A 63960-nucleotide genomic window follows, 5' to 3' on the forward strand; every position below is an offset into this window, starting at 1 on the left:
CAACGTTGATTCAATGTTTCTGGCTGACATTGATTCAATGTTGTTTCAATCATTCTGTGCTATCTGGGTACTGTACTGTTTCAGTTTCCTTTAATCATTTTAGTGTAAAATAAAAAAAACTGTTTTGACTATTTTGGCAGATATGGATTAATTATAGACACATTCATTTAAATAGACAGCAGACTTCCTGTCGCTCACAGAAACACTAAGTCCTGTGAATGCACTGAATCTTCAGGATGTTTTCCAGAAACAGGCAGGAAGATGAAAGTTTGTTTGACAAGAAATGAGCAGTTTGTCCATCTTATGAACGCTCATTAACATAACTCACCATAACTCTGCTGCAGATCCCGAGGTCACATAAGCACATGGATCTGGGGAGGAAGACATCTGTAAACGTCTTCATCCCTCCGTCTGAAACAACCCTGACCGGCACCCTGCTGAGGAACCTGTACATCCACAAAGGGACTCCTGAACTTTTCCACTGCACAGCTTTGCAGGATTTCTCCTTTTCAGCCAACATTCCTTCATTTACAACCGTGTCACCATAAACTTCTCCGCTGCCTTCATCTTTAGCCACATATTATCTGTGGTTCAGCTAATTCCAGTTAGCTCCTTGAAGCTGAGCTCCTATTTAAAGCCTGACTGCCACGCAGCTCATCAGGGACTCAGGTGGCACCTTTACTTTTATACAGTGACTCATTCTCACAGTCAATCAAGGTTTCCAGCTTGTTGCATCTGTATCTTAATCATCTCTGCACTCAGACTTGTTCCAAGTGTTGTGGGGATTTAATTAAAGGCATAGTGGAACTAAAGCATTTTCCCTTCTCAAGCGCCTTGTTAAATAAACAGAACAATGCGCCGCAGATATTAGGGGAAGAGTGCTACCAGATCCTCTTGGGCAATTAAAGACTCTCAGTTCCATTTTACCGCCATGTTAGCAGATCATCACAACATCTGGAGGCGAAATGTGGCAGGTGGAAGAAGAAATCTTACCTTTCCCTGGAGACGGAGGAGGCAGGAGGAGAGGCTGCCAGCACCTCAGACGTCAGCTGCTCCCAACTCTGTTAAAACAAACACTCAGCGTCTTACATTCTGCTGTTTCAATTAAACATTTTACTTTTAACAACATTTACACATTTATTGATGCAAGTATGGAATAAATCTTAGGGAGAGGTTACAATTGTGCTTTTCTTACCTATTTTTATGAATTATAGATGTTGACAAAATTGTTAGTGCCCCTTAATGATGAACCAAAAAACATCATTTTTGCAGGGACGGTTGGTTTAGTTTTGTTTTTAAAATGATTTGGTTGGACCACAATTCAAAAGCAATATTTGGTTATTACTTCTAACATTATTACTGTAGTGGGCTTTTCATTAACACTTGTTCAGTTTTACAAACAGCACAGTGTGTGAATGGTGTTAACCTTCTGCTAAACCTTGGAGGTTTTTTACATGATGAACTTTAAGGGAGCGCAGCTCGTTCTAATGTCATACAAGACGATTTATCATCAAACAAAAGATGATCTTCTTTTTCTCCTTTTTTGTTTTTGAATGTCTCAGACCCCAACAAAGCAGAAACATCATTCTGAGGTGGTGTGAGCAGGTTGTCTCTGTATCGGTTGGTTTTAAGGTGATCTTTAACAAACTGACTGAATAAACACCATCAGGAAGCATCAGAGCCGCCTTGAGTTGTCTTCAGATTTATAGCGAGAGCGTTTTCTTCCAGGTTACTCAACTGTGTACGTTTCCAGAATAATCTGTCAACCGGCAAAAGGTGGAAGCCTTTAGCGTTGACCTTGCGGTGTGCAGCAGGACACGGTGTAACAACTCAAACATGGCCGACATGTCGGTGAGAGGGCCAGCCTTGAAAGCAGACACACTTATCCTTTTTGCACCGATGTAAACAGTACAAACATGGATTTGTTTTTCAGCCTTTGTCAGAGATCAAATATTCTCAGGAAAATAAAGAACACATGCGCTCCCAGCTGCAGAGACACACAGCATATCAAAGCGCCTGCTGCCCAGCGTGAATGATGGTTCTCCATGAGCGTCTTCAGATGAGCCGGGTTGGAGACTTCTGCAGGCTGATTTAGTGCCTCAATCTCGCACAAGAGGGGTCACTTTTCTCTCCACGCTTTGACTTATGAGGGCACGGCTGCTATTTTCATTTCCATTTCAGTTTGAGGAACGATGGGAAAAGTTCTGGTCCATCTGTAAGCGCTGTCGTCACACAAGGACACAGGTACTTTATTAATACCTTGTAGTAATGTCCTTTTGATAAGTTTTCTGACATTTTCTATGATTTTGACATATTAGCATATTAATACAAATCCAGGAGGACATTTTGAGCTGGGAGGCATTTTCCTTTAAGAGAAACACGATGAGTCAGTTGAGTTGGATTCATACTGTATCCGTCGTAACTCAAATAACCAAATTTGTCAAATAGCACTTTTCAAAGCATCTCAGTAAAATAGAGCACATTTCATTTTGGGGATTTAATTTAAAAAGGGAGACTGATATTATATAGATTAATTCCACATATTAGGATTTCATGGTTATCTTGATTCTGGCTCACAATCTTCAGTCTGCAGCCAAAACAATTCAAAGGCAAAGATATGATTATTAAACTGATTGAACATGCCAATTTTTTGCTGTTTTTTTCTCTCTCTGATTGCAGCAATTTTTGTTTGCACCGTTTTTCTGAATTTTAATTTCTTTCATAAAGGACAGTGCATATTAATTAAGATGAATACATTAAAACTAATATGGCAGCTTTAGCCAGTAGGGCTAAATCTCATCTGTAGTCCTCTGACAGACTGATGACTGCATTTGACCTGTTGTGTTTGCAACCCTCATATGTTTGCAACACGTTTCGCCGTTTGCTGCACATTTGCAGCTTTCAGCCACACGGATCTTAAATCCTTTGCAAACCTTTCAGAATCTCCTCTGAAGGCCTCAGAATCATCTCACCGTGATTTTTCCTCTCATGTCAGTCAGGAGCCCCAAACTAAATGTCTGCATTTTTTTGTATTAATAAATTAATATCTTTCCAAATACATAAAAGAAAAACATATCAGCCATCGTCAGATGTCCTCATTTTTTCACACCTGTTGATCAGTCTCCTTTTATGGAGTTGAATGAGTAAAATATATTAAAATTTCTGTTATTTAGACAAACCTGGATGTAAAATAAAAAATAAGTAGATTTTCAGAGGTTTACATTTTTTTTATATATATAAAAAATATATCCAAAATTCCAATCTGTTGCTCACTTTCCCAGCCGACACAGAAAGATTCAGCGATGAAATAAAAAGGTCAGTTGATGATAGAAAATCAAGATTATGAAGAGCAGAGAAGTTATTTCTGACCAGCAGAGGAGAAAAGCTGCCAACCTCAGAGCGGACGGACAGCAGAACAAAGCAAAGAGGGACACAGGCAGCAGAAACAAGACAGTTTGTTCCTCCCATTTGCAAATTGAATTAATCAGGGCGCCACTGACGTACTGTGTAACAAGACAAACATAATTAGATTACATCATTACTCCTCATCATTATACGCTTGCTTCCTTCTCTCTCCCTGGGGAACCATGAACAGCCAACTGGATCGGCAGCTCTGCACCGCGGCCACAGCGAAAGCAAGATGGCTGTCATCATTTATTTAACACAACGATTGAACATGTGACTGAGTCAAGAGAAAGATGTAGTCTCTGATCACACAGAGAGCTTGTAACCGTCCTAAAGCTACAAATAGTGCAGTGTGGCCTGAGACGTAATCCCTCTCCCCTGTGAGCTATATTTACCATGTGTGGTCATTTCTGTGCGGCTTGATGTTTGCCTCAGCAGCAGCCATGATGATGTCCAGTTATCTTCAGCTGCATGCATGGCATTCTGGGATATGCAAGAAGAGAATTTCTCACAGCGTTGAGGAAGTTCACATCAAGCTTAAACATAATTCCTCAAGACCTGACCTTGGCATTCCTGCTAAAGTCTCATCATTGTCTGAGCAGAGACAGAATAAGAATCATACAAAAACAAACATTTACACTCAGAGGATTATTACAGGGCCCCATACTTTGGGTAAAATATGTGGCTTTGCAATCAGGACTCCAGAAAAATAAATAACCTTGTTTTCATATGAAGGTAGAGAAAGGGACGAGGTGTTGAAAAGCTGCTCTGGTGCTGCATGCTGTAATGGCCGATCATCTTTCTAATGGGAGGGAGCGCAGCCCTGCAGCTGTGGCGCTCAGAGCCTCCACAGCTGTGGCGGAGGGAGGAGGTGTCAGCCATGCTTGGCACTCATCGCCGAGTCAGCTGGGAATGGCTGGCTTCCCTTCACACGAGCCTCAGAACATATGATGCACTGCTAGAGAGGAATGCACTGCGGCGCAGGAAACCGTTTTAAAATCATCTGACTTGTTTTAAATCAGGAAAATAGATTTGCAGCAAAAAACGCAAAATCCAATCTTTTCGATGGGATTTTTATAAGTTAAAGAAATTGATATCAATGCCGCAATTCAAGAGTCTTCTTGAGAGTTCTTGCAGTCTGTGGATAAATAATTCCACCCTTCGTTTAACTGCCTGTACGTTATGTGAAGAACATGCTGCAGGAAGCGTTGCCATCCATTCCATACTCAATCTTCTTTTGCACAAATTGATAAATGGAGACATAAGCATGCTTAATCTGTGTTCCACTCGCAGTCTGGGTAGGGGGACAGTGAAATTGAAACGACAGGACGTGGAACGAAGCACGTCCGGGGGAAATGGAGGCATCACTCCTTCGTTTATAGAACTGACAGGATATTGATCGCTCTCCCTCCAGGCCTTGAGATTGGGAGGAAACTTTCACCCGTCTGCGCGGCCTATCTGTGGGCTGAGGCTGCTGAGCCGCCACGGCCTGCAGGGGAATCTAAACGGCTGCCGTCTGTAAAAACTGCTCTCCGTATTCCTTCCCCATCTCTTCCTCTTTTCATTCATAAAATCTCTGCAGCGAGCAGCATGTCGGTTCAGATCTCAAATACTTCTCAGTCTTTCCATCACATTTTTTCTCAAATCCTCTCCATCATAATTACGGTCTGAATTTTATTCTGCTGAAAGAGAGAAAAGCTCAGATTCAAAAGTCTCGACAGCTTGATGTTTGAGATCAAACTCTTCCTCGCTCTGCATATGCACAGACCGACAGTCTGCTGCAGCTGTGCTTTTCACTGCATTGAACACCATAAGAAAAGGCAAGAGAGGAATTATGAAATCAATGCAGCAAAGCAGCCAAGATCTACATTTCCTTTTAATTTAACCATCAGTGCTGTGAATAAGTTTTTGCTCCCTGCAGATTTCTTGTGTTTTTGTTTTGTGTCACACTTCCATGTTTTACATAATCAAGCTAATTTTAAAATCAGGCATAATGTGGTTTAAAACAAAAAGCAGTTTTCAAATGATAATTTACTAATTAAGGGAAATTAGCATGAGTGGTTTGGATAGCTAAATGAAAAAATAATTGCCTCCGATGATTAATAAAGAATCATTGATTAACCACATTTGCATAATAGCTTAGCTCAGTTTGATTAGCCACACAAGTAGGCTAACGTACATGAAAAGGCAAAAAATCCCCCCCCATCCCCACTATCTACACTATCTATAGAGATGGAAACAGGTATGATATTTATCACTCAGAACATGGTTGCATAGTTATTTTTAAGGGTTTTGGACTCCAGAGAACGCAGTGAGAACCGTTATCCAGTAATCATGGAGCAGTGAGGAAACACTCCAGAGCGGCTGACCAATCAAAACTACAGAAAGAGGCCATCGCTGATTCATCCAGGAGAAGAGCCAAGGCTCCGTTCACACGGCAGGAAAAGTTCCTCACAGCGGTGTGAACGGTCTGATTCAGATCAGATCTGTTCTGCTTCCACATGCAAAACTAAATCATAACCAAGTTCTCCGAATGTCTGCAGTCTGAACGGTCATGTCGCATTTTATCCGACTTTTACATCATTGACTGAAGACGTGCATCATGACATCTCTCAGTCAGGGTCAGAGGTCATAATTCAACAATGGACTGAGACTGGATGGAAATCGGATCCAATGGGAGAGTTGTGACTCCCCAACCACTGATAATCAACCAACCATTTATCAGTGGTTTGGACAGATTCTTTTTCTCATATCAGCCAAAGAAAACTGCAGCTTTTTTTGTCTGATATGAAAATTTGGTAAATGATTTTAAACATTTTACGAGCGACCAAAGAAAAAATGATGGCCTAAAACTTTCTCACTTCCCTGTTCAAGCAGCATGGATGCTTTAGCAAACACATAACTGGAAAAATGTAATGAAGTTATTTTCCTGTTCACTTTTGACTCCATCTGATATTAAAATTTAAATGAGGAAACATGCAGCTTTTTGTTCCAACTTTGGTCCAGCAAACTATAAAACTTCAAAGCAGAATCTGCATGAAGGAGCTGCAGGTAGTTATTGGAGTGAATTGCTGTGTAATTCGAGGCCGTAGGAGCCTTGCCTGAGCTCTTATAGCAGCGTTATGGGAGTCGAAGTTAAACTGGGAGGCCGTGGGGGGGCGACCAGCCAGTGGCAGGGAGCCAACCGCGTGGCATTGCTGACTGCAGAGATGCATGCCTAGAGGTTTGCGCAGAAGTTAAATTTTAATTCAGGGAATATTTTAAATGTCTGAATAAAGCAAATACAGCTGTCGACAGAATTACAGTAAATTAACCAACAGGCAAAGAAATTAAATCCTTGCTTTAAGTAAGAACCTTGGCGTTTAAGTTCCAGTGTCCTCCAGCTTTTGGATGAATCTCTGCTTAAATGAAAGGTTAATCTCCATGGCAATAGGGGAGGCTAAGTGTCCCCAGAAATAGAGTTAAATGGGACATAATCACAACACTAATGAAGATCTCATAAATTAGACAGAAACATTACAGAATACACATTCCATTGATTTCAATAAAGTATCAGAACGTGACTCGGATCAGAACCAAAAACAAATGTCTCTGCATGTGAGCCGGCTCCGTCGCAGGCTTCCCATAAACACACGTGATGGAAAGTGACCCTGAGGTCAGCAGTGTGTTGATGAGGAAGAGTTATGCCCACTCTGCTCCACCCAATGAAACTCACTGTCAGCTCACACACCATCACTCATCTGCTGTTAAACGTTAAACATCATGGGAGAGCAAATCACCACAGCGGCCACGCTACTTCACCATCAAAGCAACCACCGTAAACTGGATCATAAACTTCCTCGCATCAATCTCCAGTCACTCCAAAATGAACATAAAATCGGTAAAGAGGGTTGTTTTCCTCTGCATATGGGGAATGTGTGAGCATTGAAGGCATTTTATTGATGTAGCCATTCATATTTGTATATTTAATACAAAAATATGAAAATTTATGATTAATTCTTTAACTGGAAAGCAACTGATCACAACTATTTCACAGCTCTATTTATGACATGCAGTGGAGGGCACTGCTAACTGTAAAGTTAGCCTTGCTAATCCTAAAGCACTAAATATAACATTAGTTCTGCTAAAGCAAAGTAATAATACCAACACAGTACTTTTTGGAAGCTAATGCTAAAGCGCTAATTTCAGCCATGTTCACACCTACCATGCTGCAATGACATGTGACATATGACCCTCGACTGGCCCAAATTTATGACCTCCATTCAACAAGGCTGTTTTTCAGGAAGTGGTTCTTTAAAACAGACCTTTCATTTCACTCTTGGTTTCAGTTTTATACTTGTTGAGTTTGTCCAACTCTGTTGGTGATTTTGCCTCACTGACCACAGAAAGGCTTCATCCAGAAAACATCAGGGACTGTTAAACTGTTTACTGTAGTTCTACAGGAAGGCTTTCTGGGGTCACAAATATCATTTTCTGCAAAGCATAATCTGTGTAGAACACAAGGAGTTTCAACAAAAAGGTCCCCAAAACTATTCATTAATGTGAATTTTTGCATAAATTTGTTCAACACCTCGAGATGTTTGTTCATGAAAGTGTTGACATGTTTTTGTAAACCTCATTTGCTCATTCGTTGTGTACTTGTCACTTACTCAAAGTTTCTTTAAAAAAGTGGGAAAACAGAACTGCTGTGTAAACAAACTTCAAATTAAGAGCATAAATATAAATCTCTAATTTAAAAAATTCTTAGCAATCAATAACAAAAACTTCCCTGCAGATGTTGAACTTTGATAAACTGAAATTTTACTAAACAGCCAAATAAATTAGTGCTTTATAATTTAGGTGGAAAAACACATTTAAAAGCAATAAGTGCTCTCAAAGTTAACACAAATCAGCTCCACTTTTAGCACATTAGCAGAAGTGTGACCCAAACTGATAACATGTTTTAAAATGTAAAAAGAAAAATTACCTTTTAGATGAGTTGTTATATGGAGAACTACAAGGAAACACAGAAACTGCTCAATAAATGCGCAAAACACCAACAATATTGCAGTCGTTATTTTCTCACACATATCATTTTAATCCTAATGTCTTATTGTCCAGGAAGCTGATTTAAGCTACGATTCTCCAATATTACAGGAGATGCATCCTCACTTCTCCAGGCTGGGGTCAAGTAATTAAAACTTTTTAAACAGTTAATTATGCTCCCAACAATATTACCTCACGGTATCAACAAATTGTTTCCTGACAGTTATTTCTCCTTGTTTCCATTTTCCATTTTGGTGGCTGTTTATGAGTGGGAGGTAAATAAACAGATGGACTCTGAGGAGGGATGGAGAATGCAAAGCAAATGCAAAATAATGTACTGCAATATTTAAATTACACAAATGAAAAGGCAAGAATTAATTTCAACAAGAAATTTCACCCTTAAACAAGATAATGTCTAAATTCACCAAAGCTGTTTATTTTATTAGGAAGGCTCACATGCCAGAGAAACACATTCTTTACTCATATGATTCATTAATTATGCGATATTACAACCGCGTGCCATTGAAGGGTCCTTGTATAAAAGTATGCACACATATTCTAATTGAAAACCTGGGATCCCAGAAAGGAGAGCCGCCAGCCTTCAGACTGCTGATGACAAGAAACTAACAATTTATCCCCGGCAGCCTGCCTGTGGCAGCAGATGATGATCAAAAACCTTCTGTCTTCCACCACCGTCCCACTGCCAGGTTTTCAGTGTCAAATGCCAAATGCCTACGCAGATTCAGTTGGCACTGCAGATGCTTTGTATTTATTCTCACATATTTACAGCCAACAGTAAAACACCCAACATCCAGTAATATTATAAACCTTACATCCACCCACGACACCAACAGTAACGTCAGTTTTTTAATTCCCCTTGGCTGAGGAACTTGAGGTTTGTTCCTCTGGCTCATAGTTTAACGGTTTGTAAACGTCTGAAGCTGCAGCTTAACGCCACAGTGACGAAACAAAAACACAACCACCGGAAAAAATATATTTCTATTTTATATCCACAGCAGATATTAGTCCCATTATCTTTGAACTGACTGAACTTCTGCAGCACTTTCCTCATCTCACCGACCATTAAAATGATCTCTACATAAAATCCACATTCAGCTTCATTCACAACGAACAAGCAGATCAGTAGAAAACTTGGGTTCAACTTCCTTCTCTCCTCCTACATTTCATGTGTCTTCAATAACTGCCTCCATTAGAACATAGCTAACTGAGTGTAGCTGCCACGTTCTGCTCGTTTCAGAAACCAGTCAGGGATTTTGTTCTGGGAGTTGATTTTATAGATCTGAAGAATTGTTTCATCTCTAGATATGAGTTTTTTTTCTTTCTTTTTACAGCAGGTGGTTCACAAAACACGCACAGCTTTAGGTAATAAGGTTTGGAACAATTGGTTCATTCAGCTGTTGTTTTTATCATGTTGGCCTTAAAGACCAGAGTCAGTAAGTTTTATGAAGTAGTTTGTTGTTTCCTTCAAGTTCAACAGGGCAGAGAAAGAGTTGGTCCTTCGTTTGCAGAACAAACTCCTCCTTGTCAGAACTCCTTGAGGCCCCTGCATGGCATGTCCGAAGGCGCAATAACAGCTTTAGAGTTTCCAGGGACTAAGACGAACAGATTGTCACCACAGCCAGCAGATAGCACTCTGATTTTCAGCCATCTCAAGGGCTTTGAATTGGATCCAGGTTGGCTGTCCGTGGTAATAAGTGTGTGTGTGTGTGTGTGTGTGTGTGTGTGTGTGTGTGTGTGTGTGTGTGTGTGTGTGTGTGTGTGTGTGTGTGTGTGTGCATGTGCGTGTGTCTTTGCGTGTGTAGGTGTGTGTATGTGTGTCTCTTTGTGTCTCGGTTGTCCAACATGGACACATTTTGCCGTTCTCAGCCAAAGCGTTCCCGGTTGGCCTCTATCCGCTGATCCGCTGCTCTCGTCATGGAGGAATTTCCATCCTGATCCAGCAGCCAATCAGAAGCATCTGCAGCATCCACTCTGCCAAAAATGATCCATCTCCTGCAAACGCACCCAGACCCGCCACAGCATCTGTCAGGACAGTTCCAATGCCAAGGAGGTGTGCAGCTGTGCACCTGTCAACCCACACGCAAATATTTTTGGAGACGCATCCACCGGAGATACAGAAGGAGCCGCCGGCTGAGTCCAACTGGAGGTTCAGGTGGAGGAGGACCCAGAGCGGGGGAAAAGGCACAACCTGACCAGTCCATGTTCACAGAAAAAGTTTTCTGCAGCTTGAAACTTCAAATGTTGCCTGATGTTAGGAAAAATGTTATCTTTGAGTTGCAACTGATTTCAGTTCAATTGGAAGGAGCTGACATGCTGACAATTTCTAATTAAATGAATAAAATGCTTTGATGTGAAGCCACAGAACAAGATAATGCATCCTGCTCCTCCTCCACAGAACACACAGAGCTTCTCCCTCATCCATTCTGACATGCTGAAAGAATAAGTGGAAACAAGATGAAGAGGGAATAACAAAGCGACATGCCCAACTCAAACAAAAGATGTAGCATTAAGGCTTAAACCTCCTCAGGTTCTTTTCCAAAAAGCCCATCAGCCTTAAATAATGCTGTAGTGGATATAAGGCTGATAAAAACCTCTATTATTTTATTTCTGCTCCACGCTTCTGAATTGAGGTAATAGACAAGCTGGTTGCAGTCTCTGGGAATTAAAGTGGGGTTTGGGGATGGAGGATGGGGACGTGATAAGTGTGGACAGGGAACAGCGAGCAGCAGATGAAATATGTGCTTGGAAAACATAATTAGCAAAAAATGGATGTCATATAAAAGTCTGTCCCACTGCAGTGCGGAAAACAATTCTCCACTACAGAATGCCAAACACACGTCCAGCAGAACAAAGCAGGCCGGCTCTTTTTTCTTCCTTATGCACCGAACATGTGGAGAGGAGATTACTGAATGTCTGGCTATAGAAAGACGTTTAACTCTGTTCTGCAGAAAGCACTACAGGGCATGGACTACATGTTTAGAGAGGGCAACTCAAAGTGATCACAAGTTGACCCAGGTGCCTCCTGTCCATAGAGCGATTCTGTTTCTGAAGAGATGAAGGAGCTACTTTCCTCTGAAACTCCAGAGCTTCTTCCATTTTACATCCCTTCAAAATGAGCCACACGGCAACATTTCCACTGCTGCAAACCTTGTTTGCTCTTTGAAAAATACTGTTTGGATTCTCTGAAGAGATGTGGTGGCAAGAAGTTCCTTCTAAATCAATGACGTTTTCTATCAAGGATGATGACCTGTTGAGTGTTAGACGCCATGTAGCCGTCGCATTTAGAAAGGAGGGAATTGAATCTGTGTTACAGGATGTCAAGGAGGCATTTTTTATTTACCATGTGAAGGAAATAAAGAAGCTGCCAAATTCTTGTGTGTTTATACAATAAAAGGCCACAGGCTCAATTATATGCGATTAAATGTGGTGCAACAAATTTCTGTTTAATGTAATTACAATGTAATGCACTAGATTCAGGCCAAATATAGACAGTGATTAAGTCCAACTAACTAATTTCTACTTAAGTACAAATTATATATAATAGTCTTTCTGTATTTCTCTTAACTCTAAGCATGTTGACGTCTCCTCTCAATATGCTTGTAACTGTCTATTTCAATAGTTTACCCACCAAATATACCTTAATATGCATTAATACTCACATTGGAAAGTCTTTGAAAAAAATCGTTTTTCAATATATAAAGTTTTGGCTCTAGAATGAGGAGATTTTTCAGCCGCATTGAAATTAATGTATTTTTCAAACATCAATGGAAACACTTCTTTTGCATCACAAGTCGAAAGACGTCATGTGATCAACAACAGGATGTTACTACTGGCTGAAATGACAGAGGTCAACAGGAAGTGGCAGGAGGATGATGATTTTTAACAAACTTATTCATGTGTGATTTTAGTGGCACTTCTTTTCTTAATGGAAACACCGCAACTGCAAAATTGTGTTCGACACACATGGTTTTGCCAAATATCAATGAAGGTTTGCGCAAATCTGTATTGGAAATGCGGCTACTGTTGCAATTTTTTCCATGTCGACATAAAACCTGAGAACAGCGTGGAAAATCAAACTCCCATGAACGCCTCGGCGCTTCGATGAGATTAAAGATCCGGTTGAAACCTCCAGGGTTCCACACTTTGTTGAAGCCTTCTTTTCCAACTTTCTTTTCATTTAATTTCAATGCAAATATAATTAATTTGAAAGTCAGATGTAATCAGTAAGAACTTGAATTAATATGAAAGTTTCCCAACGTTCTTCGCGCTCACCTGGTGTTTTATTTGCTCTACCGTTCTTTCCATTATACTCTGATGCTTGTTTAAGAAATTTTATTCTGCATGACCATCTATGTGGTTTTATTCTTGAGATTCAGTGTTTTCCAAACACCAGTGGGTTCTCCAAGATGTCAAGAAGGGAAGTTATGAAATATCCATTAATCTTTCAAATAGCAGCTAAATGAGGCTAAATTTTAAGTCGGACTGGCTGTTTGGTATCAGGTTAATCAGGTTTTCCTCTTTCTTGTGATTACAACTCATTAGGCTTTAATGAGTTAATGATCACCTCATTTGCAGCAGCTTTACATGGATCTGAATTGTGGACAAACAGTGAAGACAATGGAGACTGAAACCTCCCGACACAGATGTGAAAACAACAGATAAGCAGCAGTTCTGAACCCGAGCCAAACAGCATGGCAGCTAATTTACAACAAAGCAGGTTTACTGACAAATTTGGCTTATTATGTGAACATAAAATAAGCCGAACTGGTGTGGTGGGTAACACAAGCACACCTTGTTATCTACGCTGCTGCTCGTTTGTGAGCCCACACTAATTTGCACAGGTCATCGCTGCAATTAGCTGACAGTGTTTGTGTTCAAAGACAGCAGAGCCCAAAGTGAAGAATCTGCACCCTTTTTCTACACAATGCATCTTTATTTTATTGGGATTTTACATTTTACCCATCACAGAGCTGTGGTTTTGCAAATAAAAAACTGAAAAGTGTGAAATACATTTGTATTCAGTCCCTGATTCAATACTTTCTACAACCACATTTAGCTGTCAAAACACCTGGAAGCTTTTATAGCTTTGCAAATCAGGAGAGCAGAGTTTTTTCTTTTTCTTTGTCAAGTGGCTCAGGCTGATTGGGCTGACAGCATCTGAGAACATGAGCTTAAAGTCTGGCCACCGATTCTCAACTCAATCCCTGGAGTCAGGTGTGGACTTTGATTGGGCCACTTCAACACTACAGCAGCAGCAACAGGCAAATGGATACAAATTATTTAAAAAAAGGCGCACAGTGACATTTTACAACACAATAAAGTAAATATGTTGCCATCAGTTATTATAAAAAAAAACTGTGCGTATAGAAATAAATAAAAATTTTACTTTGTAATTTGATGCCTTGAATCTGGTCTCTGTCTCTTTAAGAAGCTGCTACTTTTCCAACACTCCACCATCAGCTTGTCATCACAATAATGCTCCTCCGTGATGCCTTTTACAACCGTTCTTTGGTGTGCTGGACTGAGAAGTATGAAAAGCTCAGAAAACACACAGTTTCCACAGGTGTTTGCCAATTGGTGCTGTCACTAGTTTGGAGGAGTTTTGGGGAGGCTTTGCTCTGTGAGGCAGGAGTTTGGCTGCTGAAAGCAGCTTTGTAGATGCAGGCGGTGCTTCGTTGGAGCAACAGGCGGTGCTTCGTTGGAGCAGCTTTGTGGATGCAGGCGGTGCTTCGTTGGAGCAGCAGTCGGTGCTTCGTTGGAGCAGCAGGCGGTGCTTCGTTGGAGCAAGCATTTAGGCACCACCAAATGTCTTATTGTAGCTCTACTCAGAGGTATGATTCAAATGCTACACTTGTTAGTAATGTACTGATTTATAGACCCCAATAAACTACTGAATGTGATAACATCGCATTCTAATTAGTTCATATGAAGGCCAAATCAACATTTAGCAGCGAAGTTAACAAACATCACAGCAAATTTGTGTCTGATGTAAATACTCCAGTAAAGAAGGAAAAGAAACATTTGCAGCTTCAGTTGTGTTGTTTGGTTTGTTTTCATACTGTTGGACTCAGAGGGTTTTTCTGCATATTGTTTGTTAGGCTACAGGAAGCAGGGAAGTTTTTAAATCAGGTCATGTTCATGAATGCCACCAGACCATCACGACATCTTCGGAGTATTTCAGAGCTGAGAACAGGATGTTCTTGGATGCCCGGTTTAAAATAAACCGATAAGAGGAGCTGCTCTGAAATTTGCTTGACACGTAAAATGATGCTTGGGATGAAACAGCATGTTCAGAAAAAAAGCCTAAAGGATATTTTTTTGTTTTGTTTTTCATTTCCATTTCTTCTTACATCTCTAATAAAGGATGATTCCAGTGTTTTACTATTTGTGGACTAAAATGCACTTTCCATATCTTCACCGTCATATTTGAGCCGAAATAATTTCCCCCAAAAAGAGCCGGAAGGAAACACCGAAATAAACCAATTTCATAATAACATCTCATCAGAGTGATTTCCGTCATCATAAAGTTAGTCCAAATGTTTATTCTAAATTATAGTTTTAATATATATACATAACTATAGAGATATATAAATTCTGTTGAAATGTAGAAAAATAGATCCTTCCATTGTACAGAAAGATATATTAGTTGAGAACATTTTTCACCTATTTGAGTGTTAATTTGTAACATAAATAAATAAATAATACATTTTAAAAAGCTGGTTAAATAAGTCAAACTCAGCTTTATTGACATTTTCCCAGAAATCTGCAGAGATTTGTAGGTGAGGTGGAGGTTACAGATGATCTCTGACAGAGAAAGTAAGCCCAAGTCAACTTTTCTTTGCAGATAAAGTAAAATAATAAGTAATGTATCACAAATAAAAATATGTGATACATTTAAATTTCTGAGCAACGTGTGACCTTTAAGTATAAACATTGTGAATTCGGAAACATTTAGCCTTAAACTGTCTCAGTGCTGCCCTCTCTGGGTTGGAGGGTGGCTACTGAAGCTGAATTTTCCTGTAGTTTCTGGCTCAGGTATGAAGCAATCTCCCTCAAACACACGCCCCCTGGTGGCGAGTCAGGAGTTGATCAAGCATTTCTCAGCTTTGCACATGTGAGATTGGATTCAAGGCACTTTTTAAAAAATATGTAAATCAATCAAAAATCAAAAAACTCTACTGTAGGTTGAAAAGTTGCTAAATATAGCTAAAAAGATGCCAAGTTGGCAACCTTTCCCTCGTCCTGACCATTCCCCCTCAGCTAATGGCTAAAATGAGCCTAGAATTACAGGATTAAAGGTGGAAAAAGTTTTGACCAGGTCTCATTTTATATTGATGGGGTTGTGTAGATCTTATGTTTACGATAACATTACCTGCTCCAGAAGCGCACATGGATACTAGTGTATAAAAGTTCATCCAATTTTTCACCTGATCTTTTTGACATGCTGCATAAACTTTGCAGAAGTTCAGGTTTTCATAAATCGTTTGAGCTGAGACAGGGACGGGTCACCGTGTCTCCTTACCTCCATCTCCCCCGCTTCGTCTGTCCAAACCAGGCAGGAAAGGAAACACTGCCAACACCTGGTGTAAGTCATCCATAGAAACAGGAGGAGGTAAAATATATAAGTGCACATAGACAAGAGTGAAGGATTTACGAGAGAAAGAATTTAGTAATGTGTTTGGTTGAAACATCATAAACCAGGAGGATGTAACATAAGCAGCAGCTTCAAACACAGCCGGCGGTTCTGGAGCAAAAATAAAAAGAATGACGTGAGCGAGCAAGATGTGCAAAAAGAACAACTGCACGTCTCTGGAAAGTAATGGGCTGCACTTCACACCCTGGTCATATCAAAGAAAATTTCAGGGCAGACAACTAAAACGTGTCGCCTCAGCAGTAACAGACAAAGTCACTTCCTGTGAAGCCTGGACTGAAAACACCTCAGGCTGAAATCCTTCCTGAACAAACGGGGTCTGCAGGTTTACAGGCAGAAAACCAAAGGTTGGAGAAGGCTTCATAATGCCTGAAGCATTTTAAATTGCATCAGGTTAAAACTATGAATTAGAATTTTTCAGAGGGTTTCATGTGATATCTGAAAGTCTCTTCATGTTTAACAGCTTTGTGCACCTAAACTGCTTCAACAACAGGCAAATGCAACACAAATCGACTTTTTCACTGCAGTCTGATCGGCTCAACTCCAACCTCTTCACCCGTGAAGATCTAATGAATCCACTGTCTGAATAACTTTAAAATTGTCCATTAATGGCGGCGGCAGCCGGGTGACATCTGTGTTCTTCTACTGCACATGCAGGTCACTTTGGGGTCATCTTGTGTTTTTATGATGTAAAGCTATTGTTGCTGAAATGTGCTACATAATTGAACTTGATGGATTGATAGATAGGTAAATCATTCACACAGAAGTCTTACTGGGGCCGTTTTTATGAACGACCACAGAAAAAAAAATCTGATTTCAGCAAAAAGAAAAAAAAATCAGAATAGAGTATGAAGACCTGCTGTGTGAACGTAGCTTCAGTTTGTTTCAAAGTCTGAAAAATAGCTCAAGATTAGTCAAGTTAGTGGACTGATCTTGAATATTTAGACTTTGACTAGGTCATTTTAGCCTCCACTATACTCTGATTGAAACCATTACATTACCGCCTTTAACTGTTTTTCTTCCAGGATTGTTTTGCATCTACCTTCATCAAGTCTTATTAACTTTCCTGTCCCTGCTGGAAAAAAATCCCACAGCATGAAGCTGCCACCACCATGTTTTACAGAGGGTGTGGTCTTTACAGGGGGACGTGTAGAGTCTTTTTTCCATATGTTTGCTGCATTCCCTATATGTCTTGGACCAAATAGGACTTTTTATGTCTCTGTTTCAGCAATGGATACCTTGTTGCATTTTAATCGCTTCACTGTCCTCACAGCATGATGCTGCCACCACCAAGTGTTTAAAATGAGCCTAGAATTATTTAGTTTTCTGATTAATGGGAGCAGAAATCTGATACATTAGACAAAGATGTCTTGGTAAAGGTATGCTTCTTGTGGATTTCCAGAGTAAAACATCTGATTCAGACACATCAGCATTTGGTTGTGTAAACAAATCGCTGCATGACCTGCTCAACATTCTGTTTCTTGCATCTTCTCAATTTTTACTCCACTTCCATAGAAAAGATGCCACGGCGACAGCACAGCTGAAGCAAGCCTCGTTGCTCGTATTTACCAGCGCAGTGACAGACGGAGTGAAGCATAGAGACGTCTGAGTCCTCGCCCTCTTACGGCTAAATCTAGTTGTCGATGAGACAGGTGGAGAATTGGACAGGTTGTGTCCCACAGCTTTGATCATCCCTCAAGGATTGAGAGAGTGACTGCTGAGGCATGTCTGCACCACTGCTTATTCATCTCCCTGCAGGGGGAGGACAGGAGAGACAGAGGAGACGCAGAGCCAAATGCAGAAGGAGAGCAGGCCTGGATGAAGACAATAACCGTTATCACACGCAGGGTCAGGAACGCGCTTCACCTGCTAATGATGCACACTGTGGCTCCCACTCTAATGTGCTCCAAAAATTAAGAAGTTGCCATGTTGGTGTTTTAAAGCAGTGCTAATGAGAGGAGAGGAATGGAGACGGATATGAGCTGAACACCGTGTCATTCCAATGTGTCACTCAGGAAGCATCTGAGACGAATCAGGCGCCTGGCCGTCTCCATGGCGCCTGGTCGCTGTTTGTCATGGAAGGGTCTTGGGGACCAAAATGTGCCAGAGCTTCACAGCGACTCCTGAGGGGGTTTCAGGAACACATCAGGCAGCTCGCTAACGCTCCACATGCCTCCAGCGCGGTGGGAGGATATTCTTGATCCAGATGTGCCTGATTTCCGTGTGAAAGTGTTTCTCTCATTTGAACAGATTCATTCCTCAGCCAAGTGTGTAACTTTCCCCAATCTGTCATGAATTCTGCGACTTATCCACTGAGATGGTAGAGAAAATCTCAGAAAATCGCCTGCTGGATTTTCCTGGGAAGAAATGAACAAAGGAGGGAAAGACAAGAATGAAAGTTTGGAAAGAGGGAGAAGGGAAGTAGATATGCCTAGGAGTGGCTGAGAAATAAAAAAGAGGAAGTCTTGGGTCTAATCAAAGCACAGATCCCATTGACTTGCTGTGGAGTAAGTATAACAGGCTGAACTTGGAAGAAGTGAGAAGTGGGACAAACTGTCCTTCAACTGATATAAAAGATGGTGGCTGGAGACTCACTGAAGGTATTTCAGCAAAATGAGGTGAAACTAGATATTAGGGCACAGGGTGTCCTAACTTTTCCTGAATCATAACAGTTTTGTTGGTAGCTTTTATTTAACAAGTAAAACAAGGTTCAATTTTTAAGAATAGAAATAAATATGTGAAAATGTCACATTTAAACACTGTGACTCTGGATGATCAGCAGTGGCAGTAAAGCTGGGCTCATCAGGGACGTATTGAGTGTTTGCTGTGGGCGTTACTGATGGACTCTTAGAATTCGGAGCATGACAGAGACGAAGGACACGGTGGGAGCACGGAGACAAAAGCTGCACCCAGAGTAAGGGCCGACTCCAGGTGTCAGAATCGCTCCCGTCCCTCATAACTCACGGCCACTTTCTCAACGGTGCGCCGCACAAAATGCCAGATCGCCTCTTCTGCACTTGAGCACTTAACTTTAATGCATATTAATTAACCACCACTGGCGCCGACAGCCATGCAGACATTACAGGCTAACCTGGAACAAATAAGCTGGAGGATACTGCTGGAAGCTCCATGTTGTGTTGGAGCAGTGATTAAACGCAGACAGTGTTAAAGATGCTGATTGGGTGACAAGATGCTGCTGCCGCTCTGAGATGCTCATCAATCGTTCCTGGAATAGAGCCAAGTGATTAGATAAAAATGAATATTGAGGTTTAAAGCAAGTGACTAAATTGTTTATGAAAGGATGACGATGTCTTTGATTAATCTGTTGATTAGCCCAAATCTACTTCAGCTCATCAACTAACAAAGCCTGAAACGTAAAGAAAAGGTCACTTTATTTGAGTTAATTTAACAATGGACTAAATTACACTGTGAATGCAGTGCTGGCTGTTTCACTTCAGACAATCTGCTGCAGTTTGGTGGCTGCTGGCTGACCACTCAGAGCTAACCAGTGAGGAGAACTGGAGACGTCTAAACAGACAACAGCTGTACGAGCAAAGAGTTCAGTCTGGTGGTGAGATGTTCAAGGAACGAGCCAGAAAAACAACATGATGACCTGAGTAATCAGAGCTTCTAAAGTAGAATAACATTTTTAAAATCCAGAAGAAACAAGATCAGCAAAACTGCCATAAATCCAGTTAGAGTAAATGCAGTGAATATGCCCATTATGTCTGAATATATGTCTAATTGTGCAAAAAGTATTATTACTTTTGTTTCTTCAGTCAGATGCTAAATTACATAGAGATGATTCGTTTTACCATTGCACCTACCATTAGTGTATATTTAGATGTGATGCTAATTAGATCCACCAGGCATTTCAGGAACCGAAAACTTTTTCATCTCATAATGTTGATTATTTTATAAATGCTGCAACTGATCAAGAAAGACTTTAAAGTCGAGTCAAAATAAATATTTTTGAACAACCACTGCTTTTCCATCATTACATTGTTTTAAATACAGTATTAAAGTGCATCTGTCTTTTTTCTGCATATCAATATATTTTAGAACAACTCAACTATTACAGTGATCCCCACATATTTGCAGTTCAGTTTTACAAATTCACCTTTCCACAAATTTTTCTGTGGAACATTACTCCAAGTTAGTCATGGAAAATGTGCCTGTTATATATCAGTTATATCAGTTGTAGAATACATTAGTAAGCCTATATATGTTTTGTTTATGCAATCTAACTCAGGGTTGAATCTATTTTTGGAGTTTATCAGTCAAATTCTACACAGTTTCTTTGTTGGCTTCCTTGAATGACATGTAGTTCACACTCCGACCTCTAGATGGCATCAAAGCTCCTCCAATAAAATTCTTAGTATGACAGGGTTATACATCAACCAGCATTTGTGGCATTCATACATCATCTTGACTATAAACACAACCAAACAGGTGTGAAGCTAATTATCGTCACTCGTCCAAAAAAGGACAAACCCTTCATTTTCTCTTTGTGAGGGAACTGCTGCTGCAGTGCAGACGGAGGCAGAAGAACAATTTACTTTTATTCACTTCAGAACCAAAAAACTGAAACATTACACAAAATCAGCACATTTTGTCCTCAAAGCAGCACTTCCAGAAATCAGAAATTATTGGTCCTATCCAAGTTTATAAAGGAGCAGTAACTAGTAGCTATGGCGTCTTTGACAAATTAAAAGCCCGGCTCATATTTTCTGCAACATATAATCTCTCTGACAGCTACTGAGTACATGAAGCCTAATTTTCATTTAGTACAAGATTGTCAACAATATTTGTACACTGTCATCCATATTTTTCATACTCGGTTCATCATTTATTCTTATCTCTATGTGTCAAACTCAGAGAGAGAAGAATGACGTGTCCTTTAGCGTCCTTCAACTGTTGTCCACGCATCTACTTTTTAATAACATCTTTTTATTAAAGCCAAATCAGAATCTCACAGTAACAAGAATTTGCTGATATTTGATTGAATGTATTAATTCAAGGCTGTCAGAAAAGATCTGAAATTGGGACTCAGCCGAGCGAGGAAACCCACACCTGTCAGACATGGAAGCAGGGCAAACGTTTCCTCAAAATCTGGAGTCAACTTAAGCTCTGCAGCTCTTTCAACTGGAAACTTAGACAAACATTTGGGCTTTCTGTGAATTAGTTTTTTCTTTTCAAACTGCTAGCCTCTGCTCATGGTCACATCATTAGAGCAGACGCCACAGATGGGCAGATCTTTTTTATTTTTTTCAAGACTGCAGACCACATTTGAGCTAATGCGATTATGCCGTAAACCTGCAGTAACAAACAAACAGCTCAGTCTGTTGGCTTTAAACAACACCATGTTGGAAACACTAATGGAGACCATCATTCCTGATAGAAAATGTAAACACAACATGACTGAAATTATAATGACTGAACAGCACCGCAGATTCAAAGTTTAACATTACATGGAGGGAATCCTGATCCTGTTGGAAACCTTTTGGATTTTACTAATTCAGGCAATACAGGAGCTGAAAGTGGTGAAGACAAAGTCTCTTAAAAACGCTGGTCATCATTTTGTATTTGTAACATGACAAAATGAAAAAACGTTAACTGTTCTGGATCAGCGGCAGCTGTCTGACCTGTGAAGACACTTTTGCAATGTGACTACAATTACACATGTGTTTCTCTCTAGATCTTGCTGAAACATTAGTCAGTTAATCATAGGATGTTCTTCAGGTGATAGAAGGCTGACTTTGTAACTGTCTTTATGTGTCTCTGAATGTTCAGGTCAGGTCAGGTCACTGCACCCAGATTTCGGCCTGATCTCATTTCTAACTGCAGTAACTGAAGCCATTTGCTGACTGTTCTTCAGGTTTGTTTCATTCTAAGCATCTGGTCAATGTCTGAATGGGTTCATAGTCCACTGGTGACATGGCGCTGTAGAGTGTCATCCAACTCTGTTAGCTTATCTACCTTGTTATAATCTGAGCTAGCAGGAGCATGTAGATGTGAAATAAAAGGGGCCCCAGGATGGAACCTTGGGGTTCCCCACGTGTGATTTTTTTTTCAGCTTCAAAAGAAAGCCACTGCTGAAAAAAGTTAGAGGAAGTCATGTAAGGGCACATAGCAAACATGTGGAAGGAGGTGCTCCAGTAAGAATGATCTCAAATTGAACTTTGTGGACTACATGGAAAATGCTCCAAATGGCATATCACCACAAACACAAGATCTCCACCATAAAAGATGGCGGTAACAGCATAAGGCTGTGAGGATGCTTTTCTTCAGAAGGAACAAGAAACCAGTCAAATGTGATGGAATGTAAATCAGTGCAAGTCAGTCCTGGAAGAACAGTGCTTAGTCTGTACAAGACTGGACTAGGGCTCAGTGAAACAGCTTAGAGCGGTCCAGTCAAAGTCCAGTCCTACAGAACATCTAACTAAGAATCTGGGGCAAGACTAGAAAAGTAATATTTATAGACCATTTATATCCAATCTGACTAAAGTTTGTGATATTTGGCAGAGAAACAAATACAAATAAAGAATTTCAAAATGTGCAAAACTGGTTGTACACAACCAAAAGATCTGCAGCTGTAACAAGAGCCTTTCCCTCCACCTCCAGTTTATGTCTTATAATGTGGAAGTCTCGTTTTAATATACAATAGGAACCAGCAGTTACACCTCAACTCTCTGCTGAAGTAATTTTATTACCGTTTGAACTCTAAATAGTACAGAAAGCGAATAATACAAACACTTTAGGTATAGACTGCTATTTAAATCTATGCAATACATGCAGAAGCCAGACAATACATATAGGCAAACCTTTCCATGAATACCTTGGTGTATTTATTTGGGGATAACTACGGAAAATAATCTGAGAAAACCTGGTGACGAGAACACGAAGCACAGGAAGAGAGGCTGCATTAAACATGCATCAGGATTAAACATTTCAGTGAAATATGTGGGATCTATTTGATTTTTCCATGTTAAAATTAAACTGAAACCCAACATTTACAAGTTTTTAACTAACCAGAATGTCAGGCTTTTCAAGGTCGTTTACATAGGCTGCATAATTCAACATTTCATTAATATTCCTCCTTAAATTTGGAAAATTATTTTCTAATTAATGGATCTAAGGTTGCATGGAGGTCAAAGTGTTGTTTACAAGTTAGCATTTTATCCTCAGGATTTGCTAATTGCGTCTTGTAATGAAATCCTGTGGTGCATTTAAACATAATTAGTCATAAATTTAAAAAAAAGGTCAGAAAAATGCAAATTTTAAAGGTCTGTAAACATTCAGCATTTTAATCAGATGAAACCTTTCCTGACTTTCTAATTCATAAATTTTGCATTAAATTTTCTCTTTCAACCCAGACATTATTTTGGATAGTAGAAAATTTCACTATCAGAGACCAGAATGCAGAAACACACCTGATAGTCCAGTAGACTCAGTTAATTGGAGACCAAAATTGCAACATGTTACATTTTCAGCTGTAGTCCTCATTCACACTGCATTTTGCACAACCTGTTCCCCTCCTTACCTGTGGTGGCGCTGCACCAAGAACCACTGAGTGAAATGACATGAAAACCCCTGAAGACATCGAGCGCAACTTTCTTCTTCACAAAATGCTACCAAAAATAAGTGGTGTCAGATTTTAGCAGTGGGAGAATTTCTCTTCTGTCTTTGGTAAAAGACCACGAGCCTTTTCTCCTGCTAGCTCTAGACTAGCATGTTTGTTTTGGTTGTATTTACCCAGAATGCCCTGCCCTCCAGCCCAATTAGCATTCACATATCCATTCGAATCACACCAGAGTTCATTTCAACTGAATAGGTTTATACACAGCCCAGAGTTTGTTTATTTGGTCCACATCAAAGTTCAATTACCCATTCACAAATCCCGAACAAACTTTGTTTGTACGTTTGGATAGAAATACAGAGTTGGACTACAGCAGACTAAACAGGGCTGGTGTGAATCCATCCTAAAAATCCAGGACAAAATCACTGCAGCTAACCTAACTGAAGACCCACAGAGTCTCTAAACTCACACATCATTGAAAATCTATGGATAACCCTCAACAGTCAGTACTTGCTACAAAGCCTGAGAATCCTGCAAAGCAGCAGGCAGAACTCCTTTGCCGGAGGACTGAACAAGTGTTCCAGAAGCAAAACTTAAACTTCTCAGCTGGATATAAAAAAAAAGAAGTCTTTACAAGCTGTGAGTTAGACAGTACTGACACCAGGCAACACCAAACTATAATTTAGAGCCTTTTTATTTAAATTTAGAAGTAGTTTAAGACCCGACTTAACTTTCAGAACATTAAAAAGTGTCACCAATGCGCAGACTTCTAATGTTTGCATGCCAATGTAAATGCAAGAACTCCAAACTGCCGCTGCCGTCTTTTGATGCTCCACTGACACAGATTAAAGAGGAGTTACCGAGGAGACAGGATGGGGCTCAGAGAGGTGTGTGTGTGTGTGTGTGTGTGTGTGTGTGTGTGTGTGTGTGTGTGTGGGGTGGGAGTGTTTAAGGACAAAAAGCAGTGACATTGAGGAAAGCCACTCTCCACTGAACGTATGATGGGTAAAAGTTAGGTTTATTGAAGCCGAACTGTCTGAATGGGAAACATCAGATCAAACATCTGTACACCAATCACATGAAATCTTTTCTATCATAGAACATCAGTTCACGACATGCGCTATTGCTTTTGAAATCCAATATCTGCATAAACCAACAGATGCTCCCCTAACAGCGCCTGGAAATAAAGCGTAGCCGACTTTCCTCCCACCCCACCCCCAGCCCCTCACTGCCATCACACGGCAATGCGATACATCCCACCATGTGGCCATTATGCCTGCTAAGGTATGGAAAGAAGGTAAGTCATATTGTGCCCTGCATGACCGGTGCAGAGGGGTGCAGAGGACTTAAGCAGGGGTAGAGGCTGAAGCCCCCTGAGCCCAGCAGGGCTGCTTGCCTGCCTAAGGCTGCTGCTAAATTTATCCCCCTCCCAAGCATCCCGGCACATCACGTTGGGATTCTATTACTCTCCAGCGCCCGAGCACACAGAGAGTCATGTGAAAGCCGGCCACAGGCCTTTGCGGCTGGCGGTGCCCTTCCTGTCCGTCCAGCATTTGGTCCGCTTAATGCCATCCGTCTCCACCCACCTGCCCAATCACTCTCTCTACTCTTTATCTGCGATATTCTCCCTTCTATGGCGCGACTCTTCACTCTCCTGCAACTTGTTCCACTCCTACTTCAGCTCCTGTCATCCTCAGAGCAGGTGGGGGTGGGGGGAGCTGGGCCTGAGACTGATGGCCGAGAGAAATGTTGCCAGATGAGATCAATCGGAAGATGGAGCTGAAAGATGCCTCCTGTTACGGGTAGACAGGTGAAGGAGGGCGGTGCTGGGGGTGAGGAGGGAATGCCACTGCATCAAGTCACATCGTATGTTTGATATCCCAGTACGTCTCCTCTATGACTGGAGTGCTGTCAGCAGCTTGGCAAAAGGCTGGGATATATACTCCAGTGATGGTTCATGAGGATGAGGATAAAGTGCTCTGCTCCGGTTTAAAAGCAATCTCCTGCCTAACCAAGCAGCAGGCTGACGTTGCAGGATCGACCCGGCACGTACATCATTAGCTCTTACTTGGCCATGTATGACTGTGTTAGTTGCTGAGCCTGAAATAGACTGACATATGTCAATGAGGGCAATGGAGTCATTTGCTATTCCTTTTGAACAGCAGGCTTACTCTGAATGAGCAATACGCAGGGGTAACCGGAGCTCTCCAACGCCAGCTTATGCAAATTGCAAAGCTGAAGCAGGACGACGCAACAGAAAAAGAAACTAGAGAAGATCTAGAATGAGATTCTGTTTGAAGAAGGAAACAGCAAAAGCTTTGCAGCATGGAGTTCTGCAGACATGACCATAAAGCATGCGGCAAACTCCCCTCCTACCCATCTAAGCAGTGCATGACATCTTCACTTCCCCATCGGTGCTTGTAAGGGTCACACTGACCTCTAGTGGTGTCAAAGAACATAGAACAGCCTGATGACAGCAGGCCAAGAATGAGAGGTAATTTGTTCTCAATGTAATTTCATGAGAAAATGGATTTTAAGTCAGCAGCACTCGTTGAGTATCTCCCAGGTAATATGGATAAATGGCTGCTGGGAGCAGCTTGTTTCAACTCCGGGGCCCTGTGGTCTCCAAGCCTTCCAATTATGTGAACAAAACCCCCTCTCTCTCCTCCCTCCCAATCTCCAAGCTTCTTTCTTCCTCTCGCCTTCATCAGGTCTTGATCTCTCCCCTTGGATTCTCTTAGAAATTTTCCATTTGAACACTATTGATTTTGTGGGCTGTACCCACCACAACACGCTGACGGAACCGCTCTATTCTGTGGAGGAATCAAAGTCTGACCTATACTTCGGACTGTCGGTGCCAAGTCCGATACGAAACTATTTTTAAACAACTTGAGAGCAATGGGGCTTTGATGACATTTTCACTTTTTCCAGATACTCTCTTAATATTTTTTATTCAACAGTTTATTCTGAAATCTGACACAGTAACAATCAGGAGGAGGGACAGAGAAAAGCTTCGGCCAGTTTATCGTGTTGTTCAAATCAAAATTCACAGACAGTGCACTTTGCACGTTAACCCTTCATTGTTTATGTCATCAACCATAACTGGACAAATATGTAATTAAATCAAATAAAAATCTATATCTGCTCCAGGCCTACAGCCTGTGGAGGAAATGCATTTCGGCTGCTTCTGTGCGTGTTCTCGGTTTTCGGTCACTACCCAGAGTTCATGACCATAGATGAGTGTAGGTCGTAAATCTCTTCAACACGATAGACCAGTGGCTGCACAACTGCTGATGCCACAACAATCCACTTATCAATTTTTCTATCAATCATGAAAAATCAATAGATTGAAGATGCTTGAACATCTGCAGTTGGGGAAGGCCCTCGTCCCGGACCTGGAGAAGTCACTCTAACCTCTTCCTGCTCAAGAAGATGATCTCGTACTGGGAGGAGCTGATTCTCATCCAGAAACATAAATAAATACAATTAACTACAAACAAAGACCAAACTTCTGAATGCCACTTTATCAGAACTCAATTTGCCTTATTTAGTGTGTATTTACACCTGACACATTTGGACTCCACAGTTTGTTTTCCCATGTTGGTCTTTTCTCCAGGCGTGAAAATACTCCAGTGAAACCTGCTGCAGACCCAACAGGACCCAGGCCCGATTTTCCACATGGTCTTGATCCGCTTCCAAACAAACTCTGGTGCAGTTCGTTTCTGGTGTGAATACAAAACAACTATAAGAAATACATGTCTTTTTGGACATTGCAAGCCACCGTAGCTCATGTTAAAAATCAGCTTGTCAGCTGAAGTTACTGCTGCAGGTAGTGAAGGACTGAACTCACACCTGATCCACCGTTTTCTGTTCAACGATGCTGCTGACAGCACGTTGTGGGTCAGAGCGTCTCGTCTCAGCTTGCAGCAGAATTTGCCAAAATCACAAATATCACATCGTCAAACCAGCTTTGTATGAGCTGCTCTTGACATGTAATAACAGCACAGATGTGCACAACAGAAATGTAGTAAGCAGAAAGTACATGTTTGTTTCCTTTCAAGGACCCATCATTTCTGTCCAATGAGAGGGATGATCGTCACCAACGTTGGGTTTGTGTACAAATTAGTCTGTTTGCAAAGAAGCTCAATATGAAAGCAAACTGCACCAAGCAAAAAAATCTGGTTTTGGTCCAAATTAAACAAGCAGACCAAATTTCTGTCGGGAATTCACACTAAAACATTTTGAGAGTTTCTGTGAATAATTTGCATCAACATTATGTCTCATGAGTATTAGAGGTCTGTAGGGAGTTTTCATAAATATTTTATATCAGTAGGTTAACTGTGAGCCCGTTGCCCTGGTGGACCAGTGACAGACAGCATGCAAAGGAGGGAAAGAGACAGAGAAGTGCAGAGAAATGCCAGCAGGCGTCATTAGGACCTCTGCTCTCTAAACTCAAATGGCCGCCAGCTGCGACTCTGGAGCCTCAGCAGAGACCACAACCACCACAGCCGGTTTTAAGGAGGAATAAATGTGCAGCAGGGACTATTTAAACCTGAAGCCACTTCATTTTTTAAACAATTTTCAAGTCTGATAGAAGTTTAAAATCTAATCTAAAGTTTAACATTTAAAATGAAATCAAGACTCATTCAACACCGAAGCCTCAGGATGCAGCATTAAATTAAGTCGACAGGTTGTAATAAAGCACAGCTTGATTTTGCATCACGGGCCACTCAGCTGCGCTCAGATCAGGACCCACTCTGCAGGTCAAATGAAATAATAAATTCAGTCAAAATCCCCATTTTTCCATTATAGTTCCCATATTTATCATCACAAACCCAGGGATATTAAACTGCTGAGAAAGTGAGCTCAGCTTAAATATCTTCAGTGCATCAGATCATCCTATTATTAAACTTTTAGATCATCAATCTCCCTGTGAAGGTTATTTGTACCACAATAAAAACAGCAGAGGAGAGAAAGCAGAGAGCAAATAGAGGCAATTTAATACTAAAGGTATGAGTCTGTTACAAAACCTGGGAGATGAAGACTTTGCAGGAGATTTTATCCTAATTGAAAAAACAAAACACATCCAATCTGGGCTTTTTGTGGAACATGTCAACCTTCAGCACCTCTCCTTACAGGTTTCATTGGAGGCCACACTCCTGTTTACACCTGTCTGACCCTGCTAAGAGTCAGGGTTGTGTTGCGGTCTGCTGACACAGCGATGAAGCGCTGAGGCCAGGGAGTCACGATGTGAGGAGCAGCGAAGGAAACACTTGATGTTTTTCAGACAGAAACATAACAGGGTCTGTGAAAAACATCGTCCTTTCCCCTCACCTTCAGCCTGTCCGTCCCTCATCCTCCTTCCTCCTGCTCTCACTCTGACTGCTCTGTCTGAAACATTTGGAGCCAAACTACAAATACTAAAAAAATGATGACACATCTCCTTCCAGAATATGCAGAAACTGCAGGTTTTAAAGAAACGCCTGAAAGTAATAAACACCGAGACTTTTAGTCATCCTGCTTCCCTTCTACAGAACAACCCGCTCAGTGGAAACCTCATTAAATAGAAACGTATTTACAAAATCCAAATCATGGTCAACTGAATGTTTATTAAAACAGGGAGTGAGCGACGCAGTTCAGCTGGAAGGACAGTCAACATTATGGCTGCCTGGAAAACTCTCAGGCGTTTCTGTTTGAGAGGAGCTTAGTGAGTCATTCATGCAAATTTATTCAAAACAGCAGAAAAAAGGGCAGAGCGCCTCTTCTTAAGCAGCTACAGCCCAGTGGCACATGCAGTGCAAGTGGCTCCATCTAGTGTTGGGAAGAATGAATTAGTGCAGCGAACATCCAGGAAACCAGGTTTTATTAGTACTGGTGACACCAGAACAACTGAAAACTATATTCACTAAAAGTCACACAGCCAAATTCTGACTTTTATTTTCTGTGGGATTGTTTTGATTTTGTTTAAATATTTTGGTTTAAACCTGAAACCCCAGTGAGGGATATATTTTTAGATCATTTTTTTAAGTCTGAATGTAAATAAAGACTCCTCAATGTTTTTAAGGGAAAAGATCCAATAAACAGTTTAAGGCACTAATCAGTCACACTTCAGCAAATTGCAGGTTCCAGATTATTTAAAGTCCAACATGGAGAAAAATGGAAATCAGAATTTAACACAACAATTACTAATGAGTAAGCCTGTCATATACTGTGCCTTATATACTGTGTGTCACTAGCAATACATGATAAGGACTATGATGCACATTGATGCAAAAAAAGGGTTTCTTACATTAGTGAGTATTCCTCCCCTCCCCAACTAGTTGCTGTAAGCAGTGGGTCATTGCAGTGGTTGCTATGCCAACCACAGCCAATAACATCAAGGAGTTTCAGCTTCCCAAACTGCATTCCTTAGGATATTTTAGATATAATCTACTAAAAAAATCCATGAATCAGGATGTTTTCAGCAAATGAGTTATGCTCCAAAAAAAAAAATAAAAAAATCTATGAATACTGAAATATAAATAGTGAAGTTCCACTGCACCTTATGAAATGCTTGCTAGGAGGATGTTCTGTGCAGCCGGACTCAGGCCTTTAATTTTACTGGGGTGGGTTATGATACAGAGCAGCTTATTATTGACTGGACCTCCTACCAGTCTCTTCCTATCACATACTGGTTTCCATTATAGAAAAATGATTGGATCAGTTGTCGCATGTTGAGTGAAACGAGTGTCTCTAAATTATAGAAATATTCGGAATGTCACTGATCCAATGTTTTCTGGTGACATTAAATACCACCTAAATGTCAGCCTTTAGCCAACCAGGCTGGAATCAATATTTAATCAGCATCATCACTTCCTGGTTTCACCCAGAAAACCTACAGAGCAGCGCGGCATCATTCACACAACATCCGTAATAAATACACACATATCAAAGATCCACCAATCAAGATTTGGGTTAATTTTTTAATTTTCAGTTTGAGTAAAGCCCAGAATGGCTACAGACTGTCTGTGGATTTAGTTGCACGTTTTATTTAAGGAGAGAAAGGGAGCAGAATAAAATTATTCAACATGAATGTAAAACTTGGCCATTAATTTTTATCCTTGTTGGACTCTAAGGAGGAATAAAGGGTGAGCAGAATATAAAAAAGCAAAGTCAATAAGCATGACAAAAAGTCTCCCCCGAGGCAAAGACTTGAATCTCTCGCAGAAGGATTTATCGGAGCAACTTTGGACTATTAATTCCCTCCTCTCCCCTCAGAAAAGGTCCGTTCAGAGTAACTAGTCTCTGAGGAGTTCCTCCTTTATTGCTCTGAGTTAATGATGTCACCAGCACAGGAGTGAAACACCTGCAGGGTTTTATTGGGAATAAGATCAGCAGTCGGCCATAAAGACGTCTCTGTGATGTGGATGAAGATGTCTTCAGAGGTGAGCAGTGGAACTTTTACACTGAATGCTTCATTTGTAATACTGAGACAGTTTCAAGGAAGAGACATTAATTTGCTTCCTCCTCATTAAACGCAAACAAATCCCTCCTGTTTTAGAAAGTTGAACCCGAACCCAAAACATATGCAGTAAAGTTCTGCAACTAAAGTCAGCGCTGGTGTCATAGGTCACTGCCAGGCTTCACAACCCGGCAGCATCCCTGAGCAGCTGGACCTGAAGATGCTGAGCTGGACTTTCAACTCTGAGCAGAGGAACCCTGAGGGGCTTCGTCCTGAACAGCACTTAGACACCAGAGGACCAGCCTTAACCTCACCGTTTGAAATTAGACCGTCCGAAACCAGAGCACTTCCTGATTTTACCCAGAGAAACTTTCAGTCACATTTCTTCTTATCATAGAGGAGAAGCTCATTTCTCATCTCTCACATCTGCAGATTATCAAGTTTCTGTGTTGTTGTTTTTTTTAAAATCTGTCTAAAAGATAAATAACCAAAAATGGAAGATATTTTTTAAAAAAGCAAGAAAACTGCCTGCATGCCCCTGGATTACATTGGAAAGTTTGCTGGTTATAACAGTTATAACTAAGGCTAATGATTATTTTAGTATCGATTATTCTGATGATTAATAAAAAAAAATACAGTAATGAAAAGTTTAACATTCTACAGATTTTTCATTTAAACACTTAAATCTTTTTATACAAATTAGAAATACATAAAATATACAAATAAACTAGCCCTGCAACTAACCACTGTGTTAGTGATCAATTATTATATTGACTATTCTGATATTCAAATAAAATAAATGCCACATTTTGCAGATTTTTCTATTTAACAACTTAAGCTTATTTTAGACAATATTAGAAAAGTAGTAAAATACAGATAAAATAGGGCTGTAACTAACAATTATTTTTAGTAATAGATTATTAGGATAATTAATTGTTTAATTGGATTTAATAAACATTGTGCTGATTTTAATTTAAGCACTTACAATTATCTTATGCAATGGAAATATACTAAGAAAATGCAAATAAACAGAAAATTAAATTCCTTCTTTAACTAGAAAAATAAGCATGTTATTGCCTAAAATGCAATAACAGCATTCATTTAGTGAATGTTTAATCATTTGTGACAAAGGATGAATCTGGAGCTAAAACATTAAAACATCAGCATGTGAAAAACTCAGGCCTTTCAGTTGACTTATCGACATAAGAGCTGATCTGGTGATTATGTTTTTAATTAGCCAATTAATAATTGGGTAGCAAAATGTGCTTAATAGTTATATGAGTAAGAAAATGTGTGTGTGTGTGTGTGTGTGTGTGTGTGTGTGTGTGTGTGTGCTAGGAGTGTGTTCCTGCTCACAGTTAGATGGGCAGGAAATGAGTCCAACTCAACCTGGAACAATGTGGGATCGGTTCCCATTTCCTGGAACATCTATTGCCTTTTCTGCTACAATACCAACAATCAAACTGGGAGCTTCAACGATCCCCTCAAAGGACATTATGGTTAGTTAAATACTTTTTAGCTTAAATAACTTTTCCACTTCATTTCCTACTTGAAAAACAATCATGTACACATCTGTTTGTTTGCTTGTTTTCAGCTGAGATTTATTTAGCAAACAGCCCAGTGTTGTCTTTGGGTTGACATGGTGAAGGCCTGAGCCAACTCAAAGCTAGAACTAACAGCAACGCAGAGAGGAACATGAAATCACTGCTTACCGGCACAGATGTGGTCAGCAACCAGCGGGATCGGGATCAGGCCCGGCGGCGAGACTTTGACAGTCTGTCAAGCACAGGAAGAAAGACTGGGAGTGAGAGCAACTCTTGATCTTAAATCAACTTTTGCTGTAAGCGAAAAAGTGCAGTGAAAGCTGATGGCTGCCACCGCTAAAAGGCTGGCTGCTGAACAATGCTTAGAGAAATGAAAACAGAGTCCCAGCTTGTAAAACATGAGGGCGGCATCACGATAAAAACTGCTGCATGAAACAGAAACACTGCTGGGAGATAAACCGCAGAGATTTGGTAAAATTTCCTCACATTAAAATATCTTAAAAGCTGGTGACACACTGTGACTTTCCCAAAACTCCCTGATGGAGTCAAAATGACTAAACGCAGCATGTTTTCCTACGAGGCAGCAGCGCTAGCGCTGCGCTACGGCAACACAAAATAAAAGCCTCCCACTGAGGTTATTTCAGCTCTGTGAAACATATTTACTCTCTTAGCTGTTTTAGATTTGTATTGATGTCTGTGTGTTGAATCATGGATGAGTTGCAGCCATTTGAAGTTTGTATGACTGAAGGATAGATCTGATATCAATATCTGTATTAGTACAAATATTGAAAGAAACTCTAGATTGGTTACTAGATCTATAAGGGAAAATCTATTCAGACTAATTCTATGCTTTGTGCTCTGAATGGCATCATGCTTTATTATCTATTTTACATTGGCTATTATGCTCATAATTGCACTGACTGAACAAATTAAAGTTGTGTTTTTACATGTTCCATCTGTTGGTGTATTTAAACTGTACTGGTGCAGCGTTATCAAATCAATTTATAGTTTAGTACACTTATATCTGTGCTTAAAAAAAAGAAACATTTTAGGTCAACTCAGCAGCATTTTCCTGCATAGAATCAGTGTCAGCCAATACCTACCCTCAGATATCTGTATCGGTATCGGAAGTGGAAAAAGTGGATTGGTGCATCCCTAGTCTGGTGTTATCTTAATTGGACATCAACACACAAAATCATGTCTAGAAAAGTCTTTTTTTTGTGCCGTTTACTAGACAAGATTTCATTCTGCAGGTTAGTTTGTATCATTTTCCAGTCCATACCTTCAATGCTCCAGAAAAATAAACAAGAAAAATCTAATAAAAACAAAATTGTCCATTTTGTTTGTGTTACAAACTTAATAGCTACATACTTATTTGTTTAGTTATATCTTTTAAGAAATGTTTCTGTATTGTTAATCACTGATTTCCTTCCTCAGAGGGCCTCTCTGAAGAAGAGCAGTGACAGCAGCTCTTTACAGAACGCCCTGCTTTTTGACCTGTTAGCCGTAAAACCGTCGCTGTGAAGATATGCAACTTGCTCTGTTTGACCCTGGGTCAGGAGCTGGATAATCCACATTAAGACAGATTGTGTTGTTAGTTAGTGATAATCATTGGTGCTGTAACTGTGTGAAGTGTTTTCCCCTCCCTTTAGAGTTGCAGCGCTCTCTGTGATCAGGGATCCTAAAGACAATAAAAAGAGAAAAGCAGGCAAATGTGCTTCAGAGCAGCAGGAGATTGTAACTGAAAGCACATCTCTGTCTGTTCTCCTCGCGAGTATTCAGAATCTAACTCTCTCTTGTCTTTCCTGTGTTATTTAATCTGTGTTAATAGGTGTCAACTCTGACAGGCTTTTTTGGTAATCGGTTATTCTATTGAATATTTGGATGAATAATCAATAGGATGAAAAAAACAGAACAGTGGCGAGCCTTTTAGCAGTTTCTGACTCAAAGCAGCTAACAGAGACAGAAACCTGTCCAGTGAGCTCAAACTCACCCAGACTGGGGCCTTTCACCCTGCCAGCCACTCCATCCAGAACCACAGCTGGCAGCCTCTCAATCTGCAGAGCTTTTCAACAACTTGCAGCCATTTGGCCTCTCCAATTAAATTTCTACTCAGGCAAAAATACCTCCAGAAAGAAAAAGTGAGCCCATGTTAACATTTACCAGTTTGCTGTTACTCTAAGAGATGGACAGGATTAGAAAAACTAGAAAAAGAAGCTTCACAAAAAACTCAGGATGAAATTTCCTTCTATACCAGCACAGCAAAGAATAAGCTCCACCCCTGGTGCCCAGATGCTGTAGGTGAGGGTTTTCAACATCTGGCTCACAGTGAAATATAAAATGTCTGTTTAATTAATTTGTTGTTTTTATTTGTTTTGGGGTGAAAACATAAATGGAACAACAGCTTTAAAATATTATCAGAAATTGGATGAACATAATTAATGCAAATAACTATGTTCATGCAATCAGACATTATGCTGCAGTTCATTTCTTTCACCATCCTAACTATTTATTTATGCATTAAAGTTTATTGAACTGGATTTCTATGAGGCTGGATTGAATAAACACTTTAAGCCAAACTGTCAGCAGAAGGAAAATGGAAGAGAGGAGCAAATATTAGCTGGAGGTTTGGCATTTTTATATCCTCCATTTTCCAATAGTAGAAAATCAACAGCAGTTCATTAGTTTGATTTTTATTTTGCAACTTCAAACCTGTAACCTTGTGGGTTTCCATAATGAGGTCAAAGGTTGGTATTTCCCTTCTGTGTGTTCAGCCTTCATGCAAGATAAAAATGTTTTCTTAATCTCACTGACATAAAGCTCCATCGGCTCTTTTTGTTTTACAAGTTAGACCTGTGAGAAAAAATCCATCTAATCTGTGAAATGATTTACAAACTTCTTTAACATCTAAACGATTTCCACTAACAAAACATAATGAAAAGACAAAATATGACATTTCTGTGGCTTATTAGCAAAGAGACACTTGTGTTAAAATATTGTAAGATTAAGATTAAACTGACTGAAGTCAAATATCTGAAGCAATCACTTCAGATTAATGACGGATTAAATCAGCCCCTGCAGCCAAACACGGTAAATCTTCATTACACAATGTTTGATGTTGTGAGAACATTATGAAAGTGTCTGCAGAGCAGCACAACGTCTCAACTACCAGATGACGGATTGATGGCTGCTGAGGATATTATGGTTTCAACACTTAAGCCACAGTTCTCCATCAGGAATGCCAACTGCTGGATGTGAAGCACAAACAGCTCAGTAAAAGTCTCATAATAAACAGTTAGTGTAGGCAGGTCGGTGGAGAGATCCCCAGAGGTCTGATGAAGCCAAGAGCGTGAGAATCTCTCCCTCTCTCTGTATTCTTAGTTCCTCTGGATTCCAGGGCGTAGATAGCTCTCTCTCTTTACTGCCTCTGCAACATTTAACTCTGACAAACTAAGAATAAAAGCATGGTTTATTAATAATTATTACAAACTTCTGGACAACGTCTCTGCTTTAAAAGAAAGTAACGCAGCACTGTTTCACATTTTGTCATGTTCCATTTTATAGAGGAACACAGAGTAGTGAATGTGATGTTCAATGGCAAAACCAGAAAAAACATCGGTAACACTTTATTTGAAGGGGGTGAATAAGACTGTCATGACACTGTCATTAACATGACATAACACCTGTCATGAACATGAATAAGCCTTCATGAATATTTATGACTGTTGTCATAAAGTGTCATTCGATAAATTATGACACTTTTAATACAAAGTTGACATTATTCAAAATGTCTTTATGACAACTTGACATTAACCAGGAAATCATTACTGTTTAAACTTTACCTTTAATAACAAAGTTACCTAATTTTTAAAGTGCAATCAGTAAAACTTTTATAACAAATTTATATCAGTAATGATTTCTTGGTTAATGTCAAGTTGTCATAACAAAGACATTTTGAATAATGTCAACTTTGTATTAAAAGTGTCATAATTTACCGAGTGACACTTTATGACAACAGTCATAAATATTCATGAAGGCTTATTCATGTTCATGACAGGTGTTATGTCATGTTTATGATGGTGTCATGTCAGTCTTATTCACCCCCCTTCAAATAAAGTGTTACCAAAACATCAAATAAACAGGAAAAATGGATCATCTCTCTGTGTTTTATCTGTTTTGTTGTTGTTGCTGTTTTTAACACAGAACATGAGTTGATTGGAATTTGGTGAAATTGGGGGGCCAAAGTCAACAACAAATGTTTATCCTAATAAACATTAGCAAATCAAGCCAAGAAAGCCAGATACTAAAGGAAAGCAACCAAAATACAAACACATGGGTCATGAACTGTAAGGTATTCATCAGACTCCGCCTGAAGAAGCCAAAGTACTTGTATTCAAAGACCTGAAGGAGTTGGAGAAATAAGATTATTAGTAAAAGACAAAAACAGAAATACAAAAAAAGTTTTTTGAACTCATGCCATTAATATGAATGTTGAGATTAAGGCTGTTGTAAACAATTATTCTAGTCATTCTATCGATTATCCTGACGGTTAATCGAGTAATCAAATAAAAAATGAGATTAAATGAAATATTGGTGAAAACGGCCGTAACATCAGTGTGCCTTACGTTAAGCATCAACACCCGCCGCGCTCAGAACCAGCCAGGCAGCAGCTCCATGAGAAGGTTCTCCATACATCGCGACAGTCATTTAAGGACACATTGGTCCCCCAAAAATGGTAAAAACCCAGACATTTTCATTAATCAATTAAATCCCCTGAACCAAACTTGAGAATTGGATTTTATGCTTCTATGTGCAAAATCAGAGAAGTGAGAGTGTTGCGCAACACAAATAATCATCCGAGTGGAAGATGGTGTGCTAAATAATAAAACATAATTTAACAAAGCTTCGAGGCAGATAATTTGCCTGGAGAAGTTTTAATAATGGAGGTACTTGAATCTTTCAAGGAATCGTTACAGCCTGAATGAACATGAAAACAATTGGATACGATTTGGTGCCACATGTGGAAGTGGCACAGATCAGATGTTTTGGATGGTGAAAACAAATCTGAAGTTCAGACAGCTGTGAAAAAGTCAGATTTGAGTCACATATGGGCAATATATAAATGTATATACTGCAGAACATGAACAAGGATTTACAATTATCATTACAACATTTTGACAAAAAGGGAAGAAAAGCAGGAAGATATCAGCCCACAGAGAACAGACTGCTGATCCTTCACTCTTACAAAACTCTGAATAAGTAATCATCCTTCAAACACACAAGGATCTAATATTTCTAGAGATCAATAAGGAGTAAATACAGTTGGAATAAATGCATTTTTAAAGACAATTAATGCATGAATTTATCCTTTTGGGGACAAAGAGGTAAGGGACCCTTTCCTGTTGTTGACTTTCTGTTTTTGTTGCTTCTTTACCCAGAGTTCACCAAGTTTTTGAGGTTTATTTGTGCTGACTTGCTGCAAAAGTCATGAGTACAAACAGCTGACCGCTTGTGAAAAAATTATCCCAAAAATACAAAAAAAAACTTACTAATATGGCTTGACAGGATGATTAGTAGCTATTAACAGTGATATGTGTGGAAATGAGTGAAAGTTATTTTGAGTTCCTCATCTACATAAAAATGAAAATTACTTATTGCAATAAATATTATCCTTGTTTAGTTAATGCACATTTACTCACCACAGCTTCATTATGACTCTGCACCAAAGACAATAAAATGTCTTCCTGTCTTCATGTGAAATGTGGACAGATTGTTGAATGGAACAGAATCTCTCTTCTAGTCCACCAGGGGGCAGTCTAAAAATTCATAAGCTTTTCTATTTGCATTTCAATCAGGTCATTAATATAAACAGAAGAATCTCAATAAATGAAAATATCTTCAAAAATTGATTCAGTTCATCCCTCTGATTAAAAAACTCATCATTCCACAGAGAATTATCCAGAATAATTTATCTTAATAATTTCTCTTCAGGTTGATTCTGGTTTTCTGCGCATGACAACCAAAAACTCTGTTTCTCAGGTGAATACAATACTACATCTGACTAAAAGTAAACTAAAAGTTAGTCCATGTACTGAACAGTTTCTGCTCTCAGTAGTTGGTCTGGGCTCCTTTTGCATGAATTCCTGCATCAGTGCAGAGCGGCTTTGGGGAGATCAACCTGTGGCACTCAGGAAGTCCAGGCTGCTTTAACAGCAGAACTTCAGCTCATCTGCACTGCTGGTTCTGGACCTAAGCAAATCCTTTGGGAATTCTTATTAATGCTGAAAAAAACTCTTGGAAAAATCCCTGAAAAGACAGCAGATGACTAAACACAATTACATTTTTAAGACCAAAATTATAATGTTCTGTTAAAGTTAAGACCACTTCCTTTTGTAAGGAAGCTGTTACTTGCAAAGAAGTAAATGGGAAGCAGATTACAAAATGTCTAGAATTGATTTTAAAGCAACAAATGAAACGCTGTCCCAACACCAGAGACCCAAATATGCAGGAAGACGGAGAACGTGCTGAAAACGAACCTAACCAGGCCGAGTGTCGGTACGAGGTCTCAGCCTCAACGTCTGCTTTGGAGATAAACACAAACCGAATGACCAGAGAAAACCTCAGGCAGCAGCAGATCTGAGGTTAACAGAGGAACTACTGTGTGAAACCTGAACATGACTCTGCTTAGAGGTCAGACGTTCAACAAACTTATTTATGATGGGGGTTAAGATGAACTACTGGAGCCTGGGGTATAACCAGTACTATGGGATGAAAACTTGTAAGAATTTCTTCAGTTGTTGCCAACACTCATCGTGGAATTCAACATTTATTTCAAGGATTTTCTCTTTTATGAGAATGACCAGAGCAGAACTACGACAGAAAGTGGATCTGTTGAAACAAAACCAGACCAACTTATGACTCAATAAAAAGGCTCTGGATCTGTGAAACTTATGAAGACTAAAATACTTTCTTTATTCAGAAAGTCTGCTTGAATCTTCACACACAACATATATTAACACACAGAAGAACCAGTACAACAGTATCTACAGATCACCTTGAGCAGCTTGGAGGCTAAAGCTGTAGCTTGAAGTATGAGCATTCATTGTTTTAGGAAATGATGCTCATACTTTGAAACAATGCTCAATATCGTAACTGACCTCCATGTGAAAGCAGAGCGTCGCCCCCAGTCGAAATAGGAAAAATTACACCAGGGTTGGCAGAGCCGAGGTACATGAAGGCATGTGGCCAAGTGTGAGGATGAGTGGAGGGAGGTAATCAGGGGCTCTGCTGCCAACTTAACCACTTTGTTGTCATATTTAGCCACTTTCCAGACCTTTTAGCAACTATTTTTCACTCTAACAAGTAGCTAGCAACAAATCTAGTGATTTTTTCCCAAAAAACAGTTCCAGGTTGTTGTTTGTGCTGTAAAAACTGACTTCATAAATGTACACAGGGTGATTTGGTGTCTCAGTTCTTGGCAACGCAGGCAGCCAAATACCTTCTGTTGCATCTGACTCTCCCTCAACCACAGCCTAGACACACCCATCGTGGAGCTCGATGGTGTAAGTGGTACGCTGGTGGACCGTTCATAACCGTTCTTGTTTTGCTTTTTCCCTTTTGCTTCCATTTCCTGTGATTGCTGCATTTTTTGTTGCGTTTGTTTTTGTGAGTTTAGTCTTCGTGTGTTTGCTGTGTGTTTCACCGTTTGCACCTTACGCCACCGTAGGATGCAACTGGGCCTTGAACTTAGCCATCAGATCAAGCGGGCCGGCATGCCCAGGATGATCGGACTGCTGTTGAGTGGGTTTGAGGTCAGGATTGCATCTGCAGGCCTTCATCCACTCCACGCCCTCCAGATGCAGATTTTCTATTTTAAGAGCTGCAACCAGTTCCTCCTGAAACTCAAACGAAACATTCAGAAGAACATCTGGTTCTGACCGTTAGATCTGGTTTGAGGCGACTCAATTATCTGCAGGAACCGCGTCATAGAAAGAATGTTGCCTAGCTAGCAGAATGAAGGATTTTGGTGCTACCTTGTTCTAAATGAACAATGATGTAAAGATATAGACTATGGAGCCACAGCATTACATTTTGTTCATCTGTCCCTTGTTTACTGCTTTACTGCCTTTTTCTGCACTGCATCCAATAACTGAGGATTCATTTCTCTGAATATATTATGTTTCTGTGTTTGTTAGTGAACACAGAACATAAAAGTTATGATGGAGAGTTTATCAGTGCTTCATGAAAATGTTTTATTTTTCAAGTGTTTTTCATTTCCTGAGTTCAGATTTTGGATAGTATTTAATATCCCAAATGTCTTTGGCAAAAACAAGCAGATAACTCATGATTTTAATTCTGAGTTTCCCAAAAGTCATTTTTATTCTCTCTGTGCAGCAGGCTGATTGCTTTTTTCTGGCTTGAGCATTCAGAGTGGGATTGGTTGTGCTATATCTGGCTTTGTGTACCCGCTCCTACATGCTTGACTGAAGAATCTCATTTTGCAACAACAATGTGAACGAAAAATGCCGGTTCTTCAACAAAGCTCTACTGGTTCACCGCACTTGATCGAAAACCATCTTTTCCTCTTAAGAAGATTCTTTTGAATGAAGTCCAACAGAGAGAAAGTGAGAGTCGCCATCTTCATCGTTAACTGAGGAGTTATTTTAAAGTAGCTGAATACATCAGCATACCAACAAATGTAGTGCACTGAATGTTCCTCACAGATGCCCCACACAGAAAATCATTTCCATAGACGCTTAGAAATTCACAGAATTCACCTTCCGTTCTCTTTTCATGGCTGTCGAATTTTGCATCTGGTATAGAAAATGAACTTTGCACTGTAGAGACCTGTCTGGGATGTAGATGGTCTTTAATTTGACAACTTAAAGAAGGAACATATTGAATTTTTCAGGTGATATTGGACTTGAGACAGGTATCTAGACAGACGGATTCAATGTTTGTGCATCAAAAGGATGCAGAATATAATTCATCTGTCCAAATCTGTCAGATGTCATTTGAACCTCTTGCACAGAAAGTCAAGCGCCGCCTAGTAGCGAATCAGTATTAGCAAATTTGCCTATTTACTGAATTTTTCATGAACCACCTCTAAAATATTCTGTTTTTCTCTAGTAAACATGTTATGTAAAGAAAAGTGGCTCAAATCAGATCTACACATTTACTTTACATGGATTAAGAACCTCCTTTAGCTTAAAGGCTATGAAGAACACTTTTTAAAGTTGTTTTAGATGTTCTTGTTTCAGACTTTCCGCTTTGATTTAAAGTAAAGAACGAACAGCGTAAGGCTTTAGAATCTATTTTATTTCAACTCTGCACAGTAAATTGAAGAATAGCTACTGAAAGGGGCTAATCTACCTCTGTGATATAAAACGGTGGCAACACAAGCTGGCTAACGGTAACAAGTTCCAGAAATCTAAGCAACTAATCATGAATCACTTACTGCCAAAAAACAACTGAAAGTACAATTTATGGAACAATAAAAATGAAGAGGAAGGGTCCAAAAACAGTCTGCCTCATCCAACAAGCCTCTAAATCAGAGTGGATCAGGTTTAAAGAGTTTAATTATCATGGCGGGGTCTCAATTTATGGAGCACCGGGCCGCCGAGTGACTCACTGACTTGTTTTTGATTAGAGGCCTTGCATGAGAGCTGGCTCTGTCTTTTCCAATGAGGCTCCTTGATGCACAGCTAATCACAGCGGCTACTTCAAAGATCGCACCAAATTAAAGCTGCAGGACCTTTTTAATTCAACCCAACACCTCACTGCCAAAGACACACAGTTCAAATCAGGAGAGAGAAGTTGAACCAATAAAAGTGGAAAAGATGTGATTCATTTCTCAACTCCAACTTTCTTCTTTTTTTTGTTGGAAGAATATTTAACTCGTCTGAAGCGATGACCAACATATTGAATTCAAAGGACTCAATATGTTGGTCATATTGAGTCCTTGTAGTGAAGGATAAAAACTTCACTACACAAAAGAATGTATACAGACCCATTCAACAAATTAGAATATTATTAAAACGGTTATTTATTTCAGTAACTAAATCACCAATTGAAACACATTATATAGATTAATTAAACATCTGATGTTTTAACACCTGCATTTCTTTTAGTAATGATGATTTCCTGCCTAACGAAAACACAGCATTAAAATTTGAATATTATATCAGACCAATAAAAAGTATATTTTTAGAAACAAAAATGTAGGTTTAATGAAAAGTATGTTTAACATCTGCTTAAAGGTTGTTTTCAAAAGGCTATTTTAATCTGACAAAGGAGACTCATTGGGATGTAACTATAGCAACAACTGGATTTAAACAAATACAAGACACAGTTGTAGCTTTTGCATTTTGATAGCAAACAGGCATGTAGAGTGATATAAAAACACCACAATGTTTCATATCCAAGTCATGTCTTTCACTTTGACCTATGTTGGAAACTCTTATTTTGAAAGAAAGGAAGTAGAACCTAGATCAGCCTGTCCAACAACACTCACTTGCAAAATCAGTTTAGAAGTGTCCATAATAGGGCTGCATGATATTTGAAATCTTGCAGATTTTATTGTATAGACACAGAGGAAGGCATCAAAAAAAAAAAACTATGTTAAAGGAAATAAGTAGCATTTCCAAACTTATTTTTCCAGATGTTAACTTTCTGGATGACTCTCAAACATCTCCTTTATCATGCTAGCAGGACAAACAGACACATGTTCAGCAATAACCAGAACAAAAATATTGGTCTTTCTGGGAAACCGAACATTGTGTTTCACTTCACCCTCTGAGATGGATGCATGTCTAAAACCCTGAGGCGTAACCAGGGAGACGGCGGGGCAGGAGGAGCCGCGTGTGTCTGCAGGCTGACTGTGGGTGGCAGCTGCTTCATCTGCAGCCTCCAATTTAACTCAGCAGTTTTCCTTTAAACATTGTGGTATTCAAAGCTTAATTACACACAAACACAAAGGCAAAGAAGAATACGGACAACTTTACTGAAAACCACCGTGAAAAGCACCAAATAGTTGTATCCTAATACTTAAATCCTGCATGGTGACTGACAGTAAGTGAGATGCTGCAGCCGTCTGTAAGGTAATTTAAGATGCTCTTTTTTGAGTCACCTCAGTTTTTATCAGCCAGCCTCTAAATTTAGTCTTCAAGGATTTCTGCTTCAGAAAGCAAAAGCTTTCTGCAACAGATCTGCAAATAAAACTGAAAGCATATTTGATGTTTTTTCTGTTTATTTGGTTAAAAGAAGCACAGCGTGTGATTCGGTTTCGTTTCTTCTACATCTGAAGGTGGGGATCCCTGTCCGTCTTTAACGCGCTCTAACTAAACTTTCTGTCAGATCTTTTAGTTTTTCAGTGCACCTTCATGATAAAGACACTGAAAGCTTAGATGTTACAAACACTCAACAAGTTGCATGATCAAAGTCCTGCTTCCAGGCACTGGAGACATTTTCACATATAATTATGAAATTGGTCTGCAGCAGCACAAAATCCCTGCTAAAATAAATGAGTAAAAAGATTTTCTACTGGCTTTAAGGCTTTAATACTGGATATCCAATGATAGCATTCACAACTGACCTGAGCATTCAGTGTTATAATGTCACAACAGATCAGGAGGTTTAAAATGAACTGGTTCATGTTATCAGTCTTAAAACTAAAAATGTGGACTGAAATGTTTCTGCACCGTCTTTAGCTAATAACCGTCTTCATGTTGCTTTTGGCTCTCAGGTTTATCCATCTGTTTGTTTCTCCTCCACTCTCTATGTTTTCATATGTTGTTTGCTAGAACAGCTAAAAAAAACAACTATTTTAATATTTCTGCAGTCAAACAACAAAGCTGGTTTGAATTCGTCTTCAAAAGCCCAAAAATATATGTATCTGTTCAGCTGCCAAAACGACTCATCATCCCTGCAGAGCTTTACAGCCGTTCGTTTTAATCCTCTTTTTTAAGCTCGGCCTCTTCTGAGAAACTCTTTATTTAAAGTTCAAGACAATAATTGTTCTGTGATTTTAACAGCCTGTTTTCTGATGTGAACTCCATTTAAATACTCTGTTTGACTCCATTCATGTTTTCCACACTATGGAAATCACTGGGCCATGTTTCTGTATGAACATTGATTATTGATCAGATCTGGTAGCAGAACGTCTCTTGCATGATCTTTCTGGGAGCTCTGCACACCCAGGTGTGGAGACACAACGTGGCTGCTGCACAGCAGACCCGCGCATGCAGCCGTGCATGTAGGCTTAATCAGAGGAATTGGTAGTTTGCTTCTGCAACATCTCACTTGTTGCAGAAGCAACAAGTCTTTAGTCAGTGACTTGCTCCAAGAAAAGCTTGTTTCAGGGCAGAGACGCTTTTTCTCTGCAAAACTAAAAAAAAAAAAAAAAAAAAAAAAAACATCAGTTCAAATATTTCAGAGTCTTAAATATTTGACAAGTAAGAAAATAATTTTTACTTTTTAATGAGAAAATTTGGCTAAAATTAAATCCCCAAATCCCAGACAATTGCTGTCTTTGGCAAAAGGCAATATGTAATATGGAAATATGTATTTACTTATGAGAAAAACACAATTAAACTACTTTTCATAAATCAAACCGATTTTAATTAGATCTGCTTTCTGCACAGGCTTGAAGTCTGGCCTCTTTAAATCATTTGCTCTCAGTCTGCGCTCCACTGGCGGCTCTTACAGTTTAGTGGCGCTCAGAGAAAATGTTGTTTTCAACCAGATGTTCATTAAGGAATCACAATCCTCACTGAAGTATCAATAAATGTAATATCACAAGTTTATTTGTAATATTTAGTGATCCAACGCAACTCAGCTTTACTTATACAGCACTTTAATAAAACCAGTAAAGAATCACAATGTTTTATAGTGAAAATAAATAAATCCAACAGTATTCAATAAAATTAGGACAAACTATTAAATTAATACTTTAAACAGTATAAAACGAACTGAGAACAACTAATGCAAAAGTGAGTTAACAGCAAACAGCCAGAGGAGATGCCAGTCTCATTTCCAAAGGCAGTTCAGCCCACAAAATGGAAAATTATAATAAATTATGCAACATGCAGTAAAAGTTGGGTCTTTAAAAATATTTCGTCACTTGGGTTGAATTTCACCGTCTTTAATGCTCACAATTAGTAAAGATCTGAACGTTTATGGAAGAGAGTTTAATCAAGCAAGACTTAATCATAATCAACATCTTTATCAATATTTACCGGTGGTATTGTAGTGTTATGTTTTCCTATTTCTGTACATCCACAGTAGGAACTGTTTGCAAAATAAATAGGAAGCAAACTAGTGGTTCTGTAAAACTAGACAGTGAAACCAATGAAAGTGAAATAAACAGATTACAGATCTCTATGATTTGGTCTATTTCTATTTAGAGCGGTTGGCCACGCCCACTTTTGTTTTAATTAAAAACATTTGATTTAACACTGGGGACAATTTTGTGCAAAGTTTGGTGAGATAACAGATAACTCTCCCAATTTGCATTTTCATGGAGGAGAGAAGAGTAATAGGAAATCCTCAATTACAGAAAACCTTCACTTTGCTGTCTCTGCTCAGGCTTAAGATGAGGAATGTTTACCTGACACTGCCATGTTTTTGTAGAAATATTCAATTCCCTTTAATGAAACAACAATACATATTTTTGAAATGCTCTGGTTCAAGCAACACACCAACCAACCACCACAGATGAAGGCTCTCAACAGGAACAAGGCAGACCCACCATGAAGCTGTTCGTTCAGAGCTGAGCTGCAGCAAACAGAAAACAGAAGCTAAATGTGCATAATGACAGTTTTATTGTTCGTAAGGCTGAATCAGGAGCTCTTTGTGTTACGTAGGAGCTCCTCCACAGTAATGTGAAAATGTTTAACATGCTTCAAGCTGTAAACTGTCAGCTCAGGAGGAAATTAACCTGCTGGTGTGGAATATTCAGACATGGACTCGCCTTCAACCTGAGCAGACCACAGCCCAACTCACAAATAGACCCGACTGTAAACTACCGCCAGCCATTCACATAGCAAGCTGAAAATATAGGCACAGCATGTGCTGCTAGCAGTGGGCATGCAGCAGAGTGGAAGGTCCACAGGAATGCAAAGCAAACCGTGTGTCGGCCTGCAAAAAGGGCTGTGGCAGAAGCTTTAATGACAACAAGTACAGTCAGAGTGAGTCAGCGGCCATGCTGGTCAGCAACCAGCCACGCTCTGCACGTCCTGCTGCTGATTACACTGGAGGGACCAGATTAAAGTGGCAGAGAAAAGGGGGAGATAACTAAATGTTGATGTAGCAACACAGAGAATCCATTGTGAGGCCCGGCAGAGTGAGATCTAACCAGCACAGACAGAACCGCCCCCCCACCGGCCAGCAGAATGGGAACCTTCATGAAAGGACAAAACAGAGAGCGGAGCTCTGTGGCGACTGTGTGGGCCGAGGAAAGCTGAGGAAGTCAACACAGTCGGAGGGTTTACATTGTTGCTTTTGTTCACAACCGCAGAGAATCAGGCAGCGGGTCCTGGAGGAAAACCGCTTCAGAGGTTCTGGTTTCTGTCTGAAAACAAAGTTTGTGGAATCCCATGATGCACTGGGGTCATTAAAGCAGCGCTCCATGAGGTGATGATGCTGAAAAACTCTGTCTTTTCTGCTAATTCATTACTGTAGCTATGGGTCACTGATTGCAGTGTTCTGCTCTTCAAACAGCCTGAGCTGCCGATTCACTTTCTGGACGATGCCAATTTTCTCTGTCTGAAAAGTCGCTGACTACTGTTTACTGAGCATGTGCAGAAGTGACCTGGTGGACGGGTCCACGGGTCTTAGTTCAACTTTGTGCTGATCACATAAAATGTAAATAAATTACTGGACTTAATAACATGAAATAGTTTATGGGTTATGCATACTTTTGCTAAATACTACCAGTAAAAGTCATCAGTGTTTTAGTGATTAATTTACTGCCTGAGTGACATGTTGATATTTTGTCTCATCGGTGGGTCATGAGGTTGGTGCTGCTGCACCATGTGAGAATGAATGCAGGGTCAGATGAGGATGACCTTTCACCCCTGACATGCAGCAGCTGGCCTTGATGCCCGCTGCACAGCACAGCTGGAGGATTCGGCCTGAAACGGAGCGGCTGCTTTCATACGGCCCCCTCTGACTGCAGGACATACGTTGTGTATTTTTGTCTGCAGTTTCAACAATGTGATGTACGATGAGTATGAAACGTGTTGAATTAAACAGATGTTGATTTTTAAAAGATAATTATTGAAAAGTCAAAAGCAAGTTCTAAATTTACTACATGGATCTGAAACAGGATAACAGACACTAACAGTATGTAGAGCTTTATTTATAACATTTAACATTTCACTTTTAGTCACTATCCTGCTACTTACTTTATATCAGAATTTTTCTGTCAATTAAATATTCAGATTACTGACGGCAATGAGAAATGTCCTGATTGGTTGGCGTATGAATTAATGATGCACCAATCAGTTTAGGGCTGAACTGATTAATCAAATTAATTGTGACAAATCGATTATTTAAATAATCATCAAACAATTTAGTAAACCGATTAATCAATGCCTGGAGTACGACTTAAAAAAATATAATTTGCTGAAAGAACAACACACTCAGAGCAGTATTTAAGCCAAAACTGCATGAAAAATAAATACAATTTAGCATTTAAGATAAAGAAAACTTTTGTTTGTAAGTATGTTCAAAACTGAACTGCTCATGTGGCAGCTTTAGTTTCACCTGGTTCAAACTCTAAAAAAATAAAAAATAAAATTTCCCATTAAGTTTTTTTTATCTGAATATGGTATTCTTTAAAAATAAGATCAAATCAGCAGGTCAGACCTGAAACAAAGCTGGAAACTAGTACTGGTCTGATTGGCAGCCGTAAGATAAATCAATGCATGACGGTTGCATGACGGTTGCATGACGGTTGCATGACGGATGCATGACGGATGCATGACGGTTGCATGATGGATGCATGACAGATGCATGACGGTTGCATGACGGATGCATGACAGATGCATGACGGATGCATGACGGTTGCATGACGGTTGCATGACGGTTGCATGACAGATGCATGACAGATGCATGACGGTTGCATGACGGTTGCATGACGGTTGCATGACGGTTGCATGACGGTTGCATGAGGCATGGGAGTGGCATACAAAGCAGCATCTTGCTCAGCTGTTGCATCTGCACAGACTCAGAATCTAAGCTTTTCATTCTCCTCATTCCTGTAAACCTTCACTGTGATCATAACTTTCATGTCAAACCCTCTGAAAATTAACTTTAGAGGAAAAGTGCTTAACTTTCTCCAACCAGGATTAAATTATTCCTCCTGCTGAAAAGCTTAACATCTGTAAACATGATGAAGTATTTCAGTGAACACTGTTAGGCCAGATTTTGGTCTCAATGCTCCCCAGCATGACAGCCTCATGACACAAAAAAATAGAGCATCAAAGCAATAATGTAGCTCTGACCAGCTGTGTTTTAGATTTCTACGGCTTTCTGCCCAGGGCGGCAGGATGGGAGAGGTGCCTAGTAGTAGCAAATATGAGTTATCTTTCAGTTATCCCCAACTTCTCAAGTTTTCTACAGATTATTTCCATGTCCAGTCAATAACAATATACTCTGTTATGTACTACCCAACAAAAACTAAATATTAATAATAAATTTATATTTTAGCATAACCCTTCTGGGTTAGGTTGGGTTCTCCAAGTTGGTTTGATCCAAAATCAGGGCACATAAGTCACTTCATCTCCATAAAGTAGCATTTATTCTTGGTGTCACGTTGAATTACAGTAAAGTCTGTCAAAAAAAACACATCAATGCAGATAATGTATGTTGCTTACAGACACTGCATGACCACCAACCACTTTTCTTGATAAAGTTTTGTTTAAAGAAGAAAGTAGGCGTCACAGGTGATCTGTTGAGGAGTGTAATAGTTGCTAGACCAACCAATGGAAATGGAAAGTAAATGAAATGTACATAATCTTGGCGCATAGAAACATCTTCTCAGAGTCAAATTAGCTGTTTTTAAACTAAATCTAGCTGTAATCTCAAATTAATCAGCATATAACCAAATGAAATCTGGATGTCTGGCCCAAACACCCGTGTGAGAGGCCATTATGCTCCATATTTTTCAAAATTAGCTTCCCTATTTTCAGACAGCTTTGAGTGTCTGTTTAATTGTGAGGGGGCTTCAGAGGGAGAGGTTCGCCCTGGGCGCCATTCATGCGAGAACCGCCACTGGCTATGACAACACTTCAGACAAGCATTAAAACTATAAAACTCTCATTACAACAAAACGGTATATTTCCGCATAAAGTCCACCTAAAATTCACTGCAGTTTCCGGTTACTACACAGAAGCCAGACATTGCTGTCTCATTTTATGACATTAACAAATGTTAGAAAGTGTTGAAACTCGCCAAACAAACCCTGAACAGTTTAAACCGGAAAAAACGCAGGACCTTCATGTCAACACGAAGCGCTAAAGGTTCGGCGGGACATCAGCGCCAGCAGCAGCTTCCAGATCTGTAACTTACCTGGTTCACGTCTTCTTGTTCTTCGGGGGCCGCGAACAGTCCAGCGGCAGGGGGAGAGGCGGCCAGCCGAGGCGGGGGAAATGAAATCACTTCCAGGGAACTTCAGCCCAGAACGGTCCTGTGGTTCGGAAAGCTCAGCGTTTCTTTCCTGCGTCTTTACTTGAACAAAGTGTCCGGGACGTCCTGCTTCCCGGCCGCCCCTGACTCACCGTGACCGTTATTCAGAGGTTTTTATTGAACAAAAAGGAAAGGAAGTTTGGGGAATGAGAGGAGGATCTTACTGACTCCTACAGGCGAGTCAGGATCCCAGAGTTTTACAGGCTGGGGGCTAAAACACTCGACATGCGAATATTTAGTTCCATCATCATTTAAATTATAAAAAAAAATAAAAAATCTGCATTCAAATCATTTAGTGAACAAATACGACAAGGTTTGTTTATGATTTTTCATTTTAGGAGTTTTGTCTGCAGATTCAGATTCCACGGAGGTTTTAGAAAAATATACAAGAATCTGTATTTTGATTTCGATTATGCTGTACGTAAAAAAGTGAAGGTATAAAAAGTTTCTGCGTCCATCCGCTTTTTCGATCTATCATATATGTCTTGTTTTATTTATTTATTTATGTATTTATTTATTTATTTATTTATTTATTTATTTATTTATTTATGTTTTATTTGCTTTATCAGTGTGTGTGTTTTTGACTTGTGAATGGAAAGATTACAAATGGCCGAAATAAATAAAATACCTGAAAAAAAAAGTTGAAAATTGTTGGGTGGAGTACCCAAATGTTGTCCTGAAGTAAGAGTAGCACTTCAATACATTTTTACCCAAAGAACAGTGAAAAATTATTTCACAGATAAAAAGGCTACTTGAGTAACTGATTAAATAACAGAACAAAGCTTGTGAACAAACAGGAGGTCTCACTTCAACATAAATTGTAAGTGTCTGGGGCATTTTTGGTTCAAACATAGTAGTTCTTTATTTACTGAAGTTACTCTCAGTACAGTATCCAGAAATTTTACTCAAATAAGAATGGCAATAACTCATAATAATATTATTAAAACAAAAGTAAAAGGTATATTGTAATAAAACTACTTCTAAAAGTACACCACCTCCAAAAGGTTACTCAAGTAAATGAGAGTTAATGTGTGGAAAGGCTAAATTGGGTACATTTTTAAAAACGTCTCCATGACAACACAGTAATATTCATATCACAGGTAGACCAGGTGTTTAAAGAAGCTGTCAGGCCTCAGTGTGTAAATCTAGCAGGTTTTGAACCAGAAATAAAACAAAAACAAACATCAAAGTCAACATATTTGCTCAGTGTCTTTGAATTTACTCTGACTTGATTTTAAAATATCAATGACGCAAATCAAGCGTTGATTTTTTTTTCATGCATTTACATCTTTAATTATCATCATCGACTGTGAAGTTTTCCATAGTGAGAAAGAAGCTCACCGTTCTCTATGGACAGGAAAACTTAAACTCACCTCACCTCGTGTGTCTCTGCTTGAATAAACCTGCTGTTGATTACACCACCATTATAAAAATACAAAAAAAGACACATTTAAAAGTTATTATCATTAAAACACACCTTTCAGGCCCTGTTGGGAGTCATAAGAAAGCAGATTTAGTATTTAAAAGTACACGTACAGAACATCAGAAATAAGTGAAAGAAAACATAAAATACGAAGACAAAGCTTAACACACAACAATCTGAAGGAAATAAATACTCAAAATAAAACATAATTAAATTATGTTGACTTTAGTCATTTCTTAAAATGTTGATGTTTTATTTTAGTGGTAGTAATATTTGAAACCTGTATGCTTTTTAAATCTGCCTGAGTTCTGGAGGCCTGCAGGATCCGGGACTCAAATCAGAAAACAAAGAGTCCACTTCTTTTTTAGAGGGATTGTTGAACTCAGAGAATCATCAGTCAGCCATGTCAGCTGATTTCTGTATGAAATATTGCAACAACTATTTCTTCAACACATAATGTGTCACAATTTGTGCACTTTTTAACCTTTCCTCTCAGCACTAATACATAGATCATGATAGAGGAGCACAGGTGGGCTTGTTGAATTAATGACTTAATGGGCTGCGTGTGGAAGAGAGCCAGGCCTCAACTAATTACAGTACAGTGATAATCAGTGAAGCCAGCCGTGCAGCTCACTGTGACCAAGGACAAAGACAGGAAGACGCAGCACAGTGTGCGCCTGCTGCAGCTGAGACGCTGCCTGTGCTGCTCACCTCATCACTGCTGTTGACTTTTTATGCTTCATTTCAGGCAACAGCAAGTCATTTATCATCTGTCACTAAAATTAAAAACAAAAATAATAGGACATGGAGCAGCGTGTGGCTCGGTCCAGTTTAAAAAACACCGGTTGTGTTCTCATCACTTCTCTGGTTGTGTGCAGACACAGTTGGGGAAAATGGCCGAACAGCAGGAACAACAGTTGTGAGAGATTATTACCATATGAAGCTCATCACCATGAAGGCAGATGTCGCTTGGAGTGAAATTTTTCCCTCGATTGTCTTGTAGTAGCAGGAATGCATGAGGTAGAAATCTAGGTAAGAAGTCTCGTATCTGATGCCTTTTCTTGTTTTACCCATTTATGTAAAATTATGGTTTAAATCTGGGAGAAACAGAAAATCAGAGACCAACCACATAATGATTAAAGTTTCTTATTTGCGTCAGAACTCAGCATGTGAATCCAGCCTGCTGCTGCTGCTCACTGTCTGCCAAAAGTCATTGTAAAAGTAATTTCATCACATTACTAATACACACTTTATTGTATTTTATTGGTATTTTATGTGGTAGAAAAACACAATGTAGCAAAGGAAGGAAAATGATTCAAGGTGTTCAAATCTTTTTACAACAGGAGCATCTAGTTTACATACTTCAGATCAACATTAGATTCTTTTTCTTCTTTTGCTCTTTCCTTTGTTTTGTGTTTGTATTTCCTATATACAAAATGTGCTATATAAATAAAATGACCTTTATCTTGACAATCAAATCTGAAAAGCGTGGAGTGTACGTGTTCAGCCTCTTGTTTATTTGAAGATAGCTTTTGCTTCAGTTGCAGCTGCAGAAGTTAATTTGTGATCATCAATCACAGGCTGATCATTTTCTCATTCTTCAAAAAGCCTCAGTTAAATGCGACAAAGAGTTCTGGATATCATTTACTAAAATCTACAGCAGATTTTCAGCTGGACTTTGATCAGTTTAGTAATCACTAGAGACAATGTGGTTTTGCAAAGAACAAATCATAAAAGTACAAATACAATTAAAAATATAAAAAATAACCACAACATGCACAATAAACCAAAACACAAATACTGATACTACATTCTTTATTTTGGTTTATCAAGACAACTTCTATATAAATCAGTCAATTACATTTTATTTGTATAGCACCTTTCAGCAACAAGACATTTCAAAGTGCTTTACATCATAACAGCACAAAAATACAAAGTCATAGAACATACAGACCACATTACATTTTGCACATCAGATAACTGATTAATGTTTCATGATTATGTTTCTAAAGCAGCTAAACAGCTGGTTTTTAGTCTAGATTTAAAGAAACTCAGTGTTTCTACTATTTTTCAGTTTTCTGGAAGTTTGTTCCAGATTTGTGGTACATAGAAGCTGAATGCTGCTTCTCCATGTTTGGTTCTGGATGCAGAGCAGAACCAGAACCAGAAGACCTGAGAGGTTCTGGTTTTAATGTGGTGCTGAACCGTTCAGCCATTTATAAACTAACAGTATTTTAAAGTCTGTTCTCTGAGCTAAAGACCTATGATAAAGACCATTCAATAAATTACAATATTATTGAAAATCCCATGTATTTTATTAACTTTCTCATTAAATGAGACACATTACATAAATCATTTACACATAAATGGATGCCTAAGCATCTATTTCTGATAATTATGATGATTTCTAATGAAAATGTGACATTTAAAATCATATTACATCAGACCAACAAAAAAAAGTATTTTTAAAACAGAAATGTGGGCTCAGTGAAAAGTATGGTTAATAAATACTTATTACTTTCAAAAGATACTTTTAATCTGACACATAATGTGACAGAAATCCTGATAAAATGCACTTTTGTGCATCTTTTTTTCTGTCTCTGCTGCTGCTGTTGCCTTGCAGCAAAAAGGATCCTGAGTGAGTCATTCTGCAATGAGTTTACATGTTCTTCCTGCATAGAAATGTGTGTTAGATTAACTGGTTTGTGTGTGTAGCCCTGTGGTGAGTCGCCAGCCACAGGGCTACACCTGATGACCAGGCGCTCAGGATGGGATGATCAGCTTTATGCATGTTGATTGTTTTTGCTCATCACTCTGATTTATGGACCGTCTCTGAAATCCTCTTACAACAGTAAATAAATGTTATTATTCCAGCATTTATTCTTTATTTTGTTGCTGCAGCTGCTGAGTCCTTCCACCAACCGGGGGCTTTCACACAGGTGGAAAACGTTTCTATCAGACAGAACAGGTGACCTGAAACAAACATGGGTCTGCACAGAAACCACAAGTCAGAAATTCATCTTGCTTCTGGTGACAGGATTCTGTTTCTAATAGCCTTTGCTTTTAGGAGGCTACAGGTTATGTAACCTTTGTTAACGTGGTGTGATGCCTGAGGGGTCAGGGGAGCTGATCCCTCTGATTAGTTTATCTGAAAAGTCAAATCAAGTGTTTCAGATTCAAGAATAAAACATTAAAATCCAAATGATCTGCTTTAAGTAAGCGACCCTAAACAAAGAGCTGGGTTCATTTCAGTAATAAGGCACTTTTCACATATTAAACTTTTCATTCTTGCCTGAAACAAAATCTGATTACCAACATGTTGAAGTAGTTATTCAGCTATTTTATTCATTACCTGTTCTGAAGAGAGAAAAAGGATCCTTCAGATAAATAACCTTTGGAGCAGTTCAGTGGAATAATGTACCTACATATTCCACATTTTTTAGCATATAATTTCCTAACTTCATTTACTGATTTTGGTGTGTTGGTGTCACATTTTTGTGCTTTCATTTGAGTCTCTACTGCTTCTAGAAACAAAGTGTTTAAAATAAAACATTCAGCTGTTTTCTGGCAGTAAGTTAATGATTTTTTACATTTCCAAGAAGTTTACCAGTGAAAGCAGATAACCTCCAAACAGCAGACTCTGCTCTGTAGGAGAGAAGCTGAAGAACTTTAAGTCATGCACTTTCCAGACTACTGTTATCAAAAATGACATTGTGGGCCTGGCGAAGGATCAAAGCCAGAGAGAAACTTTGTCATGAATTATTAATTCACCCTTGTGCTGCTGTTACTTGTCAGCTGTCAAATTAATGCCCTTCAAACAGCAGGAGTATATTTGAATCTGATGTCAAAAGCAGCGTCACACATTTCACTCTAGATTTGAACAAAAGAGCCGTCATCTCGCTCCATTTTTAAAAAAACTCAACATTTCTGCTTCTGTCATCACTTCCTATTGTCCTTCAAAACTTAATCATTGCTCTCTTGCAAACAGTGCTGACCACTGAAAAATCACAACTCATGCCGAGTTCTTCATCATGTCCAGTAACTTCAGGCTGATAAAGGCAACAAACAGGGTTTTTGTTTTGAGTCACAGGATGAAGTGAAACAAATTATTTCCATTTTCTTTCTGTGGTTCTTTAACAGCAGAGGAAGAAACTCTGGCTGGAACAAATGAACTGCAATCAAATTCAAGTAAAAGCTGAAACGAGTCGTTAAAGCACGTTAACCGTTGCTTCATCTCCAGAGAAGGTAAGTGGAAAAGATTTCAAGAACTCCCAGTAACATCTGCTGGTTGATTTACCTCTGAGTCCAGAAGTTGGTTCTTGGAGAGAAATCAAACCAGACTTTGTTCATTTTATAAGTTCAAGAAATCCTTTCTTTTTCACTTTGTCTTTTAAGTATCTGCTCATCAATGCTAATTCACATGCAAGTTCATAATGATGTTCATAATGAACCAGAAATACCTGGAAATAAAAATGTCTCATTGTTGTAAGAATTTGCTATTCTAAAAAATAATTTTCTGATGTAGAAATTTTCAGGGCTGGGACTTTAAGGCATTCATTTTGATTGATATAACATCAATTAATTCCAGTCAGTCTGCAGCTCTGACCTCCAGCTCTGATCAGAAAGATATAAATCAAAACTTTCCTCTTGTTCTATTCTTTAACATTTAATTTTACATCATTCAGCTCAAGACATAAATATTATTAATTGTTCCCAACAGACTGAGTTCCCACTTATTCTGCAACAAGCTACTTTCTAATCATGTTCTAGATAAATCATTTATTTTCCGCAGTTAAACAAGAATAAAATATCATCTGAACTCTAATTCTGAAATAAAATACTTTTCCACACACGACTGGATGAATACATTAAATATCCATCATGTTTGGAGCCTGTTGCTGTGTAAAAATGGGTTAATAACTCCAACAGTACGAGTTCAGTTTGACTCAGAACGACTTTTTAATTGGGTTCTCCCAGTCTTTGGTTCTCAGCTGGTTTTCATCAAGAAAAAGTCTTTGTGGGGTTCCACAGGGTCGGTTCCTGGTCCATTACTTTTCTACATTATGCAAACAAAACATCCATCACGTTAGTGACAGATAATTGTACATTTCTCATTTTGTTCCATCAGAAAACTAATGAGCTTGATCAAAGTTAGCGCCGGTTTTTCCTAAAACTGGCGTACTACAAACAAACGGATAAACAAAAATTCCAGCTTGAAATTTTTGTATGTAAAAAAAAGATTAAAAAACATGAAAATCTAAGTAATTAATTAATAGAAATAGATGCTTTAAATTTCTGGCTCTTCTTTGTTTAGTCATCTGAAAAGTGAGTCAGGATGAACCAGACCTGTGGAGGTTTGTGATCCTGATGTTTTACTGTTTTCTCTCTGTTTAAACTGAATGATATGAAGGAACCTGTGAGAAGAACAAAAGGCCAGGACGTCACCATAACAACGTCTAATTTCCCTTTGGGGTCAATGAAGTATTTTTTTTCTGGCCTGTTTTGTCTGTTTTAATGTCGAACAATAAGATAATTTTTGTTGTGGTTTTTCTAGCTTTTTTTTTCAGGCTTCCACTGTATGTTATGAGAGAAGCGGGAATAGGTGGGTAAAAAATCCCATCTGGTCTCAGGACGGATTTAGATCGCTGATGGATGAGCGCAGGGATGTCTGTGATGCATGACCTTGTCACAAAGCTTTGCAGATATCACACAGAGAAATGGATGATACCTAAAAATAAAAGTAGATATATTTTCTTTAGTCTTTTGCCTCTGCAAATGTAAAGCTTTCCTCATGTATCATGTCCAACAGTCTAAATGTTTTCCATCTGAACCTAAAGCCTTATATTATCTTTTGGTTGAGGGCTGCAACATGCATAGGTTTAAAAGTAAAAATCACAACAGAGTCGTCTCCATGGCAGCCCAAATAAAACCCAAACTGCTTCATTTATACTGAAATATTTCCCTGTCTTTCCCATTCAGCCGTTAGTGAACAGCAGGGCACCACATGCTGGCTGCTGACGCTCCCACTGCGGGAAGCTCCTTTAAACGCCATTAGAGGATCAGCCATCATTCATCCAGGTGGCAGCGAAACCTGAACTCTGTGACTATCGAGGACAGTCCTGGCTGTGAGCAAACAATGCTGCACACCTCAGATGATCAGAAAGATAAAGTTTCCTGATGCATCCATAAACGCAGCTTTAGACAGTGGTGGCAACAGGAAGGACGGGCGCAGAGGTCAAAGGTCCCTGTGGCAAACCTCAGAGATTCTCCAGGCTGTGATGAAGTGAAAAGATCTGCTGCAGCAGCTGCTGCAGCTGCTCCTGCTGCGCCGGCCACCGACCCGTCCCATCGGCCGTTTGGGCTTCATCATCTCACCGACCGCCTGCTCAGATCCACCATCAGGAAACAACAAAAGACTTCAAAGGACAAAGGGAAGAAAATGACTCACATCGATTTCAGTGTGAATGTTAGCACTGAAACAAGCTTAGAGGGAGGAGAAGTGAGAATTACTTGACATTTACAGAAATATTCAATAAATTAGAAGATCAGGTTCCTATGTCAGAATAAAATAATCTTTTGGAAAATATGCAGGTATTGTGCAGTAAAGGAAAGTTTACAGTCTGAAAACACAGAGCAGCGACTAAAACAACATGTTCTGAGTAAAAAAGATGTGTGAAATGTACATCTAAAGCTGGAAGAAATAAGAGGAATTGTGCAAATAACAGCAGGAATGTAAACAGTGTTTTGGGAGCAGTGATGCTTCTAGAGCCAGAGTCACAAATATCAACCAACTTTCAAAAGAAAATGTCTTTATTCTCATTTTCACAAACGTTAGATTTTCTTTATTTGAAAACTTTAAAAAATAAATAGAAATACTGATTATTTAATAACAACACAATTATTTTAGTAGCCGTTTTATCACAAATTATAAACTGTCCTTTGTCAAGAAGTCATGGAGAATTTGTGGCGCTAAGTGAACCTTATTTAGTTGAACTTCAGACAAAAACAGTGAGACGTATCCTAGAGTCTAAGAGCTGCTGGGATAAAACGAAGGTCTGCAGTTCAGCAACAGCTTCAACAGCAAAAAGAAAAGAAAACATCCCTGAGTGTCATTCATCTAAATATGTTTCCCTTAGTGAAATATTCTCATTCAATGAACTGGTTTGTTCTTCTTGTAGCAATAAAAACAGTTAAAGTGAGTAAAACATTTAGTCGGCATCCGTTCAATAAGTTGCTTCCAATAATGATCCTGACATGAGATCATTGCGGCTTCTTCCTTCAGAAAATGTGAAAGGACCAGTTGTCACAAAACATGTTTTATTATCCACAGCAGATATTTACTGAAGCTGAATAAAATGTGTTGGAGGAAGAGATTAGGAGAGGCAGATGATGAAGAACAGCAGTGAGAGCAGGATTCCCATCTCCTGACCTTTTGACCCAGACACAGAGCAGTCACGGCTCTTATTACTGAGGCCAGTGCATTACAGCGACACGGAGGAGTAAAATCAACCCGATTAAAATCAACTGAAGCACAGCAGAGCAAACGGAAGTGAGTGAGATTAGACAGGAGGAGAAGAAACAACCGAGGGAATCGATTTCTTAATGATCAGCAGACTGGAGCTGCTCAGGCGCTGCAGCGTTTACATGCAGGAACCTGAAAACATTTGAGAAGGTTTAGATGGACATATTATTACAGTGGCACTGATAAAACTGAGAAAAAATAACTTTCGAGAATATTTTCTTTGGAAATAGAGAAATATTTTTTTTATTAACAAAATCTCAGTAAGTCCAATAGTTTTCAGCACTGCTGTTAACTATTGGACAACAAATAAAACAACTTACAGTCTCCCATGATATTTACCAAAGTTGGAGCATTCAGAGGAGCCTTTGGGAATAAAACTGTCCTGAACTCTTGGACATTTTCTGCAGAACAGAAAATGATTTGACAATTATTTCAATAATCGATTAATCATGATTAATTATTTCAATCCTATCAGAAACATCTCATTCTCTAAAGACGTTTCTTCTTCAATTGAGCCAGAAACATTACATTAGAAAATAATTCATAAGAAAAGCATCGTTCTACCATAAATAACAGAGCTCAGGTTTGTCTTCAGGCTGTGCTGCTTTACGTCCCGATTACAGACGAGCCTTCAAGTTATGCCCAGCTTTCCATCCAGACCCTGGAGCAAGAGGCTGAAAGTGTTGATTTGAGTTTAAATTAATCTGAGCTCAACATAAAACAGAGTTTAGAGGAGGCAGGATGTTATCTCACACAGATAACATCCATCAGAACGATCGTTCAACCTCTGCTGATGGAAAACCAAACACGATAACCATCTCTGCAACATTAACAAGGCTTCTTCACGGCTCATCTCATCTCATCCGTCTGCCCGTCTGTGGCGGTCTGAGTGGGAACGATAAGGAAGATGTGAAAGTCAGTCATTGGATCACAGGGAAGAACCGCCGGGCAGCACTAATCGCCTTCTGTAACCACAATGACTCTGTTAGGACCAGGAGACGGCAGGACACTTTCCCTCTGTGTTCCTGACAGAAGAATCACCTGATATCAGGTCTGGATTAGCTGGATTAGCTGCTTGGATTACGTTTTCCTGTCCCCAGGAACTCAAAGGGTCGTTACCATTACGCTCCTCTATGGGAGAACAGGATTGTTCTGACAGATTTCATTTTAAAATGTCAACTAACTTGATGCCAAACTGCTGATTCCCGTGTTTCTGCTTTTCTCCAAAAACAGGTTTTCACCCTAAAACCTCTCAGTTTTTCCCACATTCACTGGATCTGCAGCGAAGCTCCTAATGTTCTGAAACCCAAACATCGTCTGAAGACTGGGGGGATTTTATTACGATTTAAATCAGTGAAAATTTAATGTGACACATGAGAAATTTAAGATGGGAAAAAAAATCTTCACATTTTAATTACCAGGCAGCGTTGAGGGTCTCAGTAATGAACTCCTCAGCTTCCAGCCATTAGCTTGAATTCATCCTAGCTGGTTCTGTTTTAGGCCCGGTTCCACCGGTCCTGTCAGGGGGGGTGGACCAAAAATCCACAAAGATATTGTGATACGCTAAACATTTGACCTGAGCAGGAGAGTTTAAAGGTGTGCATCGTGGCCTGTTTTACATAAATATCATTGTATTTCTTTCTTTTTATAAGGGCTGACTGGACTTTGCAGCTGTGAATCTGAAAGAGGTCCAGACTCTGAACGCTGACCCACAGCTCAGTCCTGGGAGGAAATATGAAAACCAGTGATGACCTGCATGACCACACTCACTGATTACCTTCCAGACTCCCTCTGTCACTGTCATCAGTATGTCAACACAGAGATCAGCGGATTACACACATCATTAGCAACTACGTCTATTTGCCAAATGAGCTCAGCACGTTTCCCTGATCCTGACAGAGTAAACAGTCCAGACATAAAGCAGAAAACGCTTCAGTCAAACACCGACTAAATGGTTTGTCCATCAATCAGGTTCATGTTCTCTTTTCTATTCTCTACAGCTCCATTTCTCCTGATTTTCTGTTTAAAAGAAGGAATCAATTTAACTGATCTGAGACAAAAACTCTTCATATTGGAAGATTTGAATTTAAAAATAGGTTTTTATTATTTAAAGATGAATGAATGAATCTTCATGCATCCATGTCTGAGGAATCATTTTGAGTAGTTATACTTTAGGTTATGGTGTATGCATAAACACAGGTCAAGTTTTACAAATGAAAGTAAAAGTTGCTTGACTGTGCTAATGAATGTAGCAGCTGGAAACGAGGTTATCTCCTGGAATCTGTTAACCTTTTCTGCACAACAGAAAAGTCAACACCATGAGCAGAACGCGGTTTGACCCGACCCGGTTCTCATGACGGACAGAGCCGCTCGGCCACATCCAGCAGATCGGGTTGATTTTACTCCTCCTGTACAAACACATTCATTCAGATGCATCACCAAACTGAGCTGCTTAAGTATGTCAAAACCTTAAAACACACATTACCTCAATAAATGGAATAAGTGTTCAGTTCAAAACTGCTGTGGATGATTAGAATCAATCAGGATTTTACTCCATCGGTTTCTACATAGACGCTATTAGTGCAGCAGAACGACAGGCAGAAAACAGAGTTGCTATTCTTCACTGTCTGTTTGAGTCTGGCTGTGTGTCCCGTCCAGTGACAGCACAATCAGTCTCTGGGTCGGGTTAATAGATCTCATTCATCAAGCAGCCATAAAACCAGGAGTTAAAAAAAACAAGCATATTAACAACGACGCCGTATTTATGTCAGGGGCTGAGCAGCGGATTCAGTGGATCCTATATCAGTGGAGAACTGGAGTTTAGGCAGTTAGAAAGTGGATTTTGGTTTTTTCATTGACAACTTTTAGCTGCGATACAAAATAAGTTTGTTCAAATAAAATAAAAGGCAAGCAGAAGGCAACGTAAAATGAAAAACATGGAGAATATGAACGGTCTGAAAGCCTTGAAGGGGCTGACAGTGTGCTCCTAATTTGTGTGACTGAATGCGTCCTGGCGGTTTTAAGTTTGTCCAGAGATCCTGGGAGGTTTTTGATGGTTTGTTCTTCAGTGCAGAGAGGAGCCTGGTAGCCGTAGTAACTTCCAATCCAGCAGTTTTAATGTTTCCGAAGTCAGACCTCACCCTGCATCAAAACACATGAATCAAAGGACTGGCTCATTACCTGGCCTCTGGAGAACTGGAGAGAGTTGGACACCTTTGGTTCAACGTATCGTCATCCTGGCCTCATTGCATCCTAATCAGACGGCCAGCAGTCCAACTCGTCTGATTTATGGCTCCGTTTTCAGCTCTGGGTGTGATGAAGGCGGGGTGGCTCAAACGGTTCGGGGTTCGGCCCGTTACTGCTGAGTCGCTGTTTCAGGGAGACCAAGGGAACTTTTGAAATGTGTAATTCAGTCTTTGGATCAGATTTAGAGGAGAAAGCAGAAAACTTCATGGTATAATTTTGCCATCACAGCGTCAGGCTGCAGGGCTTCCTGCATCATATTAATCAATAAAAACAACAGATTTACATTTATGTTTGCATAACTTCTAAATGCATTTACTGAGATATGCAACAAAAAATGTAAAACTTACTAGAAAAATTTGGTCAAATTAAAGTTTTCAATAATGATACTTGCAGAAAATACAGTCAAATCCTAATAAACTGATATTTATTAAATACCAGGAGCAACATTTCCTTCATGCTTCAGTGGTAAATGTGGATCTCACCAGAAACCCATTTTCTTGTAACAATGTTTAGTGAGAAAGAGACAGAGGGTACAGAGTAAATGAGCTGCTTCAACGGGAACAAAAAGGAACTGAAACCGACAGCTTTCTTATTAAAGTCCTTAATGTCTAATTATCTGGTTGTACAAGATAAAGATTGATGCTGCTGCTAACGCTAATGCTGTGATGCTGTCACAGTTCTGGAGGGAAATATGTGGAGAAATCCATGCAGGGCTGTGGCTGCATATTTAAACTGCTCCTCCTAACAGGAACATTAAAACAAACAACTTTTTAAAACTCTAGGATTTTTATAAAAGGAGGTTGAAAGTGAAAGGATGTGAACATATTCAAGCACTCTGGCATGTGATGATTAAATCTTTTATTCAGTAAGAACAAACTCAGACCTAACAGGAACAAAAATAACATCTTTTTTGCAGTTGCCAGAAGAAACTCAGAACAAACCGAGAAATAAAACAAGAAACAAAAACTAAAAATCCAGCTGAGAAACCAAAACTAAAAGACTGAAAATAAATCATTTCCCAGTTCCTGTCTGAGCAGAAATAACAGACTTCCCTTCGTCCAACGCAGCCTCCCTGACGCTCTGCTTGATCGCATTCATGAAGAGACATCAACATTTAATGACCGGTTCATCCCAACACTGACTAATACAACTACAGGCAAAGGCCATAAAACATGAAGTGAATCTGGAATCAGCTTCATTCTGACTCCAGGACCTTCAGCTTCTAAAGAACAGAATCAGCTGATGAGCAGATTCCCCTCAGAAAATGCTCTATAAGAGGTTTAAATCCAACATTAAGCTGAGATCAATAGTTTTCTCAGAGGAGCTTTAAACTGATATAATTTAAACCACATGTGTCAAACTCAAGGCCCGCGGGCCACATGTGGCCCACCATGTCATTTTATGTGCCCCCCCCC

At 39.4% G+C, this 63960-nt stretch overlaps 2 long non-coding RNA genes across 2 annotated transcripts in view; both read right to left on the reverse strand.

The window, feature by feature from the left end:
* Nucleotides 1-992: 992 nt before the first annotated feature.
* Nucleotides 993-50566, reverse strand: LOC106936865 (uncharacterized). Its single transcript, XR_001422243.1, has 3 exons — nt 50238-50566; nt 32835-32898; nt 993-1061 (listed from the first exon to the last, which is right to left on the reverse strand). It is a non-coding gene; the product is annotated as an uncharacterized LOC106936865 (long non-coding RNA).
* Nucleotides 50567-61445: 10879 nt separating this feature from the next.
* The window catches only part of LOC106936868 (uncharacterized), a 15479-nt gene continuing 12964 nt past the window's right edge, over nt 61446-63960 (reverse strand). The window contains exons 3-4 of the long non-coding RNA XR_001422245.1: nt 62480-62668; nt 61446-61707 (exon numbers count right to left, since the gene is read on the reverse strand). This is a non-coding gene — a long non-coding RNA (uncharacterized LOC106936868). The remainder of the gene's footprint in view (nt 61708-62479; nt 62669-63960) is intronic.

The sequence above is a fragment of the Poecilia latipinna genome, unplaced genomic scaffold (assembly GCF_001443285.1).
Source record: "Poecilia latipinna isolate Pla-1442-1.1 unplaced genomic scaffold, P_latipinna-1.0 Scaffold2230, whole genome shotgun sequence".
NCBI classification, from domain to species: domain Eukaryota; kingdom Metazoa; phylum Chordata; class Actinopteri; order Cyprinodontiformes; family Poeciliidae; genus Poecilia; species Poecilia latipinna.